The 65366-nt window shown below is 43.9% G+C and overlaps 1 protein-coding gene across 1 annotated transcript; it reads left to right on the top strand.

Moving 5' to 3' along the window:
* The first annotated feature begins 13921 nt into the window (after positions 1–13921).
* APOO (apolipoprotein O) lies at positions 13922–43517 on the top strand. Its single transcript, XM_009900780.2, has 8 exons — positions 13922–13988; positions 17767–17877; positions 20332–20451; positions 23999–24053; positions 25101–25196; positions 26525–26616; positions 33529–33636; positions 43354–43517. The coding sequence occupies exons 1-8, from the start codon at positions 13980–13982 to the stop codon at positions 43420–43422; spliced, it is 660 nt and encodes a 219-aa protein (XP_009899082.2). The 5' UTR covers positions 13922–13979; the 3' UTR covers positions 43423–43517.
* Positions 43518–65366: the final 21849 nt, after the last annotated feature.

The following is a 65366-nucleotide window of genomic DNA, read 5'->3' as shown; positions in this document are numbered from 1 at the left end:
AAATACTTGCTGCTGCGAAGCTCACCATGAGCTGGCAGCGTGCTCATGCAGAAGGCGAATCATGTGCTGGGCTGCATCAAGAGGAGTGTCATCCCCAAAGCAAGAGAGGAGATTCTGCCCTTTTGCTCCACTCTGGTGAGACCCCCACCTCCAATACTGTGTCCAGTTCTGATGTCCCCGTCATAAGAAGGACACAGAGCTGTTGGAGTGAGTCCAGAGGAGGGCCCCAAAGATGATCCAAGAGCTGGAGCACCTTTGCTGTGAGCATAGGCTGAGGGAGCTGGTGGTATTCAGCCTGGAGAAGAGAAGTCACCAGGGGGGAACTTGTCAAGCCTGACTTTGAAGATCTCCAGGGATGGGACCTCAGCTACCCCGCTGGGCAACCTGTTGCAGTGTTCCACGACACTTCGTGCAGAACTCATTCCTAACATCCAATCTAAATCTCCTCTGATTTCAAACCATTGCCCCTCATCCTATCGCTGCAGGCCTTTGCAAACAGTCCCTCTGCAGCCTTCTTGTACTTCCCCTTCAGGTACTAAGTGGCCGCTATTGAGTACTCCCCAGAACCTTCTCCAGACTGAGCAGCTCCCTCAGCCTGCCCCCTGATTGATTTTGTGTCCTCTGGACCCACTCCATCAGGTCCATGTTCTTCCTGTGTTGAGGGCTTAGTGCTGGTCCCAGTGCTATGTGTAATGGGAGGAAGTGCCTCCTTTAATTGTAATTTTTCTCCATTTTTCAGTTCAAAGTAAGAGTGATAGAGTGGAAGAGAAGATGGCATCAATCTTTTCACTCTGTAAGTGTTTTTTAGTATTATTTTTGTTCACCATCTTAATTTTCCATCTCTACAAGCCAGGTTGTATTCTTCCACAGTGCTACGCTGGCTGACTTGACTGACTTGTTAGGACCTTTGAAGTTGATTAGGAATCTTGAACAATAATTCCATTCTTTTACTAAGTACAGCTCTCACATTTTAATTCTGGTTGTGATACAAAATTCTTCACTTTCCTGGAATATGCAGCCTTATTTTTTTGGCAGTAGCTCAGTCATCTCTGTTCACTTGGTTTGTGTGATATGAAACTGACATTCGTTTGGCAAAGGGTTTTGTTGGGTTTTTTTTCACTTAATTGCTTCCAGATTCTTTGGTGTAAGTTGTTCACCCTTGTTGATATTAAATTCTTAATAGATAGTCTCCTTTTGTTACAGTTTGGGGGTTTGTGTTTGGTGGTTTTTTTTCTTTCCTATTTCCATCAGCTTCATAATATAAGAAGAAGGCTGTTGCTCTTCGTATTGCATAAATTCTGTATTAGTGCTGTGGGGGAAATCCAAGTGGAGAATGAAGTCAGATGTTTCCACATTTGGAATCATGTCAACTTGTTTATTAAACGATATAAAAAAGCTGGACCCTCTTGCAGTGACTTTGGAGACCTCACCTATGAGTGCACTGCACAGGACCTCCCAGTTGCTGGGAAAGGTTCACAAAAGCCCTGCTGTAACCAGTGCTCCTCAGCCACTGTGCATCTGGATGATGGTAAAGTATTAAAGCAATTAGTGATGCATCTTTCTTAATCATTATAGTTAACCTTTTGAAGTAATAGTTAGGTGCATTACCTTGCTGTATTTTATCCTTGCTGTATTATTATATTGCTTGTTCTTCTACATAAGTAAAAGATGAGTTTACTTCTTTAACTTGGTGTCCATATCCCTGGTACTGACCCTATCAATAGGCAATACAAGCAGGCAGGGGATATATGTAAAGACAGCTTTAATACCTCATTTTCATTAGGACTGTCTGACCTCTCCTATGAAGACAGAGAGTTGGGGCTGTTCAGTCTGGAGAGGAGAAGGCTCCGAGGAGACCTTATTGTGGCCTTCCAGTATCTGAAGGGGGCTACAAGAAAGCTGGGGAGGGACTTTTTAGGGTGTCAGGGAGTGATAGGACTGGGGGGAATAGAACAAAAATAGAAATGGTAGATTTAGATGGGAAGTTAGGAAGAAATTCTTCTCCATGAGGGTGGTGAGACACTGGCACAGGTTGCCCAGGGAGGTGGTAGAAGCCTCATCTCTGGAGGATTTTGCAGCCAGGCTGGATGTGGCTCTGAGCAACCTGATCCAGTGTGAGGTGTCCCTGCCCCATGGCAGGGGGGTTGGAACTGGATGATCCTTGGGGTCCCTTCCAACCCTAAAAATTCTATGATTTTATGACTTCCCACTTTTACACTCAGTGCTTTAGTTGCACTGACAGGTGCTGTAGGTGATGTTTACAGGTAGAAATAAACCTCATAATTATCTAAGTACTCAAAGACTCTTTATAATCATCTATCCATTGGAATGAATGCTAGCCTTAAACATGATGACCTAAGCACCATGCCTTCTAGACTTGATGCTATGCAGTACCTGAGGAACTGAAACAATACTCTTCTTGCTGTGTATCTGATGTCTGTCAGATTGTCTCCCAGTGATGCCACCCTTGGTAACAGCTCTCCTGTATTATGAATAAGTGTTGCTCAGTGTCAGCTTGGTGCTGAAACAATTATTGTTTTCCAATGGGATAGAGGGATTCAACAGTTAACCCTTTCATTGCTCTGTTTCATTTTACCAGACTGATACATCTTTGGCCTAAACCAGCAGCCTCCTTTCCCATACCCATTTCAGTGTGTCCTCAGGTGTCTTGGTTGGTTTTTGCTTTTCTGTCATGTGGCTCATCTCACAGATCTGAGTTACAACAACCATATAATTCTTCCTATGTGAGAATCTTTATCTCCTGTGGTGAATTGTGCATGTTATGCATGTGTTTATCTGTATTTAAGTACTGCTGATGAGACTTTCTGACTTCTGACCATCCCTTCTTTGGGATAAAATGTGCACAATGCCAACTGAAACCAAGTATTTCCCTCATCCTTAGCTTCCGTAGTCTCAGGGGAGAAAATCCAAGGTGGTTGGTGTATTCCTCTTGTGTTTACCTTCCCAGATTGCCAAAGCCATACAAAATGCATGGGGTTGTGTTTGTGGTGGTGACACCACAAAAGCACAGCCTAAGTGCTTTCCCTGATGGCCTTCATTTTCACTCCTGGAAAGTAAGAATTTGCTCTGCTCTCATCTTGCATCTCTCAGAAAGCTCTCCTAGCTAGTTTCTTCTCAGGATGGAGTCCTAGTCGGTTGGGTATCCTTGGTCAGCTGAGATGTTCCATGGGATTTGCTTTATGCCTCTGACCCTTATAGGTAGTTTTGCAAGGATTTATATTTTTTCATCTTACACAAGTGGCACCTTGATACCAATAACTTATTCTAACTTGTTATAAGGAAGCTATTTCAGAATGCAAAGCCTTTTAAAAATACATTTCTCCTGCTAAGTCTCAATTCATTTATTGAAATCAAGAAGACTTACTGTCAAGTAATAGCTTTCCCTTCATTGTTTCTCCTGACAGATCATCCAAAACAGTAAAAAGAGTCATGTAGTCAGTAGCTGAACTACAGCTTTTCATTTAATGGCTTTTTGTAGTCTTAAAGTTGGGAGCTGATCCAATTAACAACCTTATTAGAAATGTTTTAGCTGATTTCTGAAAGAGATGGATTTTAGCTGGGTACTGTTCCATGAAAACAAGGAGAGTGAGGCTGACCTCTGCGTAAGTTAGATAAACTAAATACTCCATCCAGAGAAATCTCAGTACAGGGGTCCTAGTGGATGGAAGGTTGACTGTGAGCCAGCAATGTGCCCTTGTGCCCAAGAAGACAAGTGCCATTCTGGGGTGAATTAGAAGGGCTGTGATTAGTAGGTCAAGAGAGGTTCTCCTCCCCCTCTATTCTGCCCTGGTGAGGCTGTGTCTGGATTATTGTGTCCAGTTCTGGGCCACTCAGATCAAGAAAGACCTCAGGGAACTGCTTGAAAGAGTCCAGCACAGAGCCAGAGAAATGTTTAAGGGAGGGAAACATCTTCCTTATGAAAAGAGACTGAGGATGCTGAGGGCTCTTCAGCTTGGAGAGGAGAAGCCTGAGGAGTCACCTTATTCATGTCGATAAAGATCTAAAGGATGTGTGCCAAGAGGATGGAGCCAGGCTCTGTTTAGTGATCCCCAATGACAGCACAAGGGGCAATGGGGCATAGGAAGGGGTTGAGGCATAGGAAGTTCCATGGAAACATGAGGAAAATTTTTTTCACTGTGGGGGTGACAGAACACTGGAACAGGCTGCCCAGGGGTCTCCTTCTCTGGAAACATTCAAAACCTGCCTGGATGTGTTCCTGTGTGATCTGCTCTAGGTGCTCCTGTTCTGGCAGGGGGGTTGGACTGGATGAGCTTTCGAGGTCCCTTCCAACTCCTAACATTCTGTGATTCTGTAACACCCAAATAATCAGCCAGCTGCACTTTGCAGAAGTTACAGGTCTTAAAATACTATCACAGTTGCTCACTTTTAGTTTTGCCTTAGCTTTGCAGTGTGGAGATTTTTACTTTTCCCTCAGTACAAATCAATGCATGTTTTGCTCAACTTGTTAAACCAGTGTAGGAATCTATGCTTTCAGATTTACAGCCTTGTTCAGAGCAGGGCAGAGTCCATTAAAGCAACTAGAAGGGTTAGCAATTTTCCAGTTCCTTAACTATTGGAGATTTATGCATCTGCTGTGGATAGAAACCGTCCAGTATCCTCCAGAGATAATGCCTGGGACCAGGCATACAATTTACCTGCTTCATGTTCTCATTCTTCTGTAGCAGTAGAAGCTACAGAAGCCTCAGGCTTTTCAGTTGATGAAATTGCCATCCCTTGGTGTTCACCAAGCTTACTCCTATTTGTAACATCCAGTTTCTATACCTGTATAATGCCGGGTACTGTTACACACGTACAGGAGTAAGAACCTCTTCAGTCACATTTGAGAACTGTGACGTTTTTCTCACCTATAAAACTACCAAAGCAAGCTAAAGCATTGGGTTTTTACCTGTGCCAGCACCATATTGTACTAATTTAAAGAAACTGGAGAGGTAGTTTCAAATGCTGTGCCAGAAAAAAAGTTTAAAGGCAATGTCAGTCTGTTCACCACTACCCTGTGCTCCTTCAGTTCCTACTCTGTAGGGTGCAACTATGGCAGCCATAGCCCTCCTCCATGGAGTGTGGAGGAGTGGTGCAAAATCAAATAACTTCAAGTTTTGAGAAGTTGTAGGTGATAATGCATGTTAAACTTATAAGGAATCACTGGAGGAAACAGTGAAACAGGTTGTACAAGGAGGTGGTGGAAGCCCCATCCCTGGAAGTTTTTAAAGTCAGGCTGGATGTGGCTGTGGGCAGCCTGATCCAGTGAAGGTGTCCCTGCCCATGGCAGAGGGGTTGGAACTAGGTGACCTTTGAGGTCCCTTCCAACTCTGCCAATTCTGTGAAACTATCAAAATGGCAGTGGCTGTGAAGGACTCCTGAAACGTGTCATAGAGTTTGCTGTATGCACTTCAGGATTAAGTATGCTTCAGATTTGGTGTTACTTCTTGGAAGAAAATGCTCATAGAATGAAAGCACTAGTTGAAGGTAGCAGACACCATGTGTTTTGATAAATGTCAAGCAAAGGAATGTAAAGTTGCAAAACCAGCCTGGACAAATGCTGTGGTAACAAGGAACTGAAGTAGGGCACCCTGGATAATGAGTACTCCCCAAAGAAACACAGGTTTATGTCCTGGAAAGCGCATCTTGCTTCCAGTTTTGCCTCATGCCTCTCTGTCATGTGTGCCCTCTTCATTTTTGATAGATTCTGCTGAGCTTGAGAAGAGCAATGTGCTGGCTGCATGGACAGTGTAGTGGGATAGTAAGAATAAAATGAAAAGGTAACTGATGGAAATTAAAATCTTGAAAGGGAAAATATTTACAATCCAAATACAGACTTTGCCTCTCAAAAAGGGTGTTACTCTAGACTAAACAAATAAAACCATGAAGCCAATTTCTGCCTCCTAGAAACTGAATAATAAATGTTTCCCCCTTACCCTCCTCTCTTATAACATCAAGTGATAGTGGCATCACTACTGAAGAAGCAATCTGGATGATTCATCATGTGTTGCTCAGCTCTGTCTCACTTCTTCAAGCTGCACAACAAAACCCTGCAGAACAGTCTGCTGCTCTTCTGGTCCTTAGGATCACAGAATCATAGAATTGTTAGGGTTGGAAGGGACCTGTAAGGCTTCAAGCTCCAGCCTAAGGGCTTAGTGGGAAGGCAAGTTAGAGCTTCAACAAAGATTTCATTTACAATGTAAGTATAAGGTTCATTACTCAAGTACACAAATCTTTGCCTATTTCTCAGTAACTCGTATCAAGCAAAGTGTTGCACAGCAAGTGCTGGTACATGCTGAATTCTCCAGATGGTGGCTGGGTGAGTGGTTAAGTCATGAGAATGGACCATGCACCTCACTCTTACCAGTGTGTGTGTCCTGATAGAAACATTAGAATGCAATTTCTTGATAGCAAAAATAAAGACACTAGAATGCTTTCAGTAATAGACTGTAATAATCATGCAGTGGTATAGGTATGTATAGTAACCATGTAATACAGAAGCACAGAATTGTCAGGGTTGGAAGGGACCTTAAGGATCATCTCATTCCAACCCCTGGTTGGAATGAGATGAGAGCCATATCCAGCCTGGCCTTAAAAATATACAGGGATGAGGCTTCCACCACCTCCCTGGGCAACCTCTTCCAGTGTCTCGCCACCCTCATGGTGAAGAACTTTTTCCTAACATCCAATCTAAATCTCCCCTCCTCTAGCTTGGATCCATTCTCCCTAGTTTTATCACTATCTGACACCCTAAAAAGTCTCTCACCAGCTTTCTTGTAGGCCCCCTTTCAGGTACTAGAAAGCCACAATTAGGTCTCTTCAGAGCCTTCTCTTCTCCAGACTGAACAACCCCAACTCTCTCAGTCTGTTTCCATAGGAGAGGAGCTCCAGCCCTCTGCTTATCCTGGTGGACCTTCTCTGGACAAGTTTCAGCCCCTCAAATCTCCTTCCTATAGTGAGGGGCCCAGAACTGAACACAGTACTCTAGGTGTGGCCTCACCAGTGCTGAGCACTGGGGGAGAATCACCTCCCTGTGCCTGCTGGCCACAGTGTTTCTAATCCAAGCCAGGATGCCACTGGCTTTCTTGGCAACCTGGGCACACTGTTGACTCACATATCCAGCTTGACTGAACTCTGAGATGCATGTAAGTTTTGAAAGGAGTTAGACTTTGTTGTGATGCCTGATTAAGAGCATCAGACAGGTATTTCTGTTCTCACTGATACTTGTAGGACATATCTGTGTTTTAGAAGAGAAATGCTACAGCACATGTTAACTGAGGTCTCTGTAGGTAGTATCAACAACTTAATAACAGAATTATGGGTCTGTGCTGGAAGAGAAACGTGGCTCTAGAGCTACTGATGCCTGCAGTAAGAAGTGGAGAATGTGAATTAGGGATGGAATGTTTGGGTGTTTAACCATGGTGATAGCTAAGGTGAAACTATGTGCAGTGGGATTACATTGGGTTTTTTTGCATGATGTGTTTCTCTTTTCTATCTGTCCCCTGCCTTACAATATAGGATCTGTATTTGGAAAAGCACTGAGTGTATTTTGGACATTGTCAGAACATGACAAAGCTGATGAGAGAGCACACAGAGAAATTCAAGTGCTGCTTTAGCCCAGACGTGAAGGCAGTAACACCTTTGCTACAATTAAAGGTAGGTCGGTGGGAAAGCACAAAGAGCTCTGCAGTGGCATCTGATTAACATTCAATCCACTTTCTGAATGTGTGACTTCAGACCTCGTAGCTGCCACAATAGCATCTGACAAATGTTGAGAAATGACTCACCTTAAGTATGAAAAGCAAAAGCACAAGGTAAGTTTCACTCCAAACAAAACAGTATTGTTAAATACATAAATCTGTTCAACCTCCTGTTTGTTGGTTTTTTCAAGTTAGGAAGTGAATGAAGTAGAAAGAATGAAAGAGTATTTTAATGAATATGGAAACTACACTCCCTTCATAAAGGCACTGGGAAAGATCTATCTTCATACACCCCTGGAAAAGCCAGTTCAATTAGCTATTTAAGAATGTGAGAAATAGCCTGGAGAAGGGAAAGCTGAGGGGAGATCTCATTGCTTTCTACAACTACCTGAAAGGAGGTTGGAGTGAGGCTGGTGTTGGTCTCTTCTCCCAAGTAACCAGCGATAGGATGAGAGGAAATGGGGTTGAGTTGTGCCAGAGGAGGTTTAGATTGAATATTAGGAAAAACTTCTTTACTGAGAGAGTGGTGAGAGCTTAAACCGGCTGCCCAGGGAGGTGGTGGAGTCACCATCCCTGGAGGTGTTCAAGAAATGTGTAGGTGTGGTGCTTCAGGATACGGTTTAGCAGTTATGGTAACTGGGTTGCAGTTGGACTCAATGATCTGAAAGGTCTTTTCCAGTCTTAATGATTCTGTGATTTGATTCTATGATTGTCTTCTGTGAAATGGATCATAGGCTTTGGAGACTGATCTAGAAAAGCTGCATACCTGCCACGTCATCTCCAACTGCTTTGTGCAGAGCTTTTAGAAAGCCAGGCTCATGGTGTTAGGTGAAGCTGCTTAATGTTGAGTTCATTTGAGCTCTTGTGGTTGTGTGTTTTCTGTTTATTTATATTTAAAATACTTGAAGAGAGATCTGCCAAACAGCATTCTTTTAGCTTACAACACACACAAAATGCTTTAAGAGGCTTTAGAAAAGCAGCTTCTTTCATAAAGACCTCAAAAAGAAAATGTAAATAAGCTGATAGAACTGTAGTGGCAAGTCATGGTATTAACAAAAAAAAGGAATTCATTTTAGAGAGTAAAAGGTGTGTGGAAAAATGTGGGAGTAAAAAAAAAAAATACAAGAAGATTTATCCTGAAGAACATAAAAATAAGCCAGTCAGCATTTCAGGATTATGCTTAATGATCAATATGAATAGGTGAATGCACTGACATTTAATGGGCAGCAGTTACCAAACTCACATTTCAACAGGAATCTGCAACAAATCCTTTTTTCCTACCATACCTGTGAATCATAGAATGGTTTGGGTTGGAAGGGACCTCCAAAGGTCATCTAGTCCAACCCCCTGCAGTCAGCAGGGACATCCTCAACTAGGTCATGTCGCTCACAGCCTTGTCCAGCCTGACCTTGAAGATCTGCGGGGATGGCGCCTCAACTGCCTCCTTGGGCAACCTTTTGTAGTGTTCCACTACCCTCATGGTGCAGAGCTTGTTCCTGATATCCGACCTAAATCTCCTCTAATTGCCCTTCATCCTATTACTCCAGGCCTTTGTAAACAGTACCTCTGCAGCCTTCTTGTAGGCCCCCTTCAGGTTCTGGCAGGTTGCTATTAGGTCTCCCTGAAGTCTTCTGTTCTCCAGGCTGAACACCCCCAGCTCCCTCAGCCTGTCCTCATAGCAGTGGTGTTCCAGCCCTTAGATCATTTTCATGGCCTTCCTCTGGACCCATGCCATCAGGTCCATGTCCTTCCTGTGCTGAGGGCTCCAGAGCTGGACACAGTACTCCAGGTGAGGTCTCACCAGAGCAGAGTGGCAGAATCGCCTCTCTTGAACTGCTGACCACGTTTCTTTTGATGCAGGCTGTGGGAAATGCCTGCCATGGTATTGATACTAAAGGACTATTCTTATTTTCCTGACAAAAAAGAAAACAAACAACCCCCCCCAAGCAATCTAATACAACATTCTGAAAGCTCTGACTGTAATGGCTGAGGCAAAATATTAGAGATTGATTTTCTCCAATTGTATTTTTGCCTGGGCTGCCACAGTTTGTGGAATGTGGCAACATTTTCATGCTCCTTTGAGCTGCAGGTTTTTAAAGGACTTTTTTTATTGTTATTCACAAGTATTTAGAAAAGCCACTTGTTAAGGAAAGGGGAAAATACTGGCATGCAAAACAAACCTGAAATTTGGTATAGGTTCTTACATTAGAAACAACCCAGGAGTCAATCATGTCAAATCTCTCTATTCAATGGTCTCAGCAGCAGCAACTTCAGCTTGTCTGAGGATGTTTTGGACTGTACATAATCCATTATGGAATATATTATCATTATCCCAGGGAAATATTGCAATGACAACCTTCTCCAGCAGTTATTCCATCCACCAAAGAAAGCAGGGCTTTCTCCCAGGTTACTTATAGACTGCAAGAGAACCACACACCTCCATGGAAGCTATTGTATTTTTACTGTGCTTTATAAAGCTTTCCCCATTATTTTAAATCAATTTTAAAGATTAATTTCCTCATTAAAGGGGAAAAAAAAGCAACACTGAAGATACTGGAACTGATAAAATTGGTTAAAAAAAATATAAACTATATATTTGTTTCTGTCTGTGTTATAGAACTGCATCAGTAACTGTGGTGTGTATGAATTGGTCACAAAAATATGAATTGTGTGCTCAGAAACAACTGGAATTTTCTTTACTGTTCCTGTACCAAACTTGAATATTTCAAATGCATTTTCTTTTCCTATGTCTGTCCTCTGTGAAACTGGGATACAGCCAGACCCACCCACAGCCTGAGACTAACCAGAGTAGGTGCCATTATTCACCTCAGTGTCATCACTTCTCCTGCCATTTTGAGCTTGGAGAATTTTCTTTCCTCCTTAGGGATGAATAAAATGCATCTAGGAATGTGACTGCTTTGCAAATTACCTGGTCACTCTCCACACTCTCACAGAATTGCCATAAAACCCTGCAAAGGCAATTTTCCACAAAGATTTGCTGCACCCTGGCTGCTTATTTTCCACAGATACGACTGACTGTGCAGAGAATCCTGCAATGGAGAAAGCAGCTCATTAGTGTGCTTCACCCACTGGTCACTTACGTGCATTTTAGATGTAACTTCCTTGCTAAGGAGGGAATCTTCATAACCAAATGCATAATAAAATGTCATTATCATCTGTTATCCTGTGGTTTGGGTACTGAAGCCCACCATGTACCATTTATCCACGGTATTTCTGCTATCCCATTATCTCGCAAGCATCATCTGCTGCCTGTGAAATGCAGCAGAAAACCCAAAGCTTTAAAAAGAAAAGGCACAAACCCGAAATCTTATTTCAACTCAGATTGCCCCTGCCAATAATCTAACACATGAGAAGGGCTCTGATTTGACAAACAGCTCGTTGAGAGGCATCACCCAGTTCTGTAATGTGATGGTTAAACATCCCCATTAGTCTGGAAAATACTTGTTCCTGCTGCAGCTGGTTCAATCAAGTCTGTAAAGACTGCAGTAAAGACATGTAGGAATTTAAGAGGAATTTAACAGCAAAAATTATCATCATAAAGAAAATGTAAGGTAATAGGAGGGTGCATACCTCGTCTGTCTTCCCACAATACCCTTCCTGATGAGCTACTTGCTACCATGTTCTTCAGGTGCTTTGCTTTTTACATAAAAATTATGTTTTTTCTAGCATTTTCCAGGACTGGCAGGGTGCTGTTCCTCATATTCCAAAATAAATATGAACTGTTTCAGTTCATTACAATATTTTTGGGGACCTGAAAAGTAAACATCCTAAAGGGAGGATCTGCATTGTTATTTTGGTGTTCTTATGAAATGAGGAGGGTAGGCTTCACTCCCAGTGCCAAGGAGAAGGAAGGGGTGACAGAGTGCACTTCAATCAGAATTTGAGTGCTGTGAACTCTCTGCTGGAGCCTGTGCTCAGTCCTTACTAAGGCAGCAGAGGCTTCTGTGAGGTTTCAAAAACTTGGGCAGCCTGAATCATCCCTTTACCCAAAGTCCTACCAGCGTGGCCCCCCAACAGAACCATGATGGCAAGTGTATTGTACAGCCTCTGGAACCTGCATTTTCCATCTCTCAAAGTTAATCTGAACAGAGAATACAGGCAAATGCTTTCAAGTATCTTTGTGTCTTTAAGTGTCAAGGTCACTGCAACCTAAAAAGGAACAGTATTCAGTAAAAGCAAGTCACTCATTTGCATATGAAATGCAGGGTTATGTGACCAAGACTTAATTACAAGGATAAATATCTTAAAGTGTTAAAAATTAGAAGCACCAAGATCCAAGTAACTGGTCAGAAAATTAAGATGCATGAACAGGGAAGTGATTTGGGCCCCATCCCTGGAGATACTCAAGGTGAGGCTGGACAGGGCTCTGGGCAACCTGATCTCGTTGAGGATATCCCTGCTGGTTGTAGAGGGGGTTGGACTGTATGACCTTTGGAGGTCCCTTCCAACCCAGACCATTCTATGACTATGAAGTATATCACCTCATTTGATGGTTTTACTATTCTTTTTCCTCTAATATGTTTGTTGTTTTGGCCTTCAGTGCTGCAAAAGATCTTAAGCACAACAAAAAGAAGAAACTCCTGACCCCTAAATCTGGAGAAACAATGGAGTTTATTAATTTGCAATATGAGAATAGATTTCCTGTTACTTGAATCACAAGGGAACCTTGCCTTGGTTAATCTTACCTGACAGAGATTCATAGAGTGGTTTGGATTGAAAGGAACCTTTAAGATCATCTTTGTTGTTGTTTTCTCTCTACAACTACCTGAAGGGAGGCTGTGGACAGACGGATGTTGGTCTCTTCTCCCAGGCGGCCAGTACCAGGACAAGAGGACACAGTTTCAGGCTGCGCCAGGGGAGGTTTAGGTTGGATGTTAGGAAAAAGTTCTATACAGAAAGAGTGATTGCCCATTGGAATGGGCTGCCTGGGGAGGTGGTGGAGTCGCCATCATTGGAGGTGTTCAGAAGACTTGATGGGGTGCTTGGTGCCGTGGGTTAGTTGTTTGGGTGGTGTTGGATTGGTTGATGGGTTGGACGCGATGATCTTGAAGGTCTCTTCCAACCTGGTTTATTCTATGTATGTATTCTATGTATGTATTCATCTAGCTCCACCCCCCCACCATGGGCAGGGACACCTTCCACTAAACCAGGTTGCTCCAGGCCTCATCCAACCTGGCCTTGATTTAGTACTCATTATTTCTGATGTTCTTCTGCTATTGAGTAACAGGTCAGACAGTGTGGGATGTGTAGAAGACCTTCACACACTGCAGATATGAGCAGAAAAAACTTGCTACTGTCCAACTGGACATGCCATGTCCTGGCTGCAGAAACCAAGGAGTGTTAAGATACAGGGGGAAAGGATAGTTGTATCCTTTTAATTCAGTAAGATCGGGAAGGTATGGAACTATATCTTGGTCTCTGTAGTCCAACCCCATACAAATCCTACTGGCATCGAGGTTTCACAGAATGGTGAGTTAGGAAGGACCTTTAAAAGTCATTTAGTTCAAGCTCCCTGCAATGAGTTCATCCTGCATCTTCAACTAGATCAGGTTGCTCAGAGCCTTGTTACAGGCTCACAGGATGTTAGGGGTTGGAAGAGACCTCTGGAGATCTTTGAGTCCAATCCCCCTGCCAGAGCAGGACCATAGAATCCAGCACAGGTCACACAGGAACACATCCAGACTGGGCTTGAAAAGTCTCCAGGGAAGGAGACTCCACAACCTCTCTGGGGACCCTCTTCCAGTGCTCTGTGACACTCCCAGTGGAGAAGTTCTTCATGTTGAGGTAGAACCTCCTGTGCTGTAGTTTACATCCATAGCCCCTTGTCTTCTCACAGGGCACGAGTGAGCACAGGCTGTCCCTGTCCCTTCCTCACACCCAGCCCCCAGATATTTATATTTATGCGTTGCCCAACCTGACCCCGGATGTTCACAGGGATGGGGCTTCTACCACCTTTCTGGGCAACCTGTTCCGGTGTCTCTCCCGACTCACCGTACGGATCTTCCTGATGTGTAATCTCAACCTGTCCTTTCTCAGTTTGAAGCTGTTACAGAGGACAGGGCGCCCTGCCTTGACGGGCAGCTGTGCGGGTCCGCAGTGGAAGCTGGACATCCCGCTGCCGTCGGCGTTGCCAGGTTACCGCGGCCCCGGGGCCGGCTTCCCGCTCTGCTCGGCGGGCTGCTGCTTTTGACGTCAGAGCTTAGCGACGCTGCCGGTGCTCACCCCCTGCTCGGCGCCGCCATGTTCAAGGTGAGGCAATCTCGCGGCCGCCGCTGTTTCCCGCCCGCCCCTCCGCGGCCCCGTTGCGTTGAGAGGGTTCCCCACCGCCCCGCCTTGCGGGGTCTCTCCCTTCCAGGCCTCTCCTTCGCCGCCGCGGGGCTCTGCAGCGGGCCGCGGCACTTCCCGCGTAGGCGGCTGCGGTGCCGCTGGGCCGTCGCTGTGGGGGCGCCCGTATCCGGCGGGGCGAGGCCGGCAGGGGGCGGCCCGGGAGCGCGGCCGGAGGGGCCTAGCGCTGGTGCGCCCCTCAGGTGGGGGCGCTGGGCCCGGGAGGGGCCCCGTTTGTCCCGCTGCCTCTTTTAAAGCGGGTTTTTATTCCTCTGTGGCGAAGCCCCTGGCTCTGCTAGCAGCGAATGATTGCTTTAATCACGTACCAGCTAAAACTGTTGTAAAACATCCAGTGGTGGCTGTACCCGGCGTATTTTGTCTGCAATCCGCACAGGCTGTTAGTTTTACTCCTGTTGTAGCTGGGTAATCTCTTCAGCGTTTCAAAACCGCGTGCCCAATCCGCATTGCACGAAAAGGGAAGCGCACCGTGGCCACGGTTGTTGTTTAGAATTACTGCTTGATTACAGCAGCACGGGGCTGTGGGTTAGGCACTGCGGAGTTGGGTTCCTGCAGTCCTGACCTCGTCTCCAAAGCCTCTCCTGGCTGCACGTCGGTTGTCAGGAACCCCTGTGGGGAGGAGCGAACATGCATGATCTCGGCTTAGTGTCTCAAATGGTTTTGCCTCTTATGAGAGAGGAAAGGCGGGAAGGGACTTTTTACAAGGGCTTGTAGTGACAGGATGAGAGGGAATGGATTGAAACGTGAGGAGGGCAGATTTAGACTGGAGATTAGGAAGACATTCTTTCCTGTGAGGGGGGTGAGACACTGGAACAGGTTGCCCAGGGAGGCTGTGGATGCCCCCTCAAAAAATATGTTTCAGAACTGTTAAAGGTTAGTATCACAACACAACTTCTAGGCAGAAAGGGTATCCACCTGAAGTATTGTATCCAGTCCTGGTGCCCCCAGCATAAGAGGGACATGGAACTGCTGAAGAAGGTCCAGAGCAGGGCCACAAAGACGATTAGAAGGCTGGAGAACCTCCCCTATGGGGGCAGGCTGAGAGAGTTGGGGCTGTGCTGTTCAGCCTGGAGAAGAGAAGGCTGTGGGGAAACCTTTCAGCAACCTACCAGTACGTGAAGAGGGTCTACGAGAAGGCCGCAGAGGGACTGTTTACAAAGGCCTGCAGTGATAGGAAGAGGGGCAGTGGTTTGAAATAAGAGAAAAGGAGACTTTGATTGGATGTTAGGAACAAGTTTTTCACCAGGAGGGTGGTGGAACTCTGGAACAGGTTGCCCAAGGAGGTAGTTGAGGTTGCATCCTTGGAGACCTTCAAGGTCAGGCTGGACAAGGCTCTGAGCAGCCTGATCTAGTGGAGGGTTTCCCTGCTGACTGCAGGGTGGTTGGACTAGATGACCTTTGGAGGTCCTTGCCAACCCAAACTATTCTATGATTTTATGTTGATAATATGAGCAGTTGACATTTTCAGTCTGAATAGTTCTGTGATTGCTGGTACCTGTTTGTGAAGCCCAGGTACTTCCATTCTTACCCTCTGCTGCTTGCATCTTTACATAAATATTTCAAATATTTAAAACATTGGGATTTAATGTTTTGAAGGTGACATTTAGCACCATTTACACTGTTTGAAAGTGTTTTTCAGAATGGAAATGCATTTAGATTTCTGCCTTTTCAGTGGCAGAACAGTTTTGTAGTGATAAAAGGAAAGACTGAGGAAATAGATTCTACAGCTATTAATGGTTAGTGCTTTGTTCATGTTTTTATCTTGTCTGATCAAAGTGTGTGAGAAGTCTTCATTTAAACAAAAACTGTTCAAGATTATTCATGTCTTTCCTCACCTGTGAAACAGCTGATCCCATCATTGTAGTGTTTCATTGTGGTGTTTAGTGAGTCTATAAACTCAGATAAGGAAAAACTGCCCTTTTAGGAAAGTTTTTCCATACCTTTTGCTCCATCGGATCCCTTATGTCTTTCTGAAAAGGAATTCTATGACCTAGTTCTTGTGTGCTGTTCCTCCACAGGTAGACAAATGTCTTCAGCAATTAATTTTCAGTTTGAGGAGTCTCTTGGTTACATTTAATAAATATTCTATCTGCAAAGCAGTGGAAGAAATTTAAGCTGCATCTTAAAGCTATTTTCTTCAGTAAAAGGGTGGTGATACTCTGGAATAGGCTACCCAGGGAGGCTGTGAGTGCCTCTGCCTTGGGGGTATTCAAGGCCAGGCTGGATGGGGCTCTGAGCAACCTGATCTACTTGAGAGGCTTTCCTGCCCATGGCAGGGAGGTTGTAGTAGATGATCTGTAAGCTCTCTTCCAAGCTAAGACATTCTATGATTGCATGATTCTTGCAGTTCTGCAATGGGCAGAAGAAAATTTTGAGAGTAATTGACCTGAGGCTAGATCAGCTGCAATTATACCAGCTTGAAGGATGTCCTGGTTTGACAGGAGCTTCTGTTTAACAAGCAGCTAGGTCAATGCAATGTACCCTTATTGTTTCTGAAAAGGAAGAGGACTTGCTACCTTCTCCTTTTTCATCCCCTCTTCTCTGGCCACACAGTTCCTCCAGTATTTGTCAGGCTGTTTCATGAAGGGGTTCTGCTTATTAAGCCTGCACAAAGCTCTCCACTTCTTTTTCAGGGTTAATCTTTTGACAGATTGGTGAGGTGAGTTGCCTCGTGGTGGAAGCCTCCAGCCACTAAAACTAGGGCAAGGTGAGCAGCAAGACTTCTGGGAACCCATGCCTTGAGCAAAGACAGACCTCTCCAGTTTGGTGGCCACGGGCTGTTAGATCTACTCACACTAACCTGATACAACAAAAGACAGGCTGTTATCAGTCTGCACCTGTTTATTTGATCAGCAAAGTGAATCTGAGACACTGAAAGTTTCCTATTTGTACTTTGAGTTTCTTGAGTTAAATACTGAGGTTAATAAGGGTGGTTTTTGTTGAAAAATGCTTTCTGTGTGCATTCTTGTTTCACAGCTAAGTACTTTTACCTTCTGTTGGTTTGGGGTTTTTTTCATTTAAAGGAGTTCCTCCTTTTAACATACAATTTAGTATAGGTCCTGAATGTAGGAAGAACTATATCCGCTTTACTCACAGCGGTGGTATTGTGTGACTGGATTGAATCTGAAGTGTTCAAAATCAGTCAAGTATCTGTCATGATGCACTGTAATTCATGTTTCTCACAGGAAAGGAGGAGACATTCCTAAAATTCTTAGAAAGCAGTGGTTATGCTCTGATACTTTCAACTGTAGGTCTCTTTGTCCTCCCTCCCAAGTCTAGGTGCAGGCAGAAATAACACACTGAATTTCTTGGTACAAACTATGGAAAAATGGAGGCATTATGGACGTTCATAAAGCAACTCAAAATATTCATATGATTTTGTTTAGTTTGTGAAAATTATGACTCAAGTGAGAGAAAAGAAGATCTTGTGACATGGAAACTGATATTAGCATGTATATCTACTGTCTCCTTTAGCCTTAGGCTCTTCCAAATACCACCTGAATAATTTAGGTGTTGTCGTTTGAGTGTCTGAGGGCATTAGATGGTGTGCCACTGATTTCCCTTTCTCCTAACCCCTAAGCATGGTAATACATCATTTGTCACCCCACATGGGGACATAAAGGTGTCTACATGGATGTGTTAAAAAATGCTGAATGATTTCCATGTCTTCCTATAATGTTTCTAGGTAATTCGGCAGGGGGCTGTTCCTGTTAGCCTGAGCTTGCTCTCCATCCAGGTTTATGCTTCCTCTTCAGAGAAGGAGACTTCCAAAAAGGAGTTGCTGAAAATTGAGGAGGTAAGTATGATTGGAGCCCTAGTGCTCTTCTAGCTATACAGAAATACCTGCAGAGTTTTGACGTGTGAAAGCATTTCGATACATCTCTTCACCTTTTGTATTCTTATCTTTAATCTTGCTTCTTGATTTTCAGTAGTAGAGATGCTGATACGGTTTTGTTTCTTTTACCCAAGGATTGCATTTGATGCCCACCACTTGATAGTGTTAAATCTTTTTTCCTACATTAAAGCCTTCTGTTCTTCATTCAGAAATTGCTTTCTTATATATTTGGATTTACTTGTGGTCATATTTCAAATCCACAGGAGTGATTTCTTTACTTTTTTATCCTTACAAGCCCTGTTAGCAAATTCTAATAAAATCTCATTTGTGTTCTCCATTTACTTTATTATTTCTCTAAGACATGACCGTTAAGCTTTAAAGCATCCTGTCAAACTGCAGGCTCACCAGCATTGTTCAGGAGGCTTTTAACAATCTCCAACCTTAAAAAAAAAATTAAAAAGAGTAACTAAATACAGCTTTATATCCATGAGAGTATGGAATTGTCAGGGTTGGAAGGGACCACAAGGATCACCCAGTTCCAACCCCCATGTCATGGGCAGGGACGCTTCCCGCTAGAACAAGTTGCACAGGGCCACATCCAGCCTGGCCTTAAAAACTTCCAGGGATGAGGCTTTCACCACCTCTTTGGGCAACCTGTTCCATTGTCTCACTACCCTTATTGTGAAGAACTAGTTCTTAACATCTAATCTAAATCTACCCTCTTCTAGCTTGGATCCATAATGTACATAGGTCCTTAAACTTTCAAGGATCTTTAAGGAACTCCTTGTAAGAAACTCTTTTTAAGTACTTCATCCCAAGCTAAATGTCATTACACGAGCAGTGAAACTAAATGAAACTTCTTTTTGTGTATGCTTAGGTCTTTTGGATGAGTCTGCATGGGCAGCTCTCTTGCCTAATATGAAAGGATCAATAGTTAAAGCAGTCTCCTGGCTTCACCCCAGTGAAGTAACCTTAGCTTGAGCTGTCGCGTGCCCTACCCCACCACTGGCATGAGTCAGTAATGAGGCAGCAGTTTGAAGTTACATGTATGCTGAATAATTGGCTTGCCCATCAGCCTCAGCAAAGGTTTGGCTGCCTTTCTTACCATTCACAGAGTATGCTAGTTTGGATCTGTACTCTGTCAGCTGTCTAATTTCATAAAGTGTATGGGAATGTCCTTACCTCTTGAGACTGCTGTCCTGGTGCCTGGCAGGTTGTCTGACAGGATCCAAGTTAAACTGCTTGTCACTCTGATTGCCAGAGATGACCATATTTCCTAGGGAAATGAGACTTAAAATGCCTGTCTTTGCAAGTATGATGAGAAATCCAGCTGAACAAATGATCAAATCATTTGATAAATTCTATGTCATTACATATTTTGTTATGCCTAGTAGCTTTTTGGATGATGAGACACAGTCGTTTCCAACTTGTCTTGAAACTCCAGCTATGCTGTGATGCAACAGCAGTGTATTATACTGTGATACAACATCAGTGTATTATAAACTACTAAAATAATACATTATTTTTAGTAGTATGTATATTTTATATATATATACACACACTAAGTGTAATACATATGTGGTATAAATATATATATGGTATAAAACATAAGGTCTACTAAACATCAGCACCATGGATAAACTGCTAAGAATTCTAGCAGGCTTTTGCTTGGGATCTAAATTTTGCTGTTCAACAGTGGAGGCTTTGGTCCTTTTAAAGTTATTTTAATGGAAGACATTTTTAAATATGCTTAGGTAATTGTCATAAATATGTTGTGATGCTAAACTCTTACCACAGCAGTTTATTATTTATTATGTGAGGATGCCTATTGCTTTTCAGGTGGATGTTACAGTTCCTATTTGTTCAGCCCTGTGGTGCTGTTAATGCTGTCAGTTGCTGATGTGATTAATGACTGCAGCACTGAGATGTCTTCCCATTCTTCTGCTCAGTAACAAACAAATTTGTATCAGGTGTTACCTTTGTTAGAAGCTACTTAGACTCTTTAATGATGGCTTGTGCAAATATAGAATATGATTGATTGTGATTTCAGAATTCTATTGCATTTAGTATGTTAACTGGGAACCAGCACTGCTGATTAAGAGCAGAAACATTTTTCACAATGAATGTTTTGTGTTCTTATTAAACTAGTTTAATATTAATTTATAACCTGTGACTTGGATCATATGGCAGCTATGGATGAATTGCATAACAATTAGAGTCATCTTCATCATAGTATGTAATTAAACTTTGCTCATAATGGTTGTCTCACAGCTGTGCCTGAAGTTTTATTATGCATGGTTTATGTAGTAAGCACCGTGTTAGGTGTTCTCTGTCTGGTTAGACTGTTTGTGCCCTGAAGACCTACTTACACAATTACACCTGTGTTTTTAACTTCTTGTTTGCTAATATTCACAGCTGTCACTCTACTCCTCTCCAGCTTGTGAGACCAAATATGTGGAGACTCCACAAAGCCAATTGGAAGAGGGGGTTTCGCATTTACGGCATGTTATGGAGCCATACACAGCCTGGTGTCAGGTAGAATGGTTTTATATCACATCTGGTAGTGGTTCAACAGCAAGGGTTGAACTGGGTTGGGGCTTTTTTTTTGTAGAGACCTGATTAATAGAGAGCAGCAATGTAAAAAGTTGATAGCTCTTCAAGCATTTTTCCAAAATGCTGCTTTACTTAAACTTCTTTACAGTTCAGGTTTACCTCCTCCTCACACAAGAATAATTGTTTCTTTCTTCTAATTTGTTGAGCTTAGTTTCTGCTTTTTTTTTTTTTTTGCATTTTGTAGCCACAAGAAAATTAACTAAAACTTGTAATTGTTGTCTGAAATAAACTTTAAACTTGAAGATGTCTAGGGATACTTGGATTTGATACTGCCCTGTGACTGCGGAAGACAGCAAAGTAATTAAATTTACATTTTCCATGCTCAAGGAGAAGGCCTTAAATTACCAAGCAGTGTGTTTTGGAGCAGCAGTACCGAGTTGTCCTTGATGCAACTGTGACAAAACACAACTTTCCAGGAAATAAATCAGCATTTGCTGAATTGAGATGTTGAGGGGAGGAATGCTGGAAGAGAGAAAAATCCCAGGCCACTGGTAGTGGAAAATCTATCCCCCAGACCTTACCCTAGCAGGTAGCATGTTTATATCAACCAGTCATTAAATACAAAGCCAGTCTTCGGAGCATGGAGGAAAACCAAGATCTTTGTAATCAAGGCTTAAATTATTGGTTGTAGAGTCATATGATGGCTTTTTGGCTCTTGCTAGAACAAGCAAATGCTGAGGCTTACTTTAGAATTGAGAGCATCCTTGTCATCTCTACTACTAGATGATTCTCTACCTTGCAACCTTGCTGTTACGAGTCCTCTTCTTATGCCGCAAGCTGGTTTTCCAGTTCTCCATAGAAAGCCAGGTTGTTCAGATTCATAGAATGGTTTAAGTTGGAAGAGACCTTAAAGATCATTTCATTCCAACCCCCTGCCATTGGCAGGGACACCTTCTGCTAGATCAGGTCGCTCAAGGCCTCATCCAACCTGGTCGTGAACACCTCCAGGGAAGGGACATTCATGACTTCCCTGGGCACCCTGTTTCAGTGTTCCACCACTCTCATGGTGATTGTTCCTAATCTCCAGCCTAAATTTGCCCTTGTCAAGCTTCAGTCCATTCCCTCTTGTCCTACCACTACAAGCCCTTGTAAAAAGTACCTTCTTGGCTTTCTTGTAGCCCCCTTCAGGTACTGGAAAGTTGCTCTAAGGTCTCCCTGGAGCCTTCTTTTCTCCAGGCTGAACAGCCCCAACTCTCTCAGCCTGTCCCTGTAGGGGAGGTTCTCCAGCTTTCTGATCATCTTTGTGGCCCTGCTCTGGACCTTCTCCAGCAGTTCCATGTCCCTCTTATGCTGGGGGCACCAGAACTGGACACAATACTCCAGGTGGATATCCTTTCTGCTTAGAAGTTCTGTGTTGTGCTACTAACCTTTAACAGTTCTGAAACATTTTTTTTGAGAACTGCTCAGGGTTACTCAGTCAAGTGAAGTGGTTCTAAAGTGCCACCAGCAGGTGTACTGAAGGAGAGGGGGGATTTTCTGCACTTTAGTTGGAGCTCTGGGCTGTGTTTAGTTGCCTGTTGTAATCGTAATGGGGAATGAAATTTGAGACAAGGTAAGCCTTGAGCAGTGCTTTGTGTCTCACAGGCCTATTGTCTCCCTCTTTGCTTTCTTTTCTGTCTGTGTGGTGCTCATTGACATAAGATGTGCTTTGCTGCTCGCACACAGCAAGCTGTTTACTGACTCATTTTATGAAGAAGGCATATAAACTTTATGGGTTTGGGGTCATCTTGTTTCCTTAACTATAGTCAGAGATCATTTTGGTTTGACACCACCCCCATCCTCTGCTCTGTTGAAGAGAATAACATTTCAGGTGTCTCTCAGTTGTCTTTAAAATTAAAAATACAATCCAGAGTAGTGCCCAGTAATAGGACAACAACAATGTCTCCTCAACATGAGGAGAAATTTCTTTACTGTGAGGGTGACAGAGCTCTGGAACAGGCTGCCCAGAGTCTGTTGAGTCTCCTTCTCTGGAGGCTTTAATGACCCATCAGGATGGGTTCTTGTGTGGCGTGCCCTGGGTGATGCTGCTCTGGCAGGGCGGTTTGACTCAATGCTCTCTAGTGGTCCATTCTAACCCCCCTACTATTCTGTAATTTATCCATTTTACTTTTTCAAAGTTACTTGCTTGACTGTAGTGGAGAGTCAGCTCAAAACACAGAAGCAGAAATGAGGCAGTTGTGTGAGTTATGACTGCAGGTCAGATTTAGTCTCTGAGGTCTTTAGGGCAAGTTCTTTTTCTCTGGCTTTTAACAAGACTCAGCATGTATTCAGAGCTTGTCGTGTGCCTCTTTGTAATGACAAGGGCTTTTTTAAGTCACTCTTGCCAGTGAGGAAGTGAAAGTTCTAAAGATACTGGCCCCCATGCAGGATCCTAAACCAGCACTTTCACTTCTGCACAGATACAGCTCAAGTGGAACTGGGAGACTCTTCTCTGCTTTAGCTTTGGGCATACATGTTTATGAATTTGTTCCCTCGGTGCTAGACAGCCTTACACTGCCTTGATGGAGGATTAGCATAAGAACCATCTGCAGAATTACTCTGACTGGGATTTTTTTTTGTATTTTGTTAAAAGGCAGTGTGAGTTCATAGACTGATAGGATGGCTTAGGTTGGAAGGGACCTTAGAGATCATCTACTCCAACTTCCCCATCATGGGCAGGGACACCTCTTAACTAGACTCGGCTGCTCAAGGCTTCATCCAACCTGGCCTTGAACACCCCCAGGGAGGAGACATCCACAGCCTCCCTGGACAACCTATTCCAGAGTCTCACCACACTCATACTGCAGAACTTCCTAAGATCCAGTCTAAACCTACTCTCCCTCAGCTCCAAACCATTCCCTCTTGCCCTGTGATTAGACACCCTTATGAAAAATCCCTCTCCAGCCTTCCTGTAGGATCCCTTCAGGTATTGGAAGGCAGCTCTAAGGTCCCCCCAGAGTCTTCTCTTCTTCAGGCTGAGCAACTCCAGTTCCCTCAGCCTATCCTCATAGCAGAGGTGCTCCAGGCCTTGGATTATCTTTGTGGCCCTTCTCTGGACTCACTCTAACAGCTCTGTGTCCTTCTTATGCTGAGAACCCCGGAACTGGATGCAGTATTCAAGGTGGGGTCTCACAAGAGCAGAGTAAATCCTGAGAGTAATCCTGAGTTTCAGCTGCTTGATCAAGAACTCAATGAAATACTGAAGTTGACTTCTGTGTTTTGTGATACTTCATCTCACCTGTGTCCAAAGACTACTTTGAGTAAAAGTTGTACCTTATGCCAGACCTAATACTGAGCAAGCACAGCCCTGGAAGTGAAGAGTGGAAATGAGAATAAAAAGAAGTTATTGTAGGGACCTAAAAGTTTGGGTGTTTTTTTCTTCTTTTCAACAGGAAAATTGGAATCTGTAGTTAAAATATGACTTAACTTGATATCTATTTACTGTTGTTTTCTCTTTTTTTTGTCCTTGTTTTTCCTTTTCTTTCTTTAGGATCTTTATGCCAAAGCTATGCCCACGTTAGAAAAAGCTGTTGAGCACGGTAGAGGTAAATTGGTTTAGTTTTCTTAACTAGCAATTTAAGATGAAGAATTTTATTATATCTTCTGTTAAAAGAGCATTCCACTAAGCATCATGATGTATATGTGTGTATATATTTATATATTAAAAGGCATTTAAAACTGCTTTATTTATACTGTGTAAGTTTCCTTAGTTAGACCATTCTGACACTATATTTTGAAACAATTAAAATCCAAGACCTGCATCTATGTCACTCAGTGTCACTAAAAGTGATAATTATGCAGGAAAAGAAGAAGAAACAAAAAAAAGCCTTGCAGTTTATTCCCAGCCATCAGTATTTGGTTGACCCAGCCTAGTAACTGAACCTTCCTGCAGTGTGCTTATCACTCATCACAAACATTAATGATTTTGTTTGTTGTGTTTAGCCTTTTCCTAAGAATTTTGAATTAATCTAAAGTAATTGGTATTTATTTTAAGTTTTGGAAGCATCCTTTCATACTTAGGCTGATCAGGACTGAGTGTGGATGCTATCTAGAGTAAATTTTAGATACTGCACCTCTTCTTCTTAACAGTCTCAGTCCTTTTAACTCCTCTGGCATGGAAGACTTTTCCTAGTTTTCCATTCCCCCATTGGACTCCCATCTTGGAGTGAGCTTTGTTTATGCTCTCTTTCCTTTGTTCTATGATTTGTTGTTTTTTTGTGCAGTGTTTTACTGACACAAATCCTTGTTCACACGTAAATGTAAGAATCCATTTTGCAAAGGTTTTTATCACTAATGTGAAAAAGGTAAAACTGAGATGTGAAAGAACAAACAGAACAGATGGCCCAGGAGCAAAGGGAAAAGCTTCTTTTAAAATTGGTGAACACAATATGATATTCAGTTTCATTCATGTGTCACTGGAGAAGATCTCAAAGGCTTTGAATTTGATGCCAGCAAATCTAAAATGTGCATGATAGTTAAATGTGTTTTGATAGCTCTTTGTTTTGTAACAATTGCTAGCATCTATTGATGATTCCTAATCACAAAAACACTTTCACATTGCATTAAAGCACTTTGTTCTGACTTCTTTTCAGAGGGCTATGAATTTCTCCAAAACCCCCCTGCTGGATTTTATCCAAGACTTGGTGTGATAGGTTTTGCTGGAATTGTTGGATTGTTCCTTGCTAGAGGTGAGAACCTTTTGACTGCATGTCATGATATGGGAGAAATGATTTATTTGTGGGGTTTTGGATACTATTTTTTAATCGTAACATTATGAGATCTGCCTTAACTGTACAAGCACATTTCTACAATGCTCCTCTAATTATAAAGAAACTTCCTCTAAAATATGTGTGATAACTATCAGTTGTTCTTTATGAATGCTGTTATTCGTTACTGGAGTCAAGTCTTTGATCTTTTCTAGTTTTCCAGTACCAAGATCCTTTGTCACCGGACTAGCAAGAGCACTTTATGAATGTCTCTTGTTTACTGCTAGATTTCTGATATAATGAGTATACATTAGTGGAAACACTTGAACATTTCTAATATTCATTTCCTCTTCAAAATTCATTATTCCTTTATTAGAAGCACGTGTGGCTTTGCATATAGAACAAGCTGTTCTATGAGGAACAGAACTACTGCATCCTGGCTCCTGTACGTCTGTTCTATGACCTTTCTTCTCCTGTACTGCTTGCTTTTCTCCTTTACTTGCTCCCTCCTGTGTTCCTTTCTGACTGGATAAACTGCAGTATGTCCAGTAGCTGAGTGAGTGATGGCTATTGTCACTGGCCAGCCAGGATACACAACTGGTGGCCAGCTGTGATAAGAGGATGAACTTTTCAGGCAGTTAAAAGATTTTCTACTTGCATAATTGACTAGAGAGTTCCATATGGTTATAGTGCTCAAAATTCAGTTGAGGGCTGAGCTAGTGTTACAGTAGGCCTACAACATAATTGCAAATACTTCAGCTTTAAAGTACTTTCAAATACTTTGTAAATTGCTATAGTGATTTCCATTCCTAAGAGCAATTGTGGTAGAATCAACACCTTGTGAGTCAAAGTAACTCAGGAGGTTTGTGTCAGAAAACAATGTATGAAATGAATGGATGATGTATGAAAAGAACCTATCCTAACCTTTCTTTGCCTGACTTTTTCCTTTTAGTTTAGAAAAGTTGGTTTAATTCTCTTAAATCTTAATATCTTAATATCAGTTGGTTTAATTCTCTTAAATCTCTCTTAAATTTGGCTTTTACCTCATTATTCAGTACTGAAATAAATTCTGTGTTACTACAGTAAATATAATTGCAAGGTAGTTTGCACTATGGAAAGATGTTAATGAACTATTCTCTTAAGAGATTGATATGATCAGAGTAATCATGTTTCTTAAGAAACCACAAATATGTTAAACTATTTAATTTTTTTTAAAATTATAAATAAAAGGTTAGGGCCATACAGCTCTCTTGGATAACATAAACTCTAACAATGTTTTGTTGTTTGTTTTTTTTTTCCTTATGAAACAGGCTCAAAAATAAAGAAGCTGGTGTATCCTCCAACTCTCATGGGTATTGGTGCCTCCATGTATTACCCTCAGCAAGCTGTTGCTATTGGAAAGGTCAGTGCTGATACCTTTTATTTTTTGGAGAAGTGTCTTTTACCTTCATTATTGTGTCCTGCCTTCAAATTAACTGGTAATCTGTTTTTAAAAGCCATGTCAGTGTGCTTGGCACTTCACAAAATCAGAGGTATTTTGTCACAGAACATGCGATCTATGCTGAAAGGGATCTGCCTGAAGGGATCCTACGGAAGGGCTGGAGAGGGACTTTTCATGAGGGTGCCTAACAGTAGGACAAGGGGGAATGGTTTTGAGCTAAGGAAGACAGCAGGTTTAGACTGGATCTTAGGAAGAATTTCTTCAGTACAAGGTTCATGAGACTCTGGAAAAGGTTGCCCAAGGAAGTTGTGGCTGCCTCCTCCCTGGGGGTGCTCAAGGCCAGGTTTGATGAGGCCTTGGGCAGCTGAATCTAGTTGAGAGGTGCCCCTACCGATGGTGGGGAGGTTGGAGTAGATGATCTTTAAGGTCCCTTACAACTTAAGCCATTCTGTGATTCAAAGATGGTCAGACATTCTGTTCATTTTACTCACCTCAGTCTCCTCCACGCTAAACAGACCCAGGTGCCTCAGCTTTCCCTCATGAAGATGTTTCCACTCCTTTCCTCATCTTTGTGGCTCTGCACTGGACTCCGTTCCCCACCGCATTCTTTTCCAAATCCAGCTGTTAACCACTCAGAGTGCATCTATTTTACTGTGTCAGAAATTCTTTATATTTCAGGCTCTGGTAAATTTAGTAGTCAATTATTAGTGAGTGGTGAATACCACTGAGATGTCAGGATGGAAATAATGATACTCAGAAGAACACATGATGTTCTTGCAAAATTGAAAGGTCATTGACTTAGGGGGAGTCAAACCCACTTGATGAAAGGGTTTCTTAGTGCTTGCAGGGTTTAGATTTTAAATACAGATAGCTCTGTTGATTTATTCTCAGGGACTCAAAATTATGAAAGTGGCAGGGGGGAAAAAGCAAAACATAAAAATGTAAGAAGCTTAGAACATTTCTGTTGGTAAGTGTGTGATAAAATTCTAGTTGCTTTCTGAACAGTGAATTGGAAAGTGATTGAACAGTGTTCAAACCAATGTTACTGTTTTCAAAGAAGCTCAGTTCAGTCTTAACTGTGGATTTGTTACTAACAGCTTTACAATACTGTGTTTATCTTAGGGAAACTTTGAAGTGCATGATTGCCCTTTGGTAAATTCAGTGTTCTTCATTTGACTGTTACAAAAAATCTGATATGAAACCATGAGCCTGAAGCTTGGTTGGAATAAGCTGAGCTTTTTTGACCTGGTCATGACTTTAGACATACCAGTTTGGGAACTTCTGTGGAGCGAGTACTATCCTAGATACTGGGTTTGGTCCCTTTAATCTTTAAGAAGCAAAGATTTAGTCTTATCAGATCTTACTACCCGTAATTTTTAGGCTATTATCTGAAATTGTAAGTTCTTTCCTTTCTAGTAGTTATTTTGAAACGTTTCACAGGCCTTTCAAAAATTTTTCTGTAAGTCTAGGAAGTGATGCCTGCGGTACAAAGCTCACTTGCCAAGTTAATAAAACTATATGGGAAATACCCTGGAACATAAATTGAAAAAAAAAATTATTTATATTGTGTTTTTTTCAATTTTTGTACCACACTGGGTACTTAATCAGTTTCATTTACGGTGGTATAGTTCTCTTCATTTGGTGAACTTTCAGATTTGACTATTTTTAAAAGACTGAGAAGGTTTTGGGGTGTTTTAGTTTTTTTACCTTTCCACCTCTATTAAAGACTCTATTGAAGAGTTGAAAATATAAACACAGCAAAATGTATTTGAAGTTGAGGTCCTACACCTGAGTCATGGCACAAATATAGGCTGGGTGAGGACTGGCTCAAGAGCAGTCTCAAGGAAAAGGACTTGGGGGTTCTGGTGCCCCCAGGATAAGAGGGACATGGAACTGCTGGACCAGGTCTAGAGGAGGGCCATGAAAATGATCAGAGAGTTGGAGATAGGCTGAGAGAGTTGGGGCTGTTCAGCCTGCAGAAAAGAAGGCTCTGGGGGGACCTTAGAGCAGCCTTCCGGTGTCCGAAGGGGGCCTACAAGAAAGCCAGGAAGGGATTTTCTACAAGGGCTTGTAGTGGAAGGATGAGAGGGAATGGACTGAAGCCTGAGGAGGGCAAATTTAGGCTGGAGATGAGGAAGAAATTCTTTCTAGTGAGGGTGCTGAGATACTGGAAGAGGTTGCCCAGGGAAGTTGTGAATGCCCCCTTCCTGAAGGTGTTCAAGGCCAGGTTGTTGGATGAGGCCTTGAACAACCCGTTCCAGTAGAAGGTGTCCCTGCCCATGGCAGGGGGGTTGGACCTAGATGACCCTTGAAAATGGTTAGGATCCAACCTAAACCATTTTATGAACACTTGATGCACCTGTCTAGAAGAAAACTTTAATTAAAATGAGTTGCTATGTGAAGTTGTAGCAACAGAGTTCATCATTGGTAATAGGTTGTTTTCAGGCACTATTTATCTAACTGGAGACAGAAGAAATGCACAGGCTAATCATGCTAATAAACCACAAATCTGCAAGGGATTGATTTCCACACTGCTAGTATTACTTGAATTTGTATTACTTCAAACAAGTGATCAGTCTGTCTATGTGGCAAAGGAGAATTTAAAGTTTATTTTATACTGGTGGAACTTTTAAGTAGTGTTTTGAAACTCTTGCTTTCCAGCTAATCATAATGCATTCAAAATACTTCGTATTGGTTTTGTTTCTTGTCTTCCATCTGGAAAAAACCTTTCCATTATTAGGTTACTTGAATCAGTCTCTTTAGCATTAAAATTAATTTTTGTTCCTTTTTTAGTAGAACTTACCAGATTTCCTGAAGTAACATGTGTTATGCTTATCTTCCTGAAAGAAGGAAAAGCTTCCCAAGAGATACATTTATTTCTTTAACCACAAACTCAATTCTCTCTGTGTCCTTTGAACCTCTACCTCCACCCTTGCCCAGTTAAGTCCATAAGGCATAAACAGTTGTAGTGGCACAGCATGAGACTATTACAGGAACTGTGGGTTGGAAAGAAGGAGTCAGGGTCATTTGATCCACATTTACTGCAGAATGAAATGTTTGTGGACTTGCACTATGGCTGCTTTGTTACCAGTGTAAATGGAGAAAGGTCAGCAGATTGTCTGTTTCGCTTCTCAGCATGCAATGTAGATAAAGAATTGCTAACTATAATCCTGCTTGATGATCTTGAAATATCACAGAATGTTAGGTGTTGGAAGGGCCCTCAAAAGATCATCCAGACCAATCCCCCTGCCAGAGCAGGAGCACCTAGTGCAGGACAGACAGGAGTGCATCCAGGTGGGTTTGGAATGTCTCCAGAGCAGGAGACTCCACAGCCTCTCTTGGCCAGCCCGTTTCAGGGCTCTGGCACCCTCAGAGTGGAAAGTTTTTTCGTTATGTTCACCTGGAGCCCTTCTCTACTCCAGCTTGCACCCATTGCCTCTTGTCCTATCATTGGACATCACAGAGCAGAGCCTGGCTCCATCCTCCTGACACTGCCCTGCACATCTTTATCAACATGAGTGAGGTCACCCCTCAGGCTCCTCTTCTCCTAGCTGAAGAGCCCCAGCTCCTTCAGTCTTTCCTCAGAAGGGAGATGTTCCACTGCCTTCAGCTTCTTTGTGGCTCTATGCTGAGCTTTTTCAAGCAGTTCCTTAAGGTCCTTCATGAACTGAGAGGCCCAGAACTTGCCACAATATTCCAGATGCAGCCTCCCCAGGGCAGAGTAGTGGGAGGGGAGAACCTCTCTCAGCCTACTAACCACAGGCCTTGTAAGCAACCCCAGCATGCCATTGGCCTTCTTGGGCACAAGGGCACACTGCTGGCTCATGGTCATCCCTCTGTCCACCAGGACTCCCAGGTCCTTGTCCCCAGAGCTGCTCTCCTAACAGATCAGCCCCCAACCTATACTGGTACATGAAGTACACATAAGATAAGATAAAGTCAGTATTGTATGCTTATGGTCCTGGTGGAATTAAAACATGTGAGCTTGTTTACATGCACATTAGACCTTCGAGACTGCTGGTGCTACTTCAGTGATGATTGCAACCCAAGGTCCCTTCCAACTATTTCAGAGCACCTGTTTAGAAGCACTCAGTCTGACTTTTGAACTTTTTTTATTCAAATTTTAGTTTTGCAGTCTTACTTAGAGTGCTGCATGGAGCAGAAGTTAGTATTTCAGCACTCTGTAACTTAACATAAACAAGCTGAAAACTGTTAGCTCCCACAAATGATGAATCCCAGATGACTGCATGAAGAAATGTTTCCCTCTTCTGAAGGGAATCCTTTGTGTGAGTGTTGGAATGAATGCTTTGAACAGTCAAATGAATTGCTTGTATTGGTCCTTTTACTTTTCCTGCTTGGAACTATCACTCCCAAAACTAGTGGTGGCAATTGCAGTACCCACCTGCTTCCTCTTCAGCTGCTCCATGAGAGGTATAAACCACAAGCCTAACGTCTGACTCTAGTGTTGTGTTGATTAGAGCATGCACTGGGTGGTTGTAAACACTTCTTGGCCATGTTCCTGTTGACTCTCTAACTTGCAACTTGCAGTTTGTCTTAAACTGTATTTTTCAACCCATGTGAGCTGTGAATATGTGTCTAGCTTGCAGCTCTTGGGGGCTGTGCAGCATTTTGAAACATTGGTTGGCTGTGGCAGACTAAACTCTGCTCTTGTGGCATCACCCACCTGGAGTATTGCATCCAGTTCTGGAGCCCTCAGCATAACACCGACATGGAACTGCTGGAGTGGGTCCAGAGGAGGGCCACAAAGATAATCAGAGGGCTGGAGAACCTCCCCTATGGGGACATGCTGACAGAGTTGGGGCTGTTCAACTTGGAGAAGACCCCAGGGAGAACATAGAGCAGCCTTCAGTACCTGAAGGGAGCCTACAAGAATGCCAGGAAGGGACTTTTTAAAATGACTTGTAGTGACAGGGCAAGAGGGAATGAAGCTTGAGGAGGGTAGGTTTAGACTGGATATTAGGAAGAAATTCTATCCAGTGAGGGTGGTGAGATACTGGAACTGGTTGCCCAGGGATGTTCTTAATGCCCTGTCCCTGGAGGTATTCAAGGCCACCTTGGATGAGACCTTGAGCAACCTGTTATAGTGAAAGGTGTCTGTGCTCATGGCAGAGGTGTTGCAAATAGGTGGTCTTTAAGGGCCCTTCCAGCCTAAACCATTCTGTGATTCTCTGGTTAAAACACTTAAAAGCACTCTAAATACCTAACAGTATAAACTTTGAAATATTCTTATTGTAGGAGTCCTACAGTTTGATAGCTGTCTACTTGGGCAAACTGTCTATTTTTGCTGTTCTTTATTTGGAAGAAAACTGCTAGTGGTATGAAAGTTAGCACTAACCTGAGCCTGGAGCTGTAAAAACCTGATACTCTCTTGAGTTTAAAAGGATGCTATGAATATTCATCGATTTATAGAATGGTATAGGTTGGGAGGGACCTTAAAGATCCTTTAGTTTCAACCTGAACAACAAATATAAAGGGATAGTCTTAGTGCTGTGTCAAAGCAGTGTGAAATGCAAATGTGAAATTGCAAAATAGTGACAGACTAAGTAAGATTTTCTCTCTCTTTAAAATGAGTGTGATCAAGTGAAGAAATAATTTGCATATGTTGCAGAATCACAGAATTAATGAGGCTGGAATACACATCTGAGATCAAGTCGAACCTATGACCTAAAACCACCACACTGACCAGACCATGTCACTAGGTGCCACATCCTTAAACACTTCCAGGGACAACAACTTCACCACATCCCTGGGCAGTCCATTCCTGTGGGAAGAGGTTGTTTTATTAGGATGAGTAAAAATGCATTATTATGTTATGTTCAATTTTATATTGGGCAGAACCATGAATATTCAGGATGTCATCTCTAACCCACCAAAGGAGCCTTTTCACTCTTGCTGTTTACCTGCAAGTATTTTCTTTATTTATGGAGATGGAGCCTGGCCAGCTTTATCTTTATGGATCAAGGAGAATCTTGCTGACATTAAACAATTCTATGATTTTTTGACTATCTTAGAAAAACAAAAATGTAATATACCTTTAAAGCAAATTGTAAAGGACAGTGCTGAGGACTGGGTTTGCTGTGTTTGTGGATCTTTGCATCTTGATCCTTGTGTACAATGTGTTCAGGCTTAATCAAGTCTTCTTTGTTGATAAGAAGTGGGAAATGTAAAAACTGGAACTAGTAAGATCTAGGTTCTTCCTTGAGATCAGGCAGGTAACAGAGAAGTGAGTTCTTTGAAGTAAGTGCGTAAGTGAGATGGAACTTTCTGTGTGAAAGAAGCAACTGTTCTGTTTGTGTTCTGACCTTGGAAGATAAGTGGAAAGGAATGTGTGCTTGTTACTAGAAGTTTTGTTATCTTTAACTATCCAACCTAAACCTCCCCTGGCACAGCTTCAGGCCCTGCCTTCTTGTCCTGTCACAAGTTGCCTGTTAAATTTGTTCAATATCAAATGCTAAGAGAACCAGAATTGTTTCCAAGCAGCATCATTCTACCCCTTTTCATATAGTTATATTTTCAGATGGTCTTAGATTTTTAGCATGCTTGCCTTTCTTACTTTAGAATTATAGAATGGTTTGGGGTGGAAGGGACTTCCAAAGGTCATCTACTCCAACCCCCCTGTTCTCAGCAAGGACATCCTCCACTACATTAGGCTGCTCAGAGCCTTGTTGAGCCTGAACTTGACTCTAGTGTAATTTTTTTTTTAAGGTGCTTATTAATACTTCACACCCTGAGCTTGAACAGGAAAATGCTAAAGATCTCTTGTGGTTTGAGATTTCTTCCACTTACACATGGAGCAAAATAATATTGCCCAGATGATGAAGTTCATGCTTTCCAATATCTTTTGTTTCAAAGGTTGCTGGTACACAGCTGTATGATTGGAGTCTGCAGGGATATATTGCTGTAGAATCTCTTTGGAAGGATAATCCTAAGAAGAAGAAATCTGGTGAAAAAAATGATAAGGTAAGAAGTCTGAGGAACTTGAGTTCTGAATTAAGAATAAATAATTTTACAAGCTTCACCCTGAAAGTCTGAAATACTTTTTTCCCCATTACATAACTACACTTTGAAAGAAGACTCTTGTGACCAATTTATTCTCTCTTCCTTGGAACATTGGTCAAATTTCTGTTCTAATATGATGGTGCCACTGTTTGCTGCTCCATTAAATGTTGCTATCTAGCCATAAAACCAGAGTTTAAAAGGATCTGCAGTTCTTAGGGGTTTAGCCATAGATAATGAGCTGTGTGGTTTCTTAACCTAACAGCCCTTGTCCAGGAAACTTTGGGTTAATCATTTCTCATCCAGAAGACTGCCAACAAAAATTTAGTTCTTTTGATCACAGAATGTTAGGGGTTGAAAGGGACCTTGAAAGGTCATCTAGGCCAACCCTACTGCCAGAGCATCAGCACCTAGAGTAGGTCACACAGGAACTCATCCAGGTGGGTTTTGAATGTTTCCAGAGAAGGAGGCTCCACAACCTCTCTGGGCAACTTGTTCCAGGGCTCTGACACCCTCACAGGGGAAAAATTTTTCCTTATGTTCATGTGGAACCTCCTGTGCTCCAGCTTGCACCTGCTTCTTGTCCTACCATTGGAAATTACTGAGCAGAGCCTGGCTCTGTCTTCATGACATTGCCTTTCACATCTTTATTAACATGAACAAGGTCACCCCTCAGGCATCTCTTCTCCAAGCTCAAGAGCCCCAGCTCCCTCAGCCTTTCCTCAGCAGGGAGATGTTCCACTGCCTTCAGTATCTTTGTGGCTCTATGCTGGACTCTTTCAAGCAGTTCCCTGAGGTCCTTCTTGACCTGAAGGGCCCAGAACTTAAAACAATATTCCAGATGTGACCTCACCTGGGCAGATTAGAGGGGGAGGAGGACCTCCCTTGCCCTACTAACCACACCCCAGGATGCCGTTTGCCTTCTCAGGCACAAGGGCAGACTTCTGCCTCATGATCATCCTCTGTCCACCAGGACTCCCAGGTCCTATTCCCCTATGCTGCTCACCAACAGGTCAGTCCCTAACCTATACTGGTCCCTGGGGTTATTCTTTCCCAGATGCAAGACTCTACACTTGTCCTTAGGAAATGCAGGTAGATAGTTCAGTGAAGCAGAGTGTAGAGACCAGACAACTGTGTGAGTTGATTAAATGTGTGCCAGGGAGAGCCTGTAAGGAGTTCAGGGATTTCTTTTTTTTAACATCTGCTTAAATAAAAGTTCAGGTCTGTAGGATAAATCTTCTGTGGTGGTGAATTCACATCTAAACTCACTGCATCTTTGATTCCTGATGTCTAGCATCTGTGCTTGTTCTGTGGCTACAAACTGCTGTCCTAGCTGCAGGCTGCTTCCCATCTCTTGTTTTAGTTGTTTAATGTAGCCTGGCAAACTAATAGTTGATTTGAAAGCAACTTTGAACCAGCAGAAAGTCTTGGTCTTTTTCTGTGGACCTCCTGGTTGAGCCATAGCTCACCAATGGTAACAGTTCATACTAGGTTGACAGTGAGGTAGAGCTTGTGGGTTGTTGTAAACTAGAAGTCCTATCTGACCAAAATATGGTGTTTTCAACCCTAGAGGCCTAAGATGTAAGGAAGGTGGGTAGCTACCTAGAGAGAGATGCTTTGGAGAGGCAGTTGAATGGACTGTAGGTATGGGACAGTTCTCTAAGTAGGTCTAATTGTGGGACTAGTTCCAAACAAGCTGGTTTGGAGGAATGCTCACATGTCCTGTTTGTTGCAGAGTCTTATGAGAGTAGAGACTTTCCTCAGTGGACATTCATCCTGTGCTGGCCTGAGGCACTTTACTGAATGCACTTGTCTGGGTCTTTGAATAAACAAAGGTCAGTCAATCGTGCTGTACCTTTCCTAAAACCTAGACTGTCTAAAAGTATCTCAAAAAAATAGGCAACATGAAAATATTTCAGAAAGACAAACTGACAGCATCAGTAAAAATTAGCTGAGCTTTTTATTTTATTGTGTCCCAGGCTTTCAAAAGGAAACACGTGGTTGTTATTGGAAGGCAAAAACTTCTGAAGCTTTCATCTTATTGTAAGGCTTATTCAAGCACTTGCCACCTCAGCAGAAAAACAAACGGCATGCAGAACTGCAGAGACCACTAAGTAAACTCACTTCTTTCTCTTCCTCACTTCTTTCTCTTCCTCACTTCTTTCTCTTCCTCACTTCTTTCTCTTCCTCACTTCTTTCTCTTCCTCACTTCTTTCTCTTCCTCACTTCTTTCTCTTCCTCACTTCTTTCTCTTCCTCACTTCTTTCTCTTCCTCACTTCTTTCTCTTCCTCACTTCTTTCTCTTCCTCACTTCTTTCTCTTCCTCACTTCTTTCTCTTCCTCACTTCTTTCTCTTCCTCACTTCTTTCTCTTCCTCACTTCTTTCTCTTCCTCACTTCTTTCTCTTCCTCACTTCTTTCTCTTCCTCACTTCTTTCTCTTCCTCACTTCTTTCTCTTCCTCACTTCTTTCTCTTCCTCACTTCTTTCTCTTCCTCACTTCTTTCTCTTCCTCACTTCTTTCTCTTCCTCACTTCTTTCTCTTCCTCACTTCTTTCTCTTCCTCACTTCTTTCTCTTCCTCACTTCTTTCTCTTCCTCACTTCTTTCTCTTCCTCACTTCTTTCTCTTCCTCACTTCTTTCTCTTCCTCACTTCTTTCTCTTCCTCACTTCTTTCTCTTCCTCACTTCTTTCTCTTCCTCACTTCTTTCTCTTCCTCACTTCTTTCTCTTCCTCACTTCTTTCTCTTCCTCACTTCTTTCTCTTCCTCACTTCTTTCTCTTCCTCACTTCTTTCTCTTCCTCACTTCTTTCTCTTCCTCACTTCTTTCTCTTCCTCACTTCTTTCTCTTCCTCACTTCTTTCTCTTCCTCACTTCTTTCTCTTCCTCCTTTCAAAATCTTAGTTGCCAAAACATGTTATTTGCCCAAGGAGTTGATTAGTTTACTCCTAAAGTTCATCTGATCATAAAATCATAGAATGGCCTGGGTTGGTAGGGACCTCCAAAGGTCATCGAGTCCAACCCCCTCTGCAGTCAGCAGGGACATCCTCAACTGGATCAGGTTGCCCAGAGCCCTGTTGAGTCTCACCTCGAATATCTATGGGAATGGGGCCCCAACCACCTCCCTGGGCAACCTGTTCCAGTGTTCCACCACCCTCATAGTAAGGAACCTGTTCCTAAAAGGAACAATATCATTCACATAGTGTTAGTGTTAACTGTTGCTGTTTAACTTGGTGGATTAGGCAAAGTACAAAAATCCTGTGTCAAATAAGGAAGCTCTAGGCACTTGATGGAATTGTCTGCATTTCAGATGTGATCTTTCACACTGCAGCATGCATCCCTCATTGTTTCTTTGCCCTCTGAAGTTGTTCAAAAGAGGGTATTGTCTCCATGGTGTCTAGAGAAGCTGAATAGCACTTGTGGAAAGTCACATGCTTTTGAAGTCACACCAAATCACAGAATATTAATTGTAGAATCATAGAATCAATAAGGTTGGAAAAGACCTCAAAGATCATCAAGTCCAACCTGTCACCCAAGACCTCATGACTACTAAACCCTGGCACCAAGTGCCACATCCAAGCCTTGTTTGAACACCTCCAGGGATGGTGACTCCACCGCCTCCCTGGGCAGCACATTCCAATGGCGAACGACTCTCTCTGTGAAGAACTTTCTCCTCACCTCCAACCTAAACCTCCCCTGGCACAGCTTGAGACTGTGTCCCCTTGTTCTGGTGCTGGTTGCCTGGGAGAAGAGACCAACCCCCTTCTGGCTACAACCTCCCTTCAGGTAGTTGTAAACAGCAATAAGGTCTCCCTGAGCCTCCTCTTCTCCAGGCTAAACAATCCCAGCTCCCTCAGCCTCTCCTTGTAGGGCTTGTGCTCGAGGCCTCTCACCAGCCTCATTACCTTCTCTGGACATGTTCAAGAGTCTCAATATGCTTCTTAAATTGAGGGACCCAGAACTGGACACAGGACTCCAAGTGTGGCCTAACCAGTGCTGAGTACAGGGGCACAATGACTTTCCTGCTCCTGCTGGCCACACTATTTTTGATGCAGGCCATAGGGACCTCAAAAGATACCTAGAACAGCCCCTCTGCCAGAGCAGGAGCACCTAGAGTAGGTCACAGAGGAGCTCATCCAGGTGGGTTTTCCATATCGCCAGAGAAGACTTCACAACCTCTCTGGGCAGCCTGTTCCAGAGCTCTGGCACCCTCACAGTGAAAGTTTTTTCTTATGTTCCCATGTTACTGGAATGTGGACTGAATTGTTAGGTCCACCAAATAGGTATCAGCTTCAGCTGTATTTTTATTGGCACTTTTTGCTGATACAGAAGTGTCACAGAAGAAAATAAATGCTTCTCTCATGTAGAAAAAATGGCATTCTAGGATAGATTCTTGGACTCCTCTCTTAATTTGACAGCTGTATATTGGGCTGGTTTTTGTATATTTATTTCTTACTGTTGTACTAGGCAGCTAGAAGGCAAACAGAAATGTTGTTTTTGAGTTGTTGTTATAGCAGATGTATTCCATTTCATGAATCCATGCCAGAGCAAAAGATGTTATTTTTGTTGTTTGTGTGACACTCACTCTAGCATTTTGCTGTTGCTACACAAAGGATTCTTGCAAATGGGCAGGCAGATGGGTGGCTCTTCTTGGCTTGTGTTAATTTGTTGTGCTGCTCATAATTTGTTTGATAGTCATAGGTATCACAGCTGTGCATAGCTTGGTGTTTGTGCAGCAATATGTCATTCAAATAGACGTGGTGTGTTCATTTTCTGAAGGTTGTGTAAAACAAAAACCAGTGCCAAACTGAGGTCATAGGAACTGATATCCTCAAGTTCTGCCAAAAAAGATGAATTCCAGGACCTTCTGCTGCTACATTTCAAAACACTGTTGGTGGAGTCCCTCCATACAGCAAGTCAGTTTGATAAGGTTTTGAATATACTGTTTACAGAGTAGCATTCTGGTCAGAGAATCATACCTGATGTGACTTATCTCCAAAGGTCATCTAGTCCAACCCTCCTGCAATGAGCAGGGACATCCTCTACTAGATCAGCTTGCTCAGAGTCCCATCAAGCCTGACCTTGAATGTCTTCAAGGATGGGGCCTCCACTACCTCCCTAGGCAGCCTGTTGCAGTGTTCCACCACCCTCACAGTAAAGAATTTGTCCCTAACATCCAATCTAAATCTACTCTAATTTCAAGCTATTGTTGCTTGTCCTATTGCTACATGCCCCTGTAAACAGTTCCTCCACAGATTTCTTGTTGGCCTCCTTCAGGTTCTGGAAGGCTGCTCTAAGGTCTCCTGGAGCCTTCTCCACACTGCACAACATCGACTCTCAGCCTGTCTTCACAGGAGAGGTGTTCCAGCCATCTGATCATTTCTGTGACCCTCCTGGACCCACTCCATCAGGTCCATGTCCTTCTTGTGGTGAGGGCTCCAGAGCTGTTCACGTTCCTCTTTCAAGTCCAACGCTTTCTTCCTGCCAAAGGGAGGTTTTGTAATTCTGATCTTAGCATTCACCAGTGGAAGTCTGATAGCTCTAGTGTATGAGGAGTCCTTTTACTTCCAATGTTATCTTTAATATTACTTCAAATAATGTTATTTTTGTTTGTTTCTTTTTTTAACTCTCTAGAATCCCACTCTATTGAACACTTTACTCATGAATCTTTCATTTTCACAGGATGTTAGGGATTCAAAGTGACCTCTGGAGATCATCAAGTCCAACCCCCTGCCAGAGCAGGACCATAGAATCTAGCACAGGTCACACAGGAACACATTCAGACTGGTCTGGAAAGTCTCCAGAGAAAGAGACTCAACAACCTCTCTGGGCAGCCTGTTCCAGTGCTCTGTGACCTTTGCAGTCAAGAAGTTCTTCCTCATGTTGAGGTGAAGCTTCCTGTGCTGTGGTTTCCATCCATTGCCCCTTGTCCTATCACAGTCACAAGCGAGCAGAGGCTGTCCCTTCCTTCCTGACTCTCAGCCATTAGATATTTATAGACATTTAGATCCCCTCTCAGTCTTCTCCTCTCCAGACTAAACAGCCCCAGGGCTCTCAGCCTTTCCTCATCAGGCAGTGCTCCAGTCCCTTCAGCATCCTTGTAGCCCTCTGTTGGACTCTCTCCAGTAGATCCCTCTCCTTCTTGAACTGGGAAGCCTGGAACCGGATGCAGTATTCCAGGTGAGGCCTCACTAGGGCAGAGTAGAGGGGGAGGAGAATCTCCCTTGATTCCTTTTCAGTCATCTTTCAGTGGAATCTGTCAGAGGCATAAGAACGCGAAATATTTCCCCTTCTGCTGGGGGACAGAGGTCTAATGTGTCTGTCCAGAGATACTGTGGAGTGGTTGTTTTGAACCAGAAAGTAGAAAGTCCATCTTGAATACGTGCCTGCTTCTAATTATGAGAGGGCATTGTGACACAGAGGAAGTCTGTCTTCTGGGTCATTGATCTAAATACATTTTTTGCTTCTGAATTGGTGCTGATTGTGACTAGAGGACTTTGACACTCATCTGTAAAATGATATGTCTGTATTTCCTTTGCCAGCCCTTCTCTCTCTGCCTGTGTTACTGCTTGGTCAGCCTCACTCAGGCTCACTTTTCCTTAGTGTCACATGCAGAGTGGATGGAGTTCAAAACTCTTTAATTGCTAATTCAGCAAATGAGTTTGTGTGAGGAATGACAGTTTAGCAGTGGGCTGGTTTCACTGAAATAAATCATGCTTAATAGATCTGGTGAGGACAAGCCCTGTGGTGAGATCTACTGAGCTCATCAGAAACTGAGGGAGGAGCTGAGCAAGCCCCCTGGTTTTCTGTACATCTATTTCTGTGTGTTGCTTTGGATTGGTTTTCCTCTTTCAGCCCCCATCTGCCCTCCCCCAAAAAAATTACCTGGGTGGTATTTTCTTCTTACAAGTTAAAACAAACAAATGGCAAAAGTCTGTGTGAACAATTTATTTTTAGTTCATTTGTTCAGAATTGAGTAATCCCTGAGATGAGGCATTGTGAGTCAGATTCTCTTCATTGTAAATGGTAGTAAAACGTTGTCATTTACAAGTTCCTGCGCAGGAAGATCGTAGATTGTTGCTTTGAAATGGGTGTGGTGGGGATCAGAACAAAATAGGGTTTTGAAAGGAAGAGTAACCTTTTAAAGGTCTTGCTAGACATGTTTTGAGTAAGAAATTTAAGAATTCCCTTCGTAATTGAATCTCTGTCTCCAGTGCAGCATATGCAGAGTCTTATAGCCTTGGTGCCTTATTCATAGAATGATACAACCACAGAATGGTTTGAGTTGAAAGGGACCTCCAAACGTCATCTAGTCCATCCCCCCCTGCAGCCAGCAGGGACGTCCTCCACTAGATGAGGTTGCCCAGAGTCTTATTGAGACTGACCTTGGAGATCTCCAGGGATGGGGCCTCAACTACCTCCCTGGGCAACCAGTTCCACTGTTCCACCACCCTCATGGTAAATCACTTGTTCCTAACATCCAATCTAAATCTCCTCTAATTTTAAACCATTGCCCCTCTTCCTGTCACTGCAGGCCTTTGTAAACAGTCCCTCTGCAGCCTTCTCATAGCCCCCTTCAGGTACTGGCAGGGCACTATTAGGTCTCCCTGGAACATTCTCTTCTCCAGGCTGAACAACCCCAGCTCCCTCAGTAGTATCAGAGGTGCTCCAGCCCCCTGATTATCTTCGTGGCCTCCTCTGGATCTGCTCCATGAGGTCCATGTCCTTCCTGTGTTGAGGGCTTCAGAGCTGGATGCAGCACTCCAGGTGAAGCCTCACCAGAGCAGAGCAAAGTGGCAGAGTCACAGTATCACACAGTATCACAGTAACTAAGGTTGGAAGAGACCCCAAGGATCATCAAGTCCAACCTGTTCCAACAGACCCCACAACTAGACCATAGCACCAAGCGCCACGTCCAATCTCCCCTTGAACACCTCCAGGGACGGCGACTCCACCACCTCCCTGGGCAGCCCATTCCAATGACGAATGACTCGCTCAGTGAAGAACTTTTTCCTCACCTCGAGTCTAAACCTCCCCTGGCACAGCTTGAGACTGTGTCCCCTTGTTCTGGTGCTGGTTGCCTGGGAGAAGAGACCAACCCCCTCCTGTCTACAACCACCTTTCAGGTAGTTGTAGAGGGCAATGAGGTCGCCTCTGATCCTTCTCTTCTCCAGGCTAAACAATCCCAGCTCCCTCAGCCTCTCCTCATAGGGCTTGTGCTCAAGGCCTCTCACCAGCCTTGTTGCCCTTCTCTGGACACGTTCAAGTGTCTCGATGTCCTTCCTAAACTGAGGGGCCCAGAACTGGACACCTCTCTCCATGTGCTGGTCACACTTCTTTTGGTGCAGCCCAGGATGCCACTGACCTTTCGGTGAAGTTCTACACAGAGAGAGTGATTGCCCATTGGAATGGGCTGCCCGGGGAGGTGGTAGAGTCGCCGTTACTGGAGGTGTTCAGGAGGAGACTTGATAAGGTGCTTGGTTGCATGGTTTAGTTGATTAGGTGGTGTTGGATGATAGGTTGGATGTGATGAGCTTGAAGGTCTCTTCCAACCTGGTTTATTCTATTCTCACACTGTTGGCTCATGTCCAGCTTCTCATCCCATTCATAGTACTTAATTGATGCCAGAGCATACATACAACTCATCATGTTAAATATTTGTGTTTCCCGGTCTCTTCTGGCTTCATTTACTCCATTGTCCATCCATATTGGTAAAAGTATGTGTGTTTTTAGATAAAAAGAAAATGCAATTTAATTTTATACATAGCATTTAAGAATAATTGAGATTGAGTGTGACCCCTGATCATTTCATCCAACCTCTTGTTCAAAGCCGAGACAGCTTCCGAGATAGATTTGGTGTCTCAGACCAAGTGCAGTCAAGTGCTGGATGGAGATTCAGAGAGTTCCCTGGAAAACCTGTCCAGTGCTTGACCAGTGGTGTGCTACTGGGTTTTTTTTACTCCCCACTTTTAGATTTAAGAGAAATTTGCCATAGTCATGCATCCTCGGCTCAGTGTCCTTCTGATACAAACTTTTGAGAAGGTAAATGCCTATTAAAGAGCTGGGGATACGAATTAGGTTTTCCTTTTACCTGGTCTTCTCCACATGGAGCCCATATGTCTGAGCTTGTCCTTCTGTGTCCTGTGCTTCAATCTCCTAGCCACATGTATGGCACTTTAAGTATTTTGTTTTTAATTGATATCTATTTAAAACTATAATCAAATGTCTGTTGGTTCTAGCATAGTTGGCAAATAGATGGAGCAGACACTCTAACAAAGCCTCCCTTTGTTCTTTGATTTCTGTTATTTATTTCAGGGAAAGTGTGAAAACCCTCTCTCAAAGGATATGGACTAAAAGAGACCTATTGTATAAATCCACACAGAATTCAGAGAATGCAAAATAGCAACTCCTCTGTGGGAATTCATCCTGTGTTATTAGTGCAGACAAAAATGAGTCAATTAAAGCATTTCTGTTGAACTGCTTGTTCTTTCAAATGCTTTAATTGCTCAGGAAGACTGAAATCTAGAAACCCTTTGGGAGAAAAAGATCATATTTGAGTCTGTGTTACTGCATTAGGCTCATCAACCACTTGATTTTGCAAGAAGTTTTTGTTTCAGCTTTTGAAGAGGTTTTCTGTTCTGGAAAAAAACATTCAGTCTTGTGCATATTTTTCCCTCCTCCAGGGTGATGCAGATGGTGAGAAGCGCCTGGATATCCACACTGCTTCAAATGAAGAGCGGGCCCGGAAGTAGAGCACCACATCATTGGCGTTAAACAGGTAAAGGATGAAGGCTGATAATAATGTGGGGCTTTAGCAGCAAAATAACCTGGAGAAGCTGAATATTTGCAATTTTGACTTGCAGTATCTTCTTCATGTTGATGAAGAAGAGTGAAAGACAGGGTTTAATTTTTATTGGTATTTCACAGAATCACAGTATGTTAGGCGTTGGAAGGGACCTAAAAAGCTCATCCCATCCAACCCCCCTGCCAGAGCAGGAGTACCTAAAGCAGGTCACACAGGAACACATCCAGGAGTTTAGTGCAACATACCAGATACTGGCTGCCCTGTTAGCAGTTGATGGAGGCTTTCTTTTCTGGAAGTGGTTTCTAGTTGCTTGTTTTTTCCCTATATTATTTTCACATGATCTTAAAGGTTTATATTTTTCATCAGAAAGCGATCCTAGCATTATAAGAGACTCCTCATTATTTTTATATGTAGTGTTCTGTTTACCAGAAAAAATATCTTCTGTTTTCCTGACAACTGTAAAGAGAGCCCTGATTTAGAAAACTGCACCATTTTTTTCCCCATGTGTTATCAGCAGTCAGACGAGGTGGAATGCACACATCTGCTGAGGAGCAGCATTCCACTGTTACGTCACCAGCTTTAGAAGCAAAGCTATCTTCTAATGCTCTATTTCCCTTAATGTATTTTCAATTGAGGTTTAATAAGACCAAGTACTGGGTCTTGCACTTTGGTCACTACAACCCCAAGCAATGCTACAGGCTTGGGGCAGAGTGGCTGGAAAGCAGCCTGGTGGAAAAGGATCTGGGTGTGCTGGTGGACAGCTGAGCATGAGCCAGCCGATTGCCCAGGTAGCCTAGAAGGCAAATGTCATCCTGGCCTGGATGAAAACCAGTGTGGCCAGCAGGAGTGGAGAAGTGATGGTGCCCCTGTACTTGGCCCTGGTGAGGCCACAGCTTGAGTACTGGGTTTGATTCTGGGTGCCACAGGATGGAAAAGACATTGGAGCTGCTGGGGTGTGACTAGATAAAAGCCACCAGGCTGCTGCGGGCTTTGGAGGGCATCATGTGAAGAGTGGCTGAAGGAGCTGGGGTTGTGTAGTTTGGAGAAGAGAAGGCTGAGAGAAGATCTTACTTGTCTCTACAACTGGTGAGGTTGGTGTTGGGCTCTTCTCCCAAGTAACCAGTGATAGGATGAGAAGCAATGGGTTGAAGTTGTGCCAGGGGAGGTTTAGATAAGACATTAGGAAAAACTTCTTTCCTGAGAGAGTGGTGAGGGGTTGGAACAGGCTGCCCAGGGAGGTGATGGAGTCACCATCCCTGGAGGTGTTCAAGCAGCTGTAGATGTGGTGCTTCAGGACATGGTTTGGTGGTTATGGTAATTGGGTTATGGTTGGACATGATCTTAAAGGTCTTTTCCAGCCTTAGTGATTCTGTTCTATTCTAATTGCTGTAGCTAATTCTCACGAAGGCAACAAGGCATGTTGTCTGGCTGATTTACTTGGAATATATCCGTTTTTCCTTCAGATACATGAATATAAAGTCTTAAAGAGTATTTGTTTTCCCAGCATTGTATAAAACAGCCACTTAAATCCAATTAAAACAAACAAACAAGAACAATTTTGCTTTGAGTAAAGATACCCAAGAGCACTAAGAGAGAAAAAAGCTCTAAAATTCCCTAAAATACTGTACTTACTATGAACTAGGACAGAGCTACTAAATGATAAAAAGCCAGGAAAATGGAACTTTTTGTGTATTTGGGACATTCCAAAGGTTCATTCCAAACAGAAACCTGTAAATAGCCTTTATCTTCTGTTAGCATTTCATACTATGTGAAAATAATTTCTGGTGGGTCATCATTCACATTTAAAGATGCAGGTGCTCCTTGCTTAAGGCATATTTTCTTTTTAGGCAGGGTTGGGTGGAAAGAAAGGAACAAAAGCTGTGAGAAAGACATTCTAAAGTTATCCAGACCCTTTGTGCAAAGGATTTTGATTATAAATACAGTTATGCTATATAAGCAAGCTTTGAGGAAAAGCTAAACTAACAGCTCGTCTGTTTTGCATTCTGGCTTGGCTCAGCAATGGTGTGACCAGCAGCAGTAGGGCAGTCACCTTGTACTCGGCATTGCTGAGGCCACACCTTCAGTGCTGTGTTCAGTTTTGGGCACCTCTGTACAAAAAGGACATTGAGGGGCTGGAGAGGGTGCAGAGAAGAGCAACTAAGCTGGTGAAGGGCCTAGAGAATGAGCATGATGAAGAGCAACTGAGGCAAGTGGTACTGCTTGGTGTGAGGAAGAGGAGGCTGAGGGGAGACCTTATTGCCCTTTACAACTGCCTGAAAGGACAATGTAGAGAGGTAGGTGCTGGTCTCTCCTCACAGGTAATTGGGGATAGAACAAGAGGGAAGGGCTTCAAGCTGCACCAGCAGAGGTTTAGGCTATTAGGAAACACTTTCTCACTGCAAGAGTGGTCAAGCATAGGAGCAGGCTGCACAGGGAGATGCTGGAGTCACCATCCCTGGATGTGTTTAAAGGTCATTTAGGTGTGGTGCTCAGTGATACGGTTTAGTGGTGAACTGGGTAGGGTAGGGTTAATGGTTGGTCCTGATGATCTCTGAATGATTCTGTTCTACTGTCTGGCTTTTTAATAAGTGAAGGTAATTGCTCAGGTGCTTAAAGTGCCTGGGTGCTGCTGGCTTTGAAATCTGCTGTCTTTTCCACGTGTTGTTTCTGGAGGAGATACATAAATGAAACCAGTTACTGGAGTTTTTGACCTAGGGTAACCAGATGGTGGAAGTTCGGTTCAGTCTCCATTTCCAGCTGTTCTAAGGGGGTGGCAGTTTATTACTTCTGTCTGAAATCAAATCCAGTTATTTAATTCCAGATGTGGTGTTGAATTTTGGGTGATTCCAAAGGTTGGAGAAGGCTGCTATGATCTTTGAGAAAATATATTTGTTTATTCTGAATGAGATCAGTGCTGAAAGGTTCACTGTATTTTCAACTGTTGACAACAATCCTAGCTGAACCTGGTTACTAAAATTAATCCAGTTGCATTTTCCTCAGAAAGATTTGCCACAGCATGGGTCTCTGAATTGTTGAGTGGTCAGCCAAGGACAAATTAATTCTTGGGCTAGGGACTTGAACATCTTTCTTCATTCCAAGAAACAGCAACATGCACCTCCTTTATTACAGTATGTTTGTCATCAATAATTACATGCAAACTACATCTCAAGCCACATCTCATTGTGGGAGAAGTAAGCATTAACTTTATCCAGCTGTTGAGCTGAACAGTTGCATGGAAGTGACATGGCTCTGTGTTTTTCCATGAAGACGGCTGCAGCACGTTTCATTTTCACTCTCTTCAGGTTCTATGTTTATGTAATTCTTCTTCTTTGAGTTAAATTACCCTAGCTTTACACCAGAGCATGTGAGATTATGGAACAAAAAGGCACTTGATGGGAATTAAGAAGAACACTTACTGAGAGAGATGGTTTCACAGATTCACAGAATGTTAGCAGTTGGAAAGGACCTTGAAAGATCAGCCAGTCCAACTACTCTGCCAGAGCAGGAGCACTTAGAGCAGATCACTCCACACCCCACCTGGGCAGCCTGCTCCAGTGTTCTTTCACCCTCACAGTGAAAAATTTTGCCTCGTGTTCACATGGAACTTCCTATGCCTCAACTTCCACCCGTTGTCCCTTGTGCTGTCATTGGGCATCACTGAGCAGAGCCTGGCTCCATCCTCTTGGCACTCACCCTTTACATCTTTATAAACATGAATGAGGTCACCCCTCAGTCTCCTCTTCTCCAAGCTAAAGAGCCTCAGCTCCCTCAGTCTCTCCTCGTAAGGAAGATGTTCTACTCCCTTAATTGGTTTTGTGGCTCTGTGCTGGACTTTTTCAAGCAGTTCCCTGAAGTGTGTCTTGAACTAGGTTGGGGCCCAGAACTGGACACAGTATTCCAGATGTGGCTTCAGCAGGGCAGAGTAGAGGGGGAGGAAAACCTCTCTTGACCTACTAATGACAGCCATTCTAATCCACCCCTTTGTGGCCACAAGAGCACATTGCTGGCTCATGGTCAACCTTCCATCCATTAGGACCTTCAGGTCCTTTTCCCCTTCACTGCTCTCCAACAGGTTAGTCCCCAACCTATACTGATCCATGGGGTTGTTCTTTCTCAGGTGCAAGACTCTACACTTGCCCTTGTTGGTTAGTTAGCCTGGACTTCAGTTGGTGTTATGTTGCTGTGAAGTGTTGTTTCAAAGAATCACTGAAAGTTAGGGGTTGGAAAGGACTTGCAACCATCAAGTCCAACCCCTCTGCCAAAGGATCACCTTTATTTTTGTTATGTTTACAGTCAGTTGAACTATAGGAACTGAGTTCTCTAGGGCAGACATAATCATCAGTGCTCTAGTGTGATAGATATTTATATCTTTGCTAGAAGTAAATTTGTGTGGAGAATGTCTTTCAAATAGATTTTGATCAGCTTGCCACATCAAAAGAAAAAAGTTTGAGTTGCACTTTGACATCAGGAAGAAAAGGCTTGTGATATTTATTTGTGCTTTCTCCCTCCTTCCTTCTCCCCTTTTTCCTCTATCCCTTTTTTGTTTTTTTGTTTGTTATAGGTGAATTAAAAAAACCCTAGATTTGAGCAACAGTTTCCCAAGAAAAAGAGGGAAAACCTCCTGAATCCATTTTGGTTTTGAATGTAACTGATCTGCCTTCTGCCTCAGGAAAGACTGATGGTGTGCTGCTTGGGCATTTGGTATGGAATCTGTGAAAGGACAGTCTGTATTTTGGGTCAGTCTTTGAGATCTTGTCCTCAGTTCTGCAGTGGGACTCTGCTGCTGCTTGTCTCATTGTAGGATCAGCATTGCAAGTAGCAAGTCTCGGATCCCTCAGCCTCTTGTCATTATTTATATACAAAATAAAACTCCCGTTACACAAAATGGGCCTGTGGGGGTTTTTTCCCCCTCTCCTCCTGTCTTCTTTAAACTCATGCATGTGACACTTGCACAATCTGTAATGGGTTCTGGAGATGCTGTTGACAATGCCTGTATTTTTTTAACAGTGAGGAAAAGCTTAACTAGGAGCATGATGTTTTGGCTGACATTAGCTAATAGAATTATGCCTGAGAACAATTACAATGACTCTTGTGTTTTGTCTGAGTCTCCCCCTCCTTTCTATACAAATCTTCTGCCTCATCAGTGCCAGCAGGAGGTATATAATGAAGCATCTGTGAGTTCCTGTCTAGTAGATGGATGGGAATGGAGCTGGTAATGTTTGTTCTTGTTTTTTGCTTGAGTGCACAGCTCAGTGGGAACCAGAATGTTAGGGTGGTGGGAACCAGCTATAGAATAACTTGGCTGTTTCCTTATTCCCAGCCAGGGGAGGAAAACAGTGAGGTGAAATACAAAAGGATTTCCAGCATTTTGAAATCTTTGCACAATAAAACCCTTTCATCATTTGTCACCATTTCCATCAGTCTCTCTTTTAGGGCATGGTGCTTCACAAGTTACTGTAATCCAAGCAGCTCAGGGCATTTGGAGCTGTGGTAGTGAGTCATGTATGTTCCTAAATTGATCAGTGAATATGAGGAAGGGGGAGTGGGGGTGGGGAGGATGGAATTAAATGTATGCTCATAACTGTCTGAAAAGAACAGGGGAGAAAATACAAAGCAAGCCAGATTCCAAATGCTTCTAAACATCTTTGTTATTACTTGGTTAGGTATTCCAGCTGAGCACAAACTTAGAGAAAGCCAAACAGACCTTGGCAATGCCGATACCAGCCTGTGTGGGCATCATGAAATATAGGCATAAGGCATGTAGTTGCCTCAGGCACAAACCCAGCGCCTCCCAAGATGTTCAGTGCATGCTTTTGTGATTGTTTTAGGCTGGTGAGAAGGATGTTGATTTAGCAAAGGGAGCAGAGTTCTTGCGTGGGGTTTGAGGGGGTGGGTGTGTTTTTGTTTCTTTGACTTTAAATTTGCCAACCTAGTTCAAACAGGCTTGGGAAGAGATCAAAGTAGTGTTTTTGTCAGTAGTGGAAAGAAAACTTGGGAAATACCAGGTCATAGCTGTAACTGCTCTGTTACACCCTCTTGCAATACAAGCAGAGATTTGTTTCTTCCCTTAAAGATAGTCCTTCCCTTTGGCAGTTCCATATCCTGGAGAAAATAATTGCCACCGAGTTAGGAATACAGCTTTAGATATATGTATTTATGTTTTGTTTCGGTAATGTTTGGCATGCACCACATTGGCATTTAGGAACATCATGACTTGGAAATTCAGGTGTTTAGACTTTCCTCATTTTTCCTATTTAAATACCAGAAAATATACAGGAGGCACTTGATTAGGTTAAGCTTGACATGAGGAAAAATTTCATACCCAATGGAGTTGTCAAGCCCTGGCATAGGCTACCCAGGGCAGTGGTGGATTCTCAGTCCCTGTGGGGGTTTAAAAACCATGTAGATCTGATACTGAGGGACATGGTTAAAGAGGTGACCTGGCAGTGCTTAAAGGTTTCTTCCAACCAAAACGATTCTGTGATTCTTTTTGTTATCTGTTCTGTTTCTTTTTACTGCCTGTGAGAGCAAAGCAGAATTTTTCATGTCCAGCCTAATCCTCATTTGGGTCCAGAGGAGGGCCATGAAGATGGTCAGAGGGCTGGACCACGTCCCTTATGGAGAGAGGCTGAGAGAGTTGGGGCTGTTCAGCCTGGTAAAAAAAAAAAAGGCTCCAGGGGACCATGTAGCAGCCTTCAAATACCTGAAGGGGGTCTGCAAGAAAGCCAGGAAGGGGCTTCTTGCAAGGGCTTGTAGTAATAAGGGCAATAGGGAATGGATCAAAGCTTGAGGAGGGCAGATTTACACTGGAGATGAGGGAGAAATTTTTCACAGTGAAGGTGGTGAGACATTGGAACAGGTTGCCCAGGGAGGTTGTGAATGCCCGCTCCCTGGAGATGATCATGGCCGGGATGGATGAGGCTTCGAGCAATCTGGTCTAGTGGAAAGTGCCCCTGCCCACGGCAGGGGGGGTGGAACTGGATGATCTTTAAGGTCCCTTCCAACCTAAACCATTCTTTGAATCTTTGTTAGTTTATGTGTGTGTGTGCATGCTTTAAAAATCCTGGGTTAGATAAGTATCACTTCACTTAAATGCTTTTTACTTGATCATGTTGCCATACAACATATTTACATGGCTGATTAAAATGGCCCCAAATGATAGGCATCAACACAGTTCACTTTTTTTCTATCAGGAAATGACTGCCTTTGAGCATCTGCATACACACATGACAAGGAGATGGTTCCAAAATGTGAGCAAGATGGCCTTAACTGAAATACTTTCCTTATGTCTGTTGTCTTTGACAACTACAGGAAATAAGATGTTTAATGCTGGTAAGAGTGCAAGAGATCCTAAAACATTCAACTCACTTGGTACAGACTTTCCTATGAGGAGCAGGAGAGCAGTTGACCACTGTCCCCACATTATAGATAGATAGATAGAGATAGATAGATATGTACACATCATAACAAGGACACAGAACTGTTGGAGCAAGCCCAGAAAAGGAACACAAAGATGTTACAAGGGCTGGAACACCTCTGTTATGAGGATAGGCTGAGGGAGCTGGGGGTGTTCAGCCTAGAAAAGACGTCTGGGAGATCATATAGCTGCCTTCCAGTACCTGAAGGGTTCCTACAGGAATGCTGGAAAGGGAATTTTCATAAGGGTGTCTAGAAATAGGACAAGGAGGAATGGTTTTAAGCTGAGGGAGAGCAGGTTTAGATTAGGAAGAAGTTCTTCAATATGAGGGTGGTGGGACTCTGGAATAGGTTGATCAGTGAGGTTGTGGATGCCTCCTCACGGGGAGTGTTCAGGGCCAGGTTGGATGAGGCCTTGAGTCTAGTTGAGGGGTGTCCCTGCCCATGGTGGGGAGGTTGGCGTAGATGATCTCTGAGATCCCTTGCACCCTAAGCCATACACATGTGTGGAAGTAGTCTGTAGATGCATGTGTTGTCTTTTGCCAGACTTTGCCTGTGGCTATTACAACATAAGCTAAAAATGGTCTACGCCCCACTCAAGTTTCACATTAATGGTTTGGTCATTCTTCCGCTCAAAGCCTTTTGACTTGGTAACTGGGAGTCTGTGTAACTGAAGAAACAGGGCTCTCATCTCACCATCCTTGACCCTAGTGGCTGTTAGCAGATACTTTTGGGCCAGGCTGCAGTGCTGTCTTCTAAAACCCCAATCTTTAATCTCTTCATCGTGTGAAAGTTGTAGAACTGGAAATCATCAGGTTGGCTTATCCAGCCCTTAATGCTGGCATGGCAGTTCCTGCAAGTAGTGTGTTAGTTGTCTGAGTAAAAGTGGAGAATGTAGCTTATCCTTTTGCTAGAAAGAATACCACCAACCTGGAATAATCCTGTTAGCTCAGGTAAATATGCACAATCTTGCAACCTTGAATAAAAACACATGTATCCATTGTGAAAATCTGGGTTAGACTCAGTGCTCTAACTGCAGAAGGCCCCAGACACAAACTTGTTACCAGAGGTTGCAGCTGAAATGCTTTGGAGCTGTAAGGCTTCAGACCTCAAATACTTCAATGCATCTGTCACCTCTGAAGAGAGCTAGAACTGCAGTGCAATATAAAGCAAGACTGATACAGAAGGAATTGTATTTTAGATCTAAAGATCCTGGGTGTTGAAGGGGCTAGCTCCTGCTCTGTTGCTGAGCCTTGGAAGAAAAACCTCTGTGTGAGCGCATTTCCTTCAGATCAGATAGGAGCTCCTGCTGCATGCACTTCTTATTACCTCCTTTTTGTTGTTTTTGTAAAGATTATTTCCATCCCTCCCCATAAATAGCAAAATCCCTTTTATCATAATAAACTACTATCAACAAAGAGCATTTTGGCTCCTCAGACGTGCTGGGGAGACCTACATAACTTCCTGCCGGACCTTCCTGGATGTAGCATCTCCAAGCAGGGTTGGCTGTTGCACCTGCATGACCTGGCAGCTGGCTAGGTCAGTCCCACTGTGGAGATGTTTTTGACAGGTACAAAACCTTCTTGTTTACAAGGAAAAGCTTTGATAACAATCTTAACTACAAAGCAGAAGTTTTTTTAGAAAGAAGAAAACAAAACAAAGATGTTTCTAACTGTAACCACCACCTGTCCTCTTAAGTTTAGACCATTAGCTGACTCTGTATGGTTCTTAGACTGGAGCTGATGGCTTTCTCAGAGTTTCTCTGGAAGCATCTTTGGCATAATGATGTGTCTGTGTTGTTTTCTCCTGTTTAATGTCAGTGAAGTTCATTACAGGCCATCTCTGACTAAAGACCAGAGTCTGATCTTGTCTTGAAGTTCTTGGATTCTACCAGAATGCTGCTCTCATGCCATGCTTTCAAGCTGGTTTTACTGGTAGCCGTTGCATTGGTGTTGAAAGCTGGAGAAATCAAAGGCGAGCTCAGGATGTCTCACAGCTGGTTACCACTCTGATAAAACCTTTCCACATGGAACATGGAGCTACAGTGCCTGCACCAGAGTAAGCTCTCAGGGTCTTGATTCCTCCTGGTCTTTTTGTCTGTTTTGAGTGCATTTAAACATGTAAGCCTACCAAGTAACATGTGAAGCCAGTCAGCCGTGTGGCAGGTAAGCTGGATGAAGTGCTCCATTAGCAGGCCCAGTTACTGAGAAATCATCCTGTTACTGGTGAACTTTGCTGGATCTTCTGGAGAGAGGCAGACAGATCCCAGGTGACTTGCTGTTGCAGGCCTAAATAGCCATACAGCAGCCTGAGCTATGCTCAGACTCAACAATCTCTAGAGTCTTTGTGCCCACCATGAAAACAGCAGTGGAGGCAGTGGGACAGCCTGGTATGGGAACTTCTCTCTTTGATTGCAGTGGGAATGTAAACCTGCACAGGGCTCAAGCCTTTAATTTGATAGAGACTAAAGCAGAAGGATGCTCTTTACACCTCAAGTGTCTAGATCTCATTCAGCAATACTAAGCTGAAGTTTTGTAAGACAGCCCCATAAGGTAACAAAATCCATCTCTTCCTACATGCCTTTTGGCAAAGAGGACAGATGCTGTGTTGGGGAGGCTGTGGCTGCTGTCCTTTACACTTGTTTTCATCAGTTCTACTACCCAAGGAAGGTGGCTGCAGCCTTGAGAGCATTGTGCAGACAAGCACTGAAGGGCTGTGTTTCAGAACCTCATCTTGCTTCAGGAACTTGCTCAAGATGCATTTTTAAGTAACAGAGGAGAATCTTCTTCCCTTCTTTGGCCATTACAGTGTGAAGGCCACAGGATCACACCACCTCCTGTACCAAAATCTTTCACAGCAGGGCGTTCTGTGTCCCACTGCACAGAAATCTCTCCAGCCTTAACCTGAAGTACCTTTGCTCAACTCCAGAGTGCAGCACCCGAGCCTTTGAAGAAATAAATCTACTTCTTCAAGCTGAAAAGTGAGCCACATCCAGCACTTGGTGGTGTGCTGCAGCACCCAGCCATGGGGGATGCTGAAGCATGAAGCCAGAAGAGTCTTTGTGGCTGTATGCACACACCAGCATACAAGGTCGTTGCAAGGTAGCTGTGGAGGCAGCGGTCACCACCACGGTTTGAGCCGCTTTCCTTTCTGTTGTTAAAAATTGGGTACAAACCCATGCAGAGTTAGCTCAGGGAAAGAAAAGGGATTCATCCCTTCCCCCCATCCCCTGCCCTAGATTGAGTTCACCACGAACGTCCTCTCTGTAAATGTAGCAAGCTTCAGACTCACTTCCTTTTCTAAGGAGACCTGAAAGAGCCATTTCCTGATTCGTACAGCTCCCTTGTATGTGTTCACTAAGTGCTCATTCACGCTGTGAATCATAAAGGTAACCTCCGTTCAAAGCCCTGCGCCGATGCTTCGGCGTTGTGCAGAGGCAGAGCTGAGTTTTCTTATTCAACACATCAGGCTGAGGTCATCGCTGCCTTACCGAGGAGCTGATCTTCTCTCTTAAAAGCATCGTTTATAAACTGCCCGGCCTAAAGCAGGCTGCTAAGAGCACCAAAGCCAGCCTAGAGGAGCATGTTTACTATCGTGTGCCAGGCTTGACACATTTTTCATATCCTGCCAGAGATGAGGAATGGCATCAGGAGCTGCGGCTGAGTCAGCCTCGGGTCCCCCCCACGGCGTGCGGCGCTTACACGGCAGCCTCACCGGCAAGCCCAGGCAGGCTCGGGACTCAGCACAACCTAAACTGCTGGAGAAAATTCATCTACCAGAAGCAAAAGACTTTTCTTGTCTGTGGTCTGCTGGGAGATAAGTGAGGCACAGCGTTTGGTGTTTACCCCTCCTGTGCTTGCCGCCAGGTTCAGCTGGCGATAAAAAAGATGAGCTGTTAGTGCCTGATGGAAGGAGGAAATACACATCTGCTTTGCTCTCCCCAGCTCTCTGCCAAAAGAGCAAGCAAGCCAATTCATACATAATATTGGAGTCCTCTGCCATTGAGGAGCTTTTGCACAGCATCCAACTGTACAAGGGCACGTCCCTGGGGCCAAACAACCTTTGGCTGTACTTTTGCCTTGATGGAGTAAGATCAGTACAAGAGAGCAAAACATATGCTAAAATCAGCAACTCTGTTTTGACCAAGAAGAAAACACTAAGGAGGAAGAAGTCTTAGTCTGTAGAAAAAAGAAGAAAAGAGGGTAACTCAGGGTAAATTTGTCCCCACCTCTTTTACTACCACAACCTTACTGAAACTCTTTAAGTCAGATAGTTCCTGATTTCAGCATGATTATTATTATCATAGAGTCATAGAATTGTCAGGGTTGGAAGGGACCTCAAGGATCATCTAATTCCACCCCCCTGCCATGGGCAGGGACACCTCACACTTTATCAGGTTGCTCAGAGCCACATCCAGCCTGGCCTTAAAAACTTGCAGGGATGAGGCTTCTACCACCTCCCTGGGCAACCTCTTCCAATGTCTCACCACCCTCATGGGGAAGAATTTCTTCATCCAATCTGAATCTACCAATTTCTAGTTTTGCTCCATTCCCCCCAGTCCTATCACTTCCTGACAACCTAAAAAGTCCCTCCCCAGCTTTCTTGTAGCCCCTTTCAGATACTGGAAGGCCACAACAAGGTCTCCTTGGAGCCTGCTCCTCTCCAGACTGAACAGCCCCAACTCTCTCTCTGTCTCCATAGGAGAGGTGCTCCAGCCCTCTGATCATCCTCGTGGCCCTTCTTTGGACATGTTCCAGCACTATACTATTCTCTTATTTGTAGATTAAGTTAGTCTGATAAGGAGACCCTCTTGTTTGAGGAATGTTAGAGGAACAGTGATGTAAAAATGCTCTCAGCCCTGGGCTAGCTGGTGACTCACATCCAAAAGCAGCAAAGCTATGGGAGCAAAAAACCCAAGTGATGTTAGATTCCTGGTGGGTAAGCTAAGGTGTAACATTAGATGAGCAGAACATGCCTCAGGCCACAAGTCTCTGGGCTAAGAACATGTTGTACTCAGAGCCCAATTTTTGCCCTGGAAGGCTACAGGTTTAAGCACCATAGACAAACTCATGGCCATCTAGTATGAATAAACTGCCATAAATTAAATCTTACTGTTAAGGAGATGTGACATGGTAATTTTAATTAGTAATCCTGTGGGACTTCCTATATATTTGCATTTTTCTTGCAGAGTGAAAGGCATGAAGGCAGCAGTTTTATGTGCACACAAGTTCTCCCTTCCTCCTCTGCAGATGATAAACTGCTCTGCCTTTCAGAAAGCTGAGGAGCATCATAGAATTGTTAGGGTTGGAAGGGACCTCAATTAGGACCACTTAGCTCACCTGCCCTCCCAAATGGAAAAGAGGGACCCTTTCTGTCCAGTTATGCAGGAGCTCAACACTGGGGTCCTTAGGCTTCTAGAAGATGCTGTAATGTCTCTATACTTGACCTCATTCTCTGCAACAACTTGTTTCTTCTCATCTTTCTCCTCCCTCTGTATTTGTGACCCTTCTCTCTGTCAGAGTTTCCTGGCTTTGCCTGGAGTACCTCCTCGGCCTGGGGTTCCCGCTGAGGCCCTCCCAGGATTCTTTTCTTGCCTTGGTAATTTTCTTGAGGAATTCTGACACCTGGCTTTCAAGGTTTCTCCTCTGTAGATTCCTCAAGCTCTTTCTCATGTTCGGTTACCCATTGGCAGCTTTTAACACTGATTTTGAGAGTGTTTCCTTAAAACCTGGTCAATGACCATTCTGAGAGCTGGAGAACATACAGCTCACTATTTTTTTATTTTTTAAAAGATATAATTTATTTTAAACCTCAAGATTTTGAACAAGGTTAATTTTTAAGTGGTAGTGACCGTGCTGACCCCATGACTTCCTCTGATCCAGCCTTGGCTCTGCGCTGGTATGTCTGGAGGACTCCTGGTGCCCCTGGTGCATGGGGCCATGACACGTACCTCGGTGCTGACGTGGGTGTGAGCACATTGTCTCCCTCTGCTAGCACAGCAGCAGCCTCTCCTCCCTTGTGGGAGAGGCTGCAGAATGGGTGGCTGTCTCTAGAAGCCTGGCAGTGGCAGATTTGAGGTGCTTTTGGCACCCTGAAGCCAGAACCATCTAAAATGGTGTTACAGGAGGCCTTGCATGAAAGGGACGTACTGAGGGGAATGAGCATTTCTTTACAAAGAGACTTGCATTGCCTTTGTTTTTCTAATGCTCAGTTTCCTGCCCTGAAGGCAGTTCTGGGGGACAGCTCTCCCGACTGGCAGGATGTGTTGGTACCCTTGGGCAGATGAGATCCTTGGACCTGACCTTCCCTCCATGATGAGTTGGGCATGAGGGCAATGACAAACCAGAGGAAAAAGAATCAGCTGAGCAAGAGAGAGCCAAAGTGTGTGCTGTGATCAGAAAGGACTCAGTGCAAGGCATGCAAAGAAACTATAGCAGATTTTTTAATACATGTTCTCCATTACTGGTTTTCTGTCCCCAGTAGGAAGGCTTGGTTTCCTAACTCTCCTTTTCCCCCTTCTCTATTCCCAACTCAGCAGTACAGCTGGGGGGGGGCACAGGTTAAAGCTTAAAGGGGGGTCTTTGTGGGTAACTTACAGATATGTAGGGGGAGATGGGCAGGCACTGGCTGGTGCAGCCCTGCCAGCTCTGTTTTCACTGATGGTGCTACAGTAGCCCCACAAACCTTGTTCTAATCACTTTTTCCTAATGCACCTTTGTAGTTGCAAAGTTCATTTTGTGTTAGGGACTAGCAGGGGCTGAGTGCTAATTTGTGTGCAGAGGAAATGCCCTGCCTGCTAGTAAACCCTTCTAGCAGAGTTTTCTCCCTTCCTTAAGTGGGATTTTTTTTCTCAGCAGGATGTTCATGGGGAAAAAAAGAAGTGGTGAGAATTAGATTAGAACAGGTGATGAATTAGATGGAAAGGTTGTGCTTAAATGATTATTTCATAAGGAGTTTTCTTTTGATTGCTCTAGGTAATGCAGTCTTTAAACATGTTGATGTTTAAACATTTTTACTTAAGGTAAAGGAAATTACTGTCAGGTTTTAAAAAATTCATAGAGAGCTTACATGTAGCCAGGCATACAGAAGCGCTGCTTGCTTCTCCTGGGGTGGAAACTTAACCACTGATTTATTGACCTGATCTATTTAATAGAGTATTATTTACATATAATAATCATATGTTACATAACTAATACTGAGACAAGCAAAACTGTGCTTATAACAAAGAAGAAGCTATCTGGGTCTTTCCAAGCATGCTTGTGCAATTACAGTGTCCTAGTTCTCTTTATGTATTAACAAGCCTGAGTCATTGATTGTCTGACTGAAAACAAAAGTAGAGGATAGAATCATAGAATCATGGAATTAGTTATTTGAGTTGGAAGGGACCTCCAAAGGTCATCCAGCTCAACTCCCATGCAGCCAGCAGGGACATCCTTCACTAGATCAAGCTGCTTAGAGCCTTGTCCAGCCTGTCCTTGAAGATCTCCAGAGGTGGGGCCTCAACTATCTCCCTGGGAAACCTGTGCCAGTGTTCCATCACCCTCACGGTAAAGAACTTGTTCCTAACATCCAATCTAAATCTACTCTTCTCTCATTTCAAGCCATTGCCCCTTGTCCTATCACTGCAGGCCTTTGCAAACAGTGCCTCTGCAGCCTTCTTGTAGGCCCCCTTCAGGTACTGCAAGGCTGCTGTTAGGTCTCCTGAGAGCCTTCTTTTCTCTGTCCTCCTAGCAGAGGTGTACCAGCCCCACGATCATTTTCATGGCCCTCCTCATGACCCTCTCCATCAGGGCCATGTCCTTCCTGTGCTGAGGGCTCTAGAGCTGGACGCAGTACACCATGTGAGGTCTCACCAGAGCAGATACCCTGAAGTAATACATCCTATGATGGTCCCTGTCCTGAAAGGAGATGTTTCTGCTAGTGCATGCTTGAAGATTGTATACAGCTGTGTGTTTTTGTAACCTTTTAGCAGCCACAGCAGAAGCGGAGATTTCCTGCTGAGCCTTGAGTTGCGTGGGCAGATGAGTCAGTGAAATGAGGGCTTGTCACGGAGCAGGAAAGGACAGATAAAACTTGAGTGTCACGCAGACGCAGTGTCTGACTAAAAAGAAACTGCAGGTGCTGGGTGCCTGACTGGTATTTTGGGGGCTGGCTTGCAGGAGGTTGGTATTGCTGGCACGAACCCCCAGCAGCTGGCTATGCCAGGGCCTCTCTTGTGCTCATGGCCCGAGGAAGGTGGTTCTGAAGTGATGCTGAGATTCTGTATGCTGCAAATCAGGGCAACATTGGCATCCTAGGGGCTCACTGCAGGTGAAAGGCAACAAAAAAAGCCAAAGTGGTGCCCACTGAGCCCCAGCTCTCCAGGATAAGACAGGAAATGGCTCACTGAGAATCACACTGAGATGTGGCTCGGGCCTTAGTCACCCCTGCCATGGGGATCAGTGGGATGTAGCCTCTCCTCCTCTGCCAAAAAGCCCTGTAACACCTGCAGAGAGGTGGCCAGCAGGTACTAGCCAGGGTCAGGCACTCTGGGGCTGCTGGTTCCCACCTCCTTGACCCACAAGAATGCAGCTGGGGACATGCTGGGACTGCCAGGTGGAGCGTGTCTTTCGTGGCTGGGCAAAGGACACACAAAACATGGCACTTGGTTCCAGTGGGCAGCAATTCCCAAAACAGAGGGTGTAGTAATGCACTTGTTATAGGTAGTTGTAGGCTCTTACTTAATGCTCTAATATTGCAATTGCTTGTCTCAAGACTAAAATATTTAGAACAAATTACTTTATACATAAATGTAGCATTTAAGTGTCTTCAACATCGTTTCTGTCATCTTCCTTGAGATATGGAATAGAATGGGAATAGAATAGAAGTGGAATGGAATGGAATGGAATGGAATGGAATGGAATGGAATGGAATGGAATGGAATGGAATGGAATGGAATGGGGCAGGACTGTTTCAGTTGGAAGGGACCTACAGCAAACATCTAGTCCAACTACCTGACCAGAGGCTGACCAGAAGTTAAAACAGGCATTGGCCAAATACCTCTTAAGAGCTGACAGGCTTGGGGCATCAACCACCTCTCTAGGAAACTTATTCCAGTGTTTGACCACCCTCTCAGTAGTGTTTCTTAATGTCCAGTCTAAACTTCCCCTCTTGCAGCTTTGAACCATTCCCACCCATTCTATCACTGGATACCCAGGAAGAGGAGATTGGCACTTCCTTTTCCACTTCCCCTCCTCAAGAAGTTGAAGAGAGCACTGAGGTTGCCACTCAGCTTCTTTTTCTCCAAATTATGTAATCCCAAAGTCCCTAGCTGCTCCTCAGAGGACATTCTTTCCAGCCCTTTTACCAGCTGGATGCATTCAAGGACCATCACACCTTTCTTAAATGTTGGCATCCAGAACTGTGCATAGTACCCCAGGTAAGGCTGCACCAACAGTGAGTGTAGGAGGACAGTCACCTCTTTTGACCAGCTGGTTATGCTGTGTTTGATGCACCCCAGGCTGCAGTTTGCCATCTGGGCTGCCAGGGCACACTGCTGACTCATATTGAGCCTGCTGCTGACCAGCATCCCTAGATCCCTTTCTGCAGGGCTGCTTTCCAACCACTCCTCCCCCCATATATTCTTGTGCCTGGTATGACTCAGTCCTAGGTACAGAATCCAGAATTTTGACTTGTTGAATTTCATCCTTTAAATCATAGCTCAAATCTATCTTGATCTCTCTACAAGGCCTCCTGCCCCTCAGCTGCACCTCCCAGTTTGGTATCATCCTCACTGTTGCTCCTTTAATGGCAAGAACACAACCCCCACATCACAAACAAGTGCAGCTGATGCAATATTTGTGCAAGTTATCACTCAGGTACTGCATTTGCTGGTAAATTTCTGTGTGGGAAAAGTCTTTTAACTGTAGTTTTAATGGGGCAAAAGAGCAATTCCAGTGTGTCTGTTCACTCACACTTGATACCAGTCACACATAGCTGTGAGGCTGTGTGATTTAATAAACTACACAGAAGGAAAGAGGATTTAGTTAATGACATGGGAGTCACACAGAACCACAGAATGTTAGGAGTTGGAAGGGACCTTGCAAGATCATCCACTCCAACCCCCCTGCCAGAGCAGGAGCACCTAGAGTCGGTCACACAAGAACGCATCCAGGTGTTGCTAGGTTTCACAGTGAAGGCAGCCCTGAACGTCCTCTTGGCTGGACATGTCCAGCCTGTGAGACACATACCCAAGTGTGTGTCCATGGCTCCCTAACACACCCTTTGTATATCATGTTCAAGTTCAAAAGTCTCTTCAGATGAGGCACTTCCTTGTCTTGAAAGAGAAGTGAGAGCTTCCTCTCCCTGTGGTGTAAACTGGCTGCCGAGGGGGCCTGGCAGCAGAGCGGTCTCACTGCTGGCTATCCTCTGCCCTGGGCCTCCCTGCTGGCCAGTCAGGTGCCCAAATGCCTGAGGAGTGATGAACCCATGCATGCTCCCCATGTGTCTTCTCATGTTTACCTCAGTAGGTTTCTCATCCATCAATCTCCCACCACAGACCACAGTAAACCCACAGCTGTGACTCACATTTCATGTCCTGCCAGGCACTAAATCTGCGCCACCGCAGCTCAGCCTGGCTAAAGAGAGACTGTCTCAGACAGAACCATGCTCTTCCCAAATCCTGTTTGCTGTGTCAGGAGATTGCTGGGGCTCAGTCCTGCTGGAAAAAGAGATTTTGCTTTGGCTGTCAGTGGAGTGTGGCCAGGTGGTGTGTCACCAGGTGCTGAGCCTGCAGAAGGTGCACTATGAAACTTTGGCACTTGGCGTTGTCTATGGTCATTTCCTCATGTAGATGGCCCTCCCATGGAGTACTCTCTGGGACCTTCAGCACAGGGCAAATGCTTGTGCTCCAAGGGGTTGAGGGCTTTCACCTCCATGATCCTCCATGCTGTGACAGCTCCCACAGAAGCACCTCTGGAACACCCATCACTGCACCTGTGATGGGCTTGGGGCAGGGGGTGGTGCAGGTGCCCTTTGAAGCAGTGTGAAGTAAAACCACCATAGATGATCTTAGAAAAGATCACGAAACAGAAGGCCCAGCTGCAAGTGCCACTGTCCTCATAGTGCTGGGTCTGTGAAAGGCATAGGGCAGCCCAGCCCCAGCAAGTGGTGAGGGCTGGCCCAACACAGCCTTTGGCACACTTGTGTTTCTAACCCTTTTGTTGCAAGCTGCAGAGAGCTTTAGGTGGATTTCCATTGTTCTGTGGCCTTTACTCCTGTGCAAACAGGAGCACCTGATGCTTTACATTTTAAATTACCATACATGCTTGTTCCCCCAAGGCTTGACAGCTTCTCTAAGAAAGAATGGCAGATAATGTCACATCCTCCTCATGAACACTTCTTGCTTCTAGAGCTGTGTTAAGAGGACCTTTGACTTTTGCAGTCCTGTTCTTACTCCAGAAAATACCTTAGCTGGGAAACCTGATGTAAATATATTTGAGGGAAGCCCCAGCTGTGTGCTGGAGGTGCAACAAGGCTATGGGTACATTCCCATTTCTGCCTGGGAGTGAAGCACAGATGTCTCAGTATGTTGAACTGCAGGGGTGAAAAATGCTTTGGCTTTTAACAGCAGGAAAAGAAAAAACAACAACAAACTTGCTGCCAAGTTAACCAAGCCCAAAAGGCGAGGAAAGGAGCTCTGGGGTTCTGATTCTACACAGGACTTACGTCATCAAATTTCAGTCCAATCCTGGTGATAGCAAACTCAGCATGAAAATGAAGGTTTGTTTTCTTACTGCCCTGTGCTGAGAAGGTAGGCAACTGATGCCCATAAATACTGAGAATTTGTTTATGAAACCATTGGTTTTTTCCCTCTGGTACTCTTTAACCTTGTCCTCACTTCACTGCCATTTGGACCAGCTGTACTTTGTAATGCCATGGACTTTGTTTTATCAGCCTTTTTTCACGGTCTGCCGACTTCCAGAGATATGTAGTTACATAAAATGGGTGTACTTCCTTGCTTGGCTGAGGAACAGCATGCACTGACTGCCACTGTCCCTTGAGTTTTCAGCTAGTTCTGGTTTTGTTTCAAATTGAATTTTTACAGTGTTATTTCTTTGGTGCTAGTGCTTGTTGCTGCTTCTGTCTGCGAGTTCTGTCTGTTGTTCTTCAGCAACAATTCCTGCTCCATCACCAGCAAATCCAGGGCTTGCTAATCCATTGAGATATGGCTGATGAAATCAATGGAAGGTAAAAATAATCCAGAAATTATTAATGTATCCCAGATCTCACCTGGACTACTGTGTCTAGCTCTAGAGCATTCAACACAGGAACTACATGGACCTACCTGATGGAGCAGGTCCAGAGGAGGGACATGAAAATAAGGGGCTGGAGCACCTCTGCTACAAGGACAGGCTGAGGGAGCTGGGATTGTTCAGTCTGGAGAAGACAAGGCTCTGAGGAGACCTAATAGCAGCCTTCCAGTACCTGAAGAAGAAGGCTGCAGAAGGACTGTTTCCAAAGGCCTGCAGTGATAGGATGAGAGGCAGTGGCTTCAAACTAGAGAAGAGGAGATTTAGATTGGATGTTAGGAACAAGTATGCACCATGAGGAACACTGGAACAGGTTGCCTAAGGAGCTGATTGAGGCCTCATGCCTGGTGGCATCTGCAAGGTCAGGCTCTGAGCAACTTGATGTAGTGGAGGGTGTCCCTGTTGACTGCCCGGGGGTTGGACTAGATGACCTTTGGAGGTTCCTTCCAGCCCAGACCATTCTATGATTCTCTGAATTTAACTCTGAAACTTCTAATTTTGTAAAACAAAAGTCTCCTAGTTTCTTCTGATGGCATTTCCTGGCTAAATGGCAAAGCTATAGCTCTCTACAGAGGCTATTACCTCTGGGCATGCTGAACACAGATTTTGATCCTTTCCTCCACGTTAACCTGAATGAATTTTATTCTTTTTTTCCAAAGACTCAGGTGCCTGCACCTGCAGCTAAAATTTATTCAGGCTAAGTGATGGGAAATGTTCTTGTGTTAATCTATGGTAGGAAGTTGGCTGGTGAAAAATCAGCTAATTGATTGCAAAAAGGGACAAGACTGTAGACCAAAACTACAAGGAAGTTGTAGTCAGGTGGGGGTCAGGCTCTTCTCCCAGGCAACTTGTGACAGGACAAGAGGGCATGATATGAAGCTGTGCCAGCGGAGGTTTAGGTTGGATATTTCCTCACAGAAAGGCTGATTAGGCATGGGGATGGACTGCCCAGGGAGGTGGTGGAGTCGCCATCACTGGAGGTCTTTAAGAAAAGATTGGATGTGGCACTTGGTGGCATGGTTTAGCTGATGTCATGGTGTTAGGTCATAGGCTGGACTTGATGATCTCAGAGGTCTTTTCCAGCCTCAATAATTCTGTGATTCTGTTTCCTTCTGCACAAGCTGTGCAGTGCTGCTTCTATGTTGGTGACTGGAATGGGTCAAGTGTAGAAGTTCATGGGGACTGTGAAGAGCCCAGACTGGAGTTTGCTCATCATGAATGCATTAGAGGAAGACTGTTCAAAGGTGCCTGGTATCAGTGATATCTGTGTGCTTAATTATAGTAACCAGTATTGAAACATCTCGCCCTGCCTGCCCTTTTACCAGTGTGCTTTGAAAACACCACTGGAATATCCACATTACTTGGAAACACTCATGGACTTCCATGTGGAAAGCTAACCCCTCTCCCATGCTTTTTTCCCCGGGTGGAGGAAGGTTTCTAGCAGGAATTTCAGGAGTTAGGTCTTTTCTCCACACAGTGAGAGATTTGGAGGAGGTGATGCCAGCTTATCAGGCTGTAGAGCAAACTTGCAGGGCAGGCAGACATTTGATTGGTTTTCTTCCCCCGGGCACATTCTTTTTAAATGTGTTTCAGTGAAGGGAAACAGAGCTCAAGAAAATGGAGGTGTCTTTTCCCTTTGAGTTAAATGTGACCAGCTCACAACTGTTAGGTGAACAATAGAAGTACTCAAAGGTCCAAATGCAAATAAGTACAACTATTTGACTTAGAGGAGTTTCTGCAACTGCTGTTTGTTTTTCGTCCTCAAGAGGTAATTATTCCCTGGGGCTTTTCATCTCTTGCTTTGGCCTTCAGTACATCTGTGAAATGAAAACAAAACTGGTTTGAAGATGGAATGTCCTCCTCCCATTTTTGGTAGAGGTGTGTACTTGTGTTTTATTCAGTTACCAATCACAGGGAGTGTTTCTGGTTAGAGAAGAAGCCAGGATGCAGTAGGGCAAAGCTTGAGCTCTGGAGATGTTCAAGGCCAGGTTGGATGAGGCCTTGAGCAACCTGGTCTAGTGGGAAGTGTCCCTGCCCATGTCAGGGAGGTTGGAACAAGATAATTTTTAAGGTCCTTTCCAACCTAAAGCATTCTATGAATCTGGGGGAAAGAAGTGCCCCTGGTAGTGTTGCATTGATGTCAGGCTGTACTCCTGTCCTAGAGCCCACATCCACCATCTTCAGC

This window comes from Dryobates pubescens, chromosome 12 (genome assembly GCF_014839835.1).
Source record: "Dryobates pubescens isolate bDryPub1 chromosome 12, bDryPub1.pri, whole genome shotgun sequence".
NCBI classification, from domain to species: Eukaryota; Metazoa; Chordata; class Aves; order Piciformes; family Picidae; genus Dryobates; species Dryobates pubescens.
Note: the sequence above shows the minus strand (reverse complement) of the source record. Positions and strands in the feature narration are given on the sequence as shown.

Excerpts from the sequence above, each read along its gene's own strand:
- APOO (XM_009900780.2), top strand. Across the intron at positions 20,452-23,998 it reads CATACACAGCCTGGTGTCAG|GATCTTTATGCCAAAGCTAT; the intron begins GTAGAATGGTTT and ends TTCTTTCTTTAG. Across the intron at positions 33,637-43,353 it reads CTGGTGAAAAAAATGATAAG|GGTGATGCAGATGGTGAGAA; the intron begins GTAAGAAGTCTG and ends TCCCTCCTCCAG.